The 70,908-nt window shown below is 45.9% G+C and overlaps 3 protein-coding genes across 3 annotated transcripts in view; all 3 read left to right on the top strand.

The window, feature by feature from the left end:
• The window catches only part of POLR1B (RNA polymerase I subunit B), a 35,419-nt gene extending 13,653 nt beyond the window's left edge, over window positions 1–21,766 (top strand). Inside the window, exons 6-15 of the mRNA XM_053313428.1 lie at window positions 1–13; window positions 1,826–1,997; window positions 2,928–3,099; window positions 10,735–11,016; window positions 11,125–11,258; window positions 13,761–13,931; window positions 14,613–14,769; window positions 16,683–16,879; window positions 18,335–18,588; window positions 19,738–21,766. The exon at window positions 1–13 is cut by the window's left edge and continues 211 nt beyond it. Of these exons, the coding sequence (XP_053169403.1) occupies window positions 1–13; window positions 1,826–1,997; window positions 2,928–3,099; window positions 10,735–11,016; window positions 11,125–11,258; window positions 13,761–13,931; window positions 14,613–14,769; window positions 16,683–16,879; window positions 18,335–18,588; window positions 19,738–20,617 (2,432 nt within the window). The 3' untranslated portion in view covers window positions 20,618–21,766. The remainder of the gene's footprint in view (window positions 14–1,825; window positions 1,998–2,927; window positions 3,100–10,734; window positions 11,017–11,124; window positions 11,259–13,760; window positions 13,932–14,612; window positions 14,770–16,682; window positions 16,880–18,334; window positions 18,589–19,737) is intronic.
• A 9,107-nt stretch (window positions 21,767–30,873) lies between these two features.
• Window positions 30,874–47,670, top strand: PTCRA (pre T cell antigen receptor alpha). The gene is made up of 6 exons (XM_053284347.1): window positions 30,874–31,060; window positions 37,400–37,498; window positions 39,574–39,894; window positions 44,182–44,226; window positions 45,825–45,960; window positions 46,537–47,670. The coding sequence occupies exons 2-6, from the start codon at window positions 37,417–37,419 to the stop codon at window positions 46,631–46,633; spliced, it is 681 nt and encodes a 226-aa protein (XP_053140322.1). The 5' UTR covers window positions 30,874–31,060; window positions 37,400–37,416; the 3' UTR covers window positions 46,634–47,670.
• An 838-nt stretch (window positions 47,671–48,508) lies between these two features.
• On the top strand, window positions 48,509–64,573 carry CNPY3 (canopy FGF signaling regulator 3). The gene is made up of 6 exons (XM_053313419.1): window positions 48,509–48,730; window positions 55,591–55,714; window positions 56,978–57,074; window positions 60,036–60,158; window positions 62,262–62,379; window positions 63,435–64,573. Exons 1-6 carry the CDS (start codon window positions 48,595–48,597, stop codon window positions 63,677–63,679), a joined length of 843 nt encoding a protein of 280 aa, XP_053169394.1. The 5' UTR covers window positions 48,509–48,594; the 3' UTR covers window positions 63,680–64,573.
• Window positions 64,574–70,908: the final 6,335 nt, after the last annotated feature.

The following is a 70,908-nucleotide window of genomic DNA, read 5'->3' as shown; positions in this document are numbered from 1 at the left end:
AGTTCCTTTCTGAGTATGTCTTTATAGAGGTGTAACTTTTATCTCTCTACAAGGGTACTTATTAATGTTTGCGACCACTTCTGGGCATATCGGAATCCGAAGTAATTCATATTGAGTTCAAATTCTTCCTTAGCAGAGGCCTTGACAAATTTTCTTTGAATCTAGGAACCAGACAATGGACAATTGGCAAAAGTACCAGACTTAGTAACATACATTGTGTGGGGAGGATAAATGGGCTTCTCTTTATCCCCTTTACAAGAAATAGAACAGAAACAGGGCTACCTGGGCCAAATAAAGATGTTGTTAAATAACCTCTGAATATCCTAGTCTGGGTGCCACAGTTAAATTTGTAGGTGCTGTGACTCCGTGGGGCTTGGGATTTGTCAAGCCCTCCCTTAGAGGGTGGTATCTGATTCCTACCAAGTCTGCTGTTTCTGTTTAGGTTTGTGACATGCACAGAACCGAAGTTGGTTTGGAAGTGTTCTAGATGTCATGCATGTGGCCCAAAACTACCTTTCCTGTCCTTTGTGCATTTGTAGTTGACAAATTAAAAAAGATCTCATTGGTTTTTGAAACATTTTATTTTGGAAACATGTGGAGGATAGATATGAACTCTGCAATCAGAAGACTTAAAATATGGTAACTGGGATAAATTATATAGATCTTATTTGCTTAATTCAGTGTTTGATATAATTTTTATAGAATTTAGAAATGTTTGTTCCAATGTTTCAGACAATGAAATTAGAATTGGTAGCCATGACAGAGCCTGAAACTTGAGCTGAAAACCTCACCAATACCAATATTTTCCTAAACACTGTAATTGTTTACACTGTAACATCAAATATTTTCTTAAACTTTGTAATTGCCTATACATTTTAAGGCTTTTCTTAGTAAACTAAGAGAGCTTGAAACTTGTTAAAACTGACTATTTATAATGTTGTGCTAAAATGGGAAAAAGTAAAATGAGAGTGGGGTGTCCTACTCATTCTTAAGAACAAAAAACCAGCCCTGCTGGTTCAGGCCCGAGGCCCATCTAGTCAAGCATCCTGTTTCACACAATGGCCCACTAGATGCCTCTGGAAGCCTACAGGCAGGAGTTGAGGGCGTGCCCTCTCTCCTGCTGTTGCTCCCCTGCAACTGGTACTCAGAGGCATCCTACCTTTGAGGCTGGAGGTGGCCTATAGCCCTCCAACTAGTAGCTGCTGATAGACCTCTCCTCCATGAAGTTATCCAAACCCCTCTTAAAGCCATCCAGGTTGTGGACTGTCACCACATCTTGTGGCAGAGAATTCCACAAGTTGATTATGCGTTGTGTGAAAAAGTACCTCTGTTTGCTGGTTCCTAAATTTCATGGGATGACCCCTGGTTCTAGTGTTATGTGAGAGGAAGAAGAATCTCCCTCCTTCTTGCTGGCTTAAATAGGTTTAAGTAACAATAAAAGAGCTCATTTTTCAGGTCTTGGTTTAAACAAATTAAATCAGTAAGAAGTCTTTGTTGTATTCAGTCTTTGTTGAGGAAACTTACATTTTAACCTCATGAAATACTGGTTTTTTGTCTACCGCCCCCCACCCACCCACCCACCCCCAAAAAAAAGAGAGAGAGAGGAACTTCAGCAAAGCTGATCTGAGGATGAATAAAGAGTTCCTTCCCCCCCTCACCACCACCCCTGACTGTTGGGAAAGCACTGAAAATGTTACAGGGATAGCAATACATTGGAAATGATTGTAAATTTAAATTTTGAAGTGTTGAATGCTGTTTGGATGAAAAGGGGAAGGGATGGCCTTTGAGAACAAAACTAGAGGTGATTGTTCTGTTGCTGTTCCAGCCAGTGTATCTGCATCCACCTGAAAACCAAAGCTGAGAAGTTCTACTTGCTTTGTCTTATGACCCGAAAACTGTTCACTTTGGCTAAAGAAGGCTGCATGGAGGACAACCCAGACAGTTTAATGAATCAAGAAGTGCTCACCTCAGGACAACTTTACCTCATGTTTTTAAAGGTGGTGTTCGAGGCTGTTACTCATTTGTGGGGGGTGTGGGGGAAGTATTGCCATTTCCTGCCTATATAACAGAATATATAGATAAAAACAGAGCTCTTTTTATCCGTTTATTGTGGACCTCCTTTTCCTGACCCAACAGTTGCCTTGTAGATTGTGTGGTTTCCACATAGTTTAGTGGAATATGAGAGGGCTGAATGTCTCCCTGGATAAGATTATAACAATGGGTCAGTTAACAGTAAGGATATTGGATTCTGAGTCATTTTATTCTGTGGTGTTTCTTTTTGAGCCACCCTGAGCAATATTGTACTGGAGGGGCAGGGTATAAGTATTTTAAAGAAATACACATTACTTAGTCATGCCAGGCGGTTCATTGCTTGAGGAGGAGAGCTTTTGGGGAGACATTTTCTGTTCGCCCCTTCATGCTGCACTGCAGCCATGTTGTTCATTTCCCCTCTGAGGATTGCTGGCTTGAAGCCAATGTATCCGCTGCAGAAGGGGAGGGAGGAGAGTGAAGACCCTCCTCCTCCACTCCTGATTGGCTGGCTACATGCTGAAGCTCAGTGTACCCCTCCCCTCAGCCTGACTGACACACTTCCGAAAATCAGCATTGAGTACTCCGCTTGCAAATTATAGGACAGTACTTGTCCTATTAGCCACCTAATGGCTCAGCGGGGAAGCATCCTGCCTAGAAATAAGAGCCTCCCCATCTCTGGCAGCTTTTAAAAAGGCACTGAAGACACATTTATTCACCCGGGCTTTTAATTAGATGTATTGTTTTAATATTTTTAATATTGGTATGCTATATCCAGAAAGGGTGTGCTTCTTTAAAATGGTTGAGAACCCCTGCCTTATCACATAGTAGTTTGTAAAATGGGTGTCTTATGGAAATGCTATGTGTTTGTCCTTGACGCATTTTGTCTTTTGTTCCAGGAGAAGATGGAAAGTTGGTTACTGTCTGTTAAGATAGCCTTAGACAAAAAAGCTCAGAAGTCACATGTAACAATTAGTTCAGAAAGCATGATGAAGATTGTTGGCATGGGAACAGATCTTACAAGGCTGCTGGAGTATCTCCTTGCCACTGGCAACCTGCGGTCCAAAACAGGTAGGTGTGTCTGTGTCTGTGTCTGTGTCTGTGTGTCTGCAACATAGAGGCCCCTGAAACGAATAGGAAGAAATAGTTTTAGATGTTCAGAATGGCCATGGCGAGAAACAGAAGAAGAGGTGTGAGGGGCATGATTTGGCCGAAACTCAGAAGCTCTATCCGTTTCCCTCTTAGCTGGCAAGCATGTTGTTTGCTAGCAGCGGGGAGGTGGTCTGGGACATTTGTGCCCACCCCACTCCACAGTGGCTACATCACTGATAGGGATAGGAATCTGCCTTCTACCAAATCAGACCCTTGGTCCTTCTAGCTCAGAACTGTCTACACAGACTGGCAGCGGCTTCTCTTGTTGCAGGCAGAAGTCTCTCTCAGCCCTGTCTTGGAAATGCCAGAAGAGCCGGCATAGTGTAGTGGTTAGAGTGCTGGACTAGGGCCGGTGAGACCCGAGTTCAAGTCCCCATTCAGCCATGATACTTGCGGGTTACTCTTGACCAGTCACTTCTCTCTCAGCCTAACCTACTTCACAGGGTTGTTGTGAGGAGGAACCTAAGTATATAGTACACCACTCTGGGCTCCTTGGAGGAAGAGCGGGATGTAAAAAAATAAAAAAAATTATAGATTATCTAGATAGCATTATAGATGCTCTTGCCAGAACAGCCCCATCCCTTAAGGGGAATATCTTACAGTGCTCACACATGTCTCCCATTCAAATACAAACCAGGGTGGACCCTGCTTAGCAAAGAGGACAATTCATGCTTGCTTCCACAAGACTAGCTCTCCTTATGGAATATGTTTATAAATACAATAAGTCATAGCTATGGACATCTTACTTAGGAATTTATCTCACCTTTCATACAAACAACACAAGGTGGTGAACAAAACAAAATCCATGTAAAAACAAAGAACAAAACGGAAGTAGCAGCTTTAAAACAAACACAAACCACATCACTCTTCAAAAAGTTCCTTTTTCTGCCTGTACTGTTAACTTCAGATAGTAATGTTTACGGTCAGGATTCAGGGTGTAATGCTGTCAGCCTTTGTAGATTCAGTAATTATTCAGAGGCTTCAGCCTCCTGCACTGCTCTCTAGGCTACTTATGGAACTTGGGAGATTTCTGGAAGTAACTGATACAATGCCAAAGAGCTGATGTTAGAAAAAGAGATCTGGGAATCCTCAACGCACACAGAAGCTCTGCCTGTGCCTACAAACGTCTTATATTCTCGGCTGCCGTGTGAGGACAACTCCCTGGGTTATCATCCCATGCTCGCTCCAGGGCAGGACGTATGCTAATTCTAAAGCTATAAAAGTAGCCGGATGGTAACCCCACCCAGTTCTTTTCGTCCTGCTAACGCTCCAGGAAAGGATACTCAGCCTTGCTTCGTTCCTCAGATAAGTCTCCTTTTTAACTTGCTCCTTCCTCTGCTTACGCCTCTCCCTTCTCCTTGGCTCCTCGGCTGCCCTCCTCTCCTCTCCCTCATCTTTAAAAAAAAAAAAAAAAAAAGGCATTTCTTCAAAAAGGGTTCCCTGCCGAGCCTCAATCTCCACCCCACTCCCGCTCGTTTGCTCAGCCTATTTACTCAGTCCTCCGCTCCCCGCTTGCTGTCCAGACCTTCCCCCTCCCTCTCCCCCCTTCTGCCATGGAGCAGCCGCAGCCGTGCCTGCAGGGACTCCGATCACGGGCGGAGAGGCAAAAGACCCAAGCAGCAAAGGCGGACCGCTCCGCTGCGAGCGCGGCTGCCGCTAGACACGCTGCAGCCATGCCCAGGACCACTGCGTCCCCCCCGGGCGAGGGCACTTCGGCAGCACCGCCCCCCTCTGCGGGGGCGGGCGCCTCAAGGAAAGACCGACATGCTGCTGCCGGTGCGCGGGCGGGCGCACAGAGCGAAGGGCGCCATCTTGGCTCGTCCCTCGAGGAGGCAGAGCAGGCGAGGGCCCAGCGGCGGCGCAGGAGAGCCCAAGTGTTGGAACTGCTCACAGCGGCCCGTTCCTCAGAGGCCACCAGCTCCTCGGGAGAGGAGGAGGAGGGCATCGCACAGACCGAGGAGGGTGAGTGTGAGCGGCAGTCCCCTGGCGGAACGGGAGCTCCCGAGAGCAGGCAGCCCCTCTCCATGGCCCCTATTCAGGCTTCCCCATCGAATAGCCCCCCCCTGCTGGTACCAATAGCGCAGGCCCCGGCAGGAGACCAGGGAGCGGCCCCTCCCCCTCCCCCCTCCTCTGCAGCCCCAGGGCCAGAGATGCCGGAGAGCTGGAAAACCTGGATCAGTGATCTGCTCTCGCAAGCCCTGCATCAGCGCAAGGCGGGAAAGAGGGGCCGTAAGCGAGGGAGGCGATCGCCCTCCCCCTCCTCTTCCGATTCTGACTCCACCCCACATGGGAAATCCCACAGAAAGAGGCGGAAGGGCCGCAAGGGGCAGCAGAAGAGGCGTAGGGAGCCCAGCCCCACTGCCACACGCCCTGCCCCAGCCCACTCCTCAGAAGACACGGGCCCAGAGTCCCCTACCCACCTAGGGAGGGTCCCTGCCCTGCCTCGTTCCCCCGTGGGCCAAGCTGATACTGCCCTTACAGAGGGGGTTTGCCCTGATCTGGCAGACTTGGGGGACGATTCCAGGGAAGAAGGGGAGTGGTCTGATGGACAGGCAGGGATGGAGGAATCCACCCCTCAATTTAAGCGCCTTTTTCCATCTGATGATTTCTCCACATTGTTTGTTAAGGCCATGCGCACCCTGGGTCTCGATATTGAGGGTTTGCATCCTGGGGCTGCTCCCTCCAAGGAATCTCTGGTATTACCTACACATTCTTCACCAGAGCTCCTGTTTCCCTTGCCAAATACCTTCTCAGAGGTTCTCCAGCAGGAGTGGCAAGCACCAGCGGTCCAGAAGAAGGTCTCTTCCTTAGCTAATAAGCACTACGCGTTCATCCCCTCAGCAGCTGCACAACTCCAAACGCCTCCAGTAGATGCTCACGTCTCAGCCCTCACCTCTCGTGCGGTCCTCCCACGAGATGGAGAGTCAGCGCTGAAGGATCCCGCCGAAAAGAGAATCGAAGTACAGTTAAGGAGAAATAACGATTGTATCTCTCTTTCTATCAGAGCCTCCATCGCCGCCTCCATCATTTCTCGGGCAGCACTGCTCTGGACCGATGAGTTGCTTCAGTCGCCTCCCCCAGATCCAGCCAGGTCCCGCCAGATTGCCCTAAAGCTCCAGAAGGCACAAGCCTACATTGCTGACACCACCCTGGATGCAGTACGTTTCGGGGCCCGAGCTACAGCTACTAATGTGATCGCTAGGCGAACCCTCTGGCTCCGCCACTGGCAGGTTGATGCAGCATCAAAAGCCAACTTAGCGGCAGTCCCCTTCTCAGCCACTAAGCTCTTTGGGGATGAAGCCCTTAAGGACATCCTCATTGAATCCAAGGATAGAAAGCTGACCCTTCCCAGCACAGCCAGGAGGGACGAGCGGCGCCCCTTTCGTAGGGGTCAGCCTCAGCAGCACCAATTTCGTTCCTTTCGCCCCTCCTTTCGCCCCCACGAGCGAGACAACAGATTTAGGCGCCCCAATTGGCCAAAGGGTAACTTCCCCGCCAAGTCCAATTCGAGAGCCCAGCCAGGCCAGCAGTTTAAACCACGTCAAGCACAGTGACTCTTTAAAGATAGGAGGTCGCCTCTCCCACTTTTACCATGCCTGGGAGGCGTCCACCACAGACAAATGGGTCCTGAAAACAATTTTAGAGGGGTACTTAATAGAGTTGTCAGGCCCCCCATTACACAGGTTTCGGCCCACCCCAACTTCTCGTTCTACCACAAGACACAGAATCCTTCAACAGGCCATAGACCACCTGTTAGCCATCGCAGCCATAGAGCCAGTTCCCCCTCAAGAGCACCGTCAAGGGCTTTATTCAATCTTATTCACCGTGCCCAAGCGGGACGGCTCCTACAGGGCGGTCCTCGATCTAAAATCCTTAAACCGATGGGTCCGCAAGCGCAGGTTCCGTATGGAGACTCTCCGCTCCATCGCGGAGAGCCTACAACACGGGGACCTGATGGCATCAGTGGATCTGACAGAGGCCTATCTACACGTTCCTGTTCACCCTTTATCCCGTCATCTCCTCAGATTCTGTTACAGGGGAGCACATTATCAGTATCGTGCCCTCCCATTCGGGCTCTCCTCGGCCCCAAGGACATTCACAAAGGTGCTGGCTCCTCTAGTAGCCTACATCCGCCTGCAAAAGGTCCGCCTCTCGGCGTACTTGGACGATTTGATTGTGATGTCGCGAAACCATGCAGAACGGGACGTCCAGATCACCCTAGAGGCCCTGACGTCCCACGGCTTCCAGGTCAACCACGCCAAGAGCCACCTGTCTCCTACATTTCGTCTCCAGCACTTAGGAGTAGTCCTGGACACCCAAAGGGACCGATTCTTTCTTCCAGAGGAACGCAGACTCAAGATTTGGTCCATGACATCAAAGACCCTGGCGACCAGCAGGCCTCGCGTCCTTCAGCTGGCTCAGTTATTGGGTCTACTGGTTTCCTCCATCGACTCTGTCCCCTGGGCAAGGTTGCATCTCCGTTGCCTCCAATGGTTTCTCCTCCCCTTCCAGGAGGACATTTCCTCCAGGTCGTCCAGGAGGGTTCAACTGTCTCCAGAAGTGCGCTCCTCGCTCCGCTGGTGGCTCTGCAAGAGAAACCTAGAGGCCGGCAAGCCCTTTCTGGACCTCCCTCGAATTCTCATCACCACGGATGCGAGCCTTCGGGGATGGGGAGCTCACTGCCTTTCTCAGTCGGCCCAGGGCAGATGGTCCCCCGAGGAGTCGGGCCACAGCATGAACTGGTTGGAGCTCCGTGCGATTCGCCTGGCCCTTCAAGCCTTCCTACCTGCGCTGAGGGGCAAGGATGTCCTGGTCCAGACCGACAATGTGACAGCAAAAGCACACATCAACCGGCAAGGCGGCACCAGGTCTCGCTCCCTTCATCAGGAAGCAGTTCTGCTCCTCCGCTGGGCCGAATCTCACCTGTCCTCCCTATCAGCAGTCCACCTGAAGGGAGAACTGAACGTACAAGCGGACTGGCTGAGCCGGCAGGACATCCACCCAGCCGAATGGACCCTGAGCCGCAGAGCCTTCTCATTCCTGTCCAGAAGACTGGGAACCCCTCAAGTCGACCTGTTTGCCTCTCCCAGCAACACCCAACTTCCGCGGTTCTTCAGCCGGTTCCAGTGCCCACAGGCGGAACAGACAGATGCCATGACGGCTCCCTGGCCAAGGACCCTCCTCTACGCCTTCCCACCACTTCCGCTTCTGGCCAGACTTCTCAGGCGCATTCGGCTCCTGGGGGCCAGGGTGATTCTGGTGGCCCCTCATTGGCCCCGCAGGCCGTGGTTCCCAGAGATCCTGAACCTCGCAACCGGGCCTCCAGTTCTGCTTCCCATCTCCGCAGACCTGCTCTCGCAGGGCCCAGTACTCCATCCAGATCCCGCCTGGTTCCAGCTTGCCGCCTGGCACTTGAACGGGAGCTGCTAGGGGGCTTCGGTTACTCCCAGAGCGTTCTCGACACACTGATGGCCTCCAGACGCTCTTCCACTCACCGCATTTACCAGTGCACCTGGAGAGTTTTCCTCAGATGGTGCAGAAACAGACACCTGACTCCGAGGGCATGTTCCCTACCCAAGCTGCTACAATTCCTACAGGACGGCCTTGACAAGGGCCTTAAGGCCAATACCATCAAGCGGCACGCTTCGGCCTTGGCTCCTCTCCTGCTACCATTCAAGGGCAAGCCTCTCTTGTCCCATGCCCACCTGAAGCGTTTCCTGCGTGGAGCATCGCTAACATCCCCTCCTGTAGTACATAGGTTCCCCACGTGGGACCTCCACAAAGTCCTGCGGGTCCTTCACAAGCCTCCATTTGAACCGATTAGGTCCATTTCTTTACGCCTTCTCTCTCTGAAGTTGGCCTTTCTGGTGGCCATCACCTCGGCCAGGAGGATCTCAGAATTAGCCTCACTGTCCTCCAACCCCAGGTTCTGTATATTCTCTGCCGATTCAGTAACCTTAATCCCGGACCCTTCAGTTCTCCCTAAGGTCGCCTCCATGTTCCACAGGTCTCAAAACCTGGTCCTGCCCTCTTTCTGTCCCAAGCCCGTCCACCCCAGGGAGAAGGAGTGGCATAAGTTGGATGTTCGCCGCTGCTTAAAGACCTACCTTAAAAGAACTGCCTCCTTCAGGACGACGGACTCGTTATTCGTCTCCTTCCTACCGGCCTCCATGGGCCAAAAGGTCTCCTCAGCTGTCATCGGTCGTTGGATCAGGGCCTGCATCTCCTTGGCATACGAGACCCAGCACTTGCTTCCACCCACGCGAATCACGGCGCATTCAACTAGAGCGGCCTCCACTTCAGCAGCGTTTTCCACCAATGCCCCGTGGGAGGAGATCTGCAGAGCGGCCACGTGGGCGTCCCCGTCCACCTTCACCAGGCACTACAAGATGGACACTATGCACTCCGCTCAGGCTGCCTTTGGCAGAAGGGTTCTGCAACATGTCCTTCCCCCTCAGTAGCCTGGGACCCCCACCCTGGGTCACCTGGCTTTGGTATGTCCCCAGGGAGTTGTCCTCACACGGCAGCCGAGAATGGAGCATTGGTACTCACCGTGAAGGCTTCTTCTGGCTGCCGTTGTAGAGGACAACTCGACCCTCCCTATGCGGTCCCAGACTCCTGGGGGGATGGGGCTCTATCTTCCTGCTGTTTTTTCTACCTGTTGGTTTACCTGTTGTTGTTTTTTACCTGTTTGTTTACCTGTTGGTTTACCTGTTTCCGTTTACTAGCTCTTTTTCTACTCATATGTGTGTGTTATTGAGGTTGCCTTCCGTTCGAAGCTTGACTGACTACAAGAACTGGGTGGGGTTACCATCCGGCTACTTTTATAGCTTTAGAATTAGCATACGTCCTGCCCTGGAGCGAGCATGGGATGATAACCCAGGGAGTTGTCCTCTACAACGGCAGCCAGAAGAAGCCTTCACGGTGAGTACCAATGCTCCATTTTCTAGACCTCTGTATTTCCCTACTCCTGTTTTGAATCCAAAGTTCTTGCAGGCTTATATTGATTAGAGATGTGCACAAAAACGGTTCAGAGGCCCTTTATGGGCCAAACGACTGGCAGTTTGAAGAAGGCGGGGGGTTGACTTTAAGGGCAGGGGCAGGTGCACTCACCCCCTCTCTCTCTCTTTGCTTTTCTCCCTCCGGCACATAGTTTACAAAGGGGCTGTCGGGGCGTCAGCTGTGCATCGGGTACTTCTGGTGGCATAGGGACCGAGGAGGCAACAGGGAGGCACACTGCCACCACGACAGCCCCTTTGCAAATGGAGCGCCGGCAGGGGAAAAGTGGAGGGAGGGGTAAGTGCACCCTCCCCCGCCCTTAAAGTCAACCCCTCTCCCCCCCCCCCCCGGCCTTTGAACTTCCCCCGCCTGGTTCCACACACATCCCTAGTATTGGTTTTGCTGGAAAATGTGGATGTTGCTGGATATTTATCAAGCATCATACAACTTGGTGCTCGTTGTCAAAACTGGTGTGTAATTCTGCTTGGCAAACCACTGTTCTTCGAAAAGGCGATGCAGACCCACTCCCTGCTCTTCTTGCCCTTGTCGCTCCAGGACTGGGCATGCTGCAAAGTTCCGGTCTGTGTGTGATGGCAGACAAGCTGAACTTCGTGCGCTACCTCTCCCATTTCCGCTGCGTGCACAGAGGTGCCGACTTCCTCAAGATGAGAACCACTACCGTGCGCAAGCTGCTGCCAGAATCCTGGGGCTTTCTTTGTCCTGTGCACACACCGGACGGCGAGCCCTGCGGCTTGATGAACCACTTGACGGCTGCATGTGAAATAGTCACGCAGCCATCGTACACCATTTCCCTGCCGCCTTTGCTCTGCTCTTTGGGTAAGTAAAATATAATGATCACGTGTGAAGTGTTAAATCTGGACTGTGTTCACTTGCTGACGGATAATCGCAGGAATCATTTAACACTTGTCTTGCTACTTTCTCCAGGTGTCACGCCAGTTGATGGCATACCAAGCCAGCCCTACGAAGAATGTTACCCAGTTACTCTAGATGGCTCTCTGGTGGGCTGGATAGAGAAGGATCTAGCTCCTGGTCTTGTGGACACTCTCAGGCATTTTAAGGTTAGCCTGGTTTGTTGAATTGCCATGTAAATCCCTACTGTGCAAAAAGTGTCCATGCTCTTTGGTATTTCTTGTGGCATTTTGATGATCACATTGTCTAGTATGCCCTGTTAACTGGACAAAGGAACGCCTTTTAAAGTGGTGGCTTTCATATTAAGCGGGGGGGGGTGCTGTTAGCTTGGGGGGGGGAGATTTGTTTATCTACCCCTTTGGCAGCAGAAGTGCTAATGAGAGCACTGCTAATTAGTGTCTGGAGACATGGAGTTGGAGTTCTAAATTAGTTTATTTAGGAAATCCATCGGGGAGATAGATAAGCCTACATGCCTAGCTGGTTGCTACATAAAGGAAGAGGGGAGAAAGAATGAAATCGGCTCGCATGGAGCTGGCCCGGTTTGGGCGATCTAAGTTCAAACCGGACCGCTCCCTAGTTCAAAGAACTGGCTTGGGGGTTTTACATGTAAAGCGGAATCCAGGTAGGATTCCGTTTTAGACGTAAAGGAGGATTCCTTAGATTAAAAAGGGGGAAGGGCGGTGAAAGGGGGGTATTTATCTTTTGTTTCCTGTTGGCGAAGGCGGCTGCGATGGCATTGGGGGAGAGGGCTCCCACCCACCCCCGCCAGCCTCCCAAATGACTGGTCGAGCCGGCTGCACAGAGGCCTGAACCAGGCCGTAGCTGGCCTGGCCTGTCATTTTGGGAGACCTGTGGGTGGGGGTTGTTGGAGGAGCCCCGTCACTGCGGCCATCCCCACCAGCGGGAAACGAAACATTCCCCTCTCGTCATCGCGCCCCCACCCCTTAGTCGAGGGGATCACCCTTTACTGGATTTCCCTTTACAAGTTTATACCCCAAGCCAACTCAATGGCCGGACAAGACCCAGCTTGGACGAACCTGGGCCAGGCCAGTCCGAATCCAATTCACACACCCCTAGTCTCTATCCCAATGCCCGTAGTGGTCAATAGGATTGCTGGTGCTAAGAGTTGATGCCATCAAGAACTGCATCTCCAACAAGAGCCACTGTCCCTATTGAACCCCAGCACAGTGTCCCTCCAGTGGCTGTTACTGCCTTGTGCTTCTTTTTAGATTGAACTCTTTGGGCATAGGGAACCGTGTGTGTGTGTGTGTGTGTGTGTGTATTTAATTCTCTTAAACGTACCCGTCACTAATCCCATGTGTGGCAGCTCTCCTGAGAGTTCACGAGCAGCTGCCGAATAGGATAACGACAGGGGAGAAAATAGTGATGCCAGCCGGCGGTAGCAGGAGGCAGTGGTGGGTCGGCCCAGCCTGGCTGGTGGGAGGAGGCGGCGGCGGCTGCCGGGAGTTGGCAGGAGGAGGTGGTGGGCTGGCTTTCCGGCCGGCCCGCCAGCCAGAAAGCACAGGGGCGGGGGGGGGGGGCGGGCAGAGAAGTGGGGGAGAAGAAGCGGGAAAGCCAGCTGGCCTGCCAACCAGAAAGTGCAGGGGGTGGTGGTGACAGAAGCGGGCGGGCCAGCCAGCCAGAAAACAAGGGGCGGGGGGGGGGGGAAAGGCAGTGGTGGTGAGTGGGCCGACTGGAGGTGCAGATGCTCTGCACCTGGCCCAGCTAGTCTTTTTAAAAATGTATACTGCTCTGAGAATATTTTTGTTGAAAAGTGGTATGTAAATAATACTTGTTCTGCATAATTAAATTTACTTGTATCTCTTCCAACTTCAAATTTGTCAGCTTTTACTATGCTTCTTATCTCTTTAAAAAAAACATTTAACCTAGTCATTTGTATCTTATCTATCTATGATAGATACATGAAGTTTATATTGCATGGATCCAGAGAGACTTACAGCCATTTTCCCAAATGCAAATATATCTGTCTTAAGGGGCTCACAATCTTAGTAATTTAAATGCCTTGGCGATAAAAGAGGCTAAATGAAATAACACTGTATAGGCATAAAATCTATTACAATAACAGTCCCGAATGTGTTGTACACAAGCAATCCCAGCAGCCGTCAGAAGGGTAGCACTTTCTGCTGAATAGTTGCTTCCTGAAGGGTTACTGCAGAATGGGCTGGATGGGGGACCAGAACTCTGTTTTGGGTGTGGTAGTGAATGGTGTGTCTTGAGCGCTGACCAGAAGAAAGTAGATCACAGATCCTGGAATGCTAACATAGGAAGCAGCCTTATACTGAGTCAGACTATTGGTCCATCTAGATCAGTCTTGTCTACCCTGACTGACAGCGGCTCTCAAAGGTTTTTAGGAAGGAGTTTTCCCCCGTCCTGCCTAGAGATGCCTGAGACCTTCTGCATGCATAGCAGATGCTCCCCACTGAGTTACGGCCCCATCCTCTCCTCTCCAGCAGCATTACCAGTTGGCAATAGAAATACGTTTAATGTTGATGGAGGTTTGTTCTCTTTGAGTGTTTTGCTTTGACTCTTCATTAACCATTGTGGAGCAGTTTGCATGCTTTTGCAGCTCTTTGTTGAAGAATATAAAAATAAATTGGTTTTTTTGTTTTTACTTTGATGTCTGCGAACAGGCAATGCAAGAAAAGAAACTTCCAGTTTGGACAGAAGTGGTCCTTATTCCAGCAACAGGAAAACCTAGCCTGTACCCAGGGCTCTTTGTTTTCACTACCCCTTGTAGGATGATGCGTCCTGTACAAAACTTGGCATTGGGAAAAGAAGAATTGATTGGCACTATGGAGCAGGTACAGCCCACCTGTTCCTAATATATCTTGATCACAAAAAGACTTGGTGGTATACTTTTAATCCCTTGAATTGGCATTACTGCAAATTGTTTTAATAAAATACTGGACTCAGTTTTGCATCTCTGTTCTTGCAGCTTCCTAGGTGACTTTTGTCTCTTAAAAATCTAAAAAGATTATAGAGCAATGGTTGCACACAGTCTTGGCTAACAGGGCTATTGAATTAGTCTAGGGGATTTTGGCTGTGTGCCGGAAACCCGTTTACTCGGGCTGCTGCTGTTTCAACTATATTGTTGTTGCTGGAAATGTTTTAATACAATTGACTGTCTTGTAGAATATTCTTTTTCAGCCAGCATATATTTAGCGAGAATGAACAGCCATTACAGTGAATGCTAAAATCTGGTATAGATAGCACAAAAGACTATGGTGAAAATGCCTCTTTCATTTTGTGCATTAAGACACTTCCCTCTATATTAATGGAGTCCTAGAGAGATTGCTGGTTTCACTTTGGCTCACTCTTGCATACAGGTATCTCTCCCCCCACCCCCAAAAGAAGAAGCTTGGCTTGCATGAATATGCTTAGTTGGCTGCCACTGCAGCTGAATGTGACTCAGTGGGGGTTGAGTGTCGCTTCTTCCAAGAGAGCTTCTAAAAGTGTTGTAAACTGGACTCTCTTTATCTCAGGTCTTCATGAACATTGCTGTGTCCGAGGATGAAATTGAGCCTGGACTGACGACACATCAGGAGCTCTTTCCTCATAGCATGTTAGGTGTAGTGGCAAGCTTCATTCCCTTCTCTGATCATAACCAGAGTCCCAGAAACATGTACCAGTGTCAGATGGGTAAGTATTGAAAGTATTGCTACATTCTACATAATTGGCTTGGAGCCTCCTTTCTTCAACTCCATGCCTCTTTCACCCTCTATTCCTCTCAATTCTGCCCTTTAACCCACCATCTCTAACCCACCATCTGCGAGGACCACAACCTTGGATTGAATCGGATCAGGGGTCCCCAACCTGTGGTACTCCAGATATTACTGAGCTACAGCTCCCATCATCCCCAGCCACAATTTATTGTGGCTGGGGATGATGGGAGTTGTAGTTCAGCAGCATCTGGAGTACCACACGCTGGGAACCCCTGAATTAGATTAATCCAGCAGGTTCTCAGGCTTGGTTCCCCAGATGTGGTTGGACTACAGCTCCTATCATGCCCAGCCACAATGGATGAATGGTTGGGGCTAAACCGACCTAAACTTGGCCGAATGGCTGGGGCTGATGGGAGCTGTAGTCCGGCCACATCTGGGGAACCAAGCCTGAGAACCTGCTGGATTAAAAATCTCCTTATTCAACTAAAAAGGCCTGATTGATCCAGCAACACATCTGGGGGGTGGGTGGGCGGGGTTAGATGACTAGTCTTCCTAGAAGACAAGGAGAACAAGCCTCTTCTGCGAGGGTGCCTGCTGTGACAGACAGTCAGCATCTGCAAACAATGTGCTTTTTTTGCTTCAGAACTTTCATTCATGCAAACTTGTGCATATTTGATTAAGCAGTTAATAATTTCTCAATTAAATAATTAGTTAATAATATATGAATAAAAATAATAAAATAAAAATCGAATGTTTGTCTGTCCACTATGCATGCCCACCTCTTCTTTGACTGAGTGGACCAAACTTGGCACAGTGATTGCCTGGGACCCTACGAGTAACATAGGGTACCAGGGAACCCCGACAACCACCTTGCACAGACAGGCAGCCTTTATATACAACAGGTATATCCACAAAACGGAGATAGAGGCAATAACGAAAAGACACTCACACCATAAACCCAAGCAACACCGGGTACTCAAAGCTAGTAAATAAATAAAATGGCTCCCTGCCCCCAAAGGGCTCACAATCTAAAAAAGAAACATAACATAGACACCAACAATAGCCTCTGGAAGGATGCTGTGCTGGGGATGGCTAGGGCCAGTTGCTCTCCTCTGGTAAATAAAGAGAATCCCCACTTTAAAAAGCTGCCTCTCCTTGGTGAGCTGGTGAAATATTTATTTAATGGGTAAGAGCCCCACTAGCAACCGTCCCTTGGCTCTTTCACCCAGCTTCTCTCTCTTCTCAATATTCCCCTCTAGTTGCTGATTTCTCCCACACCCTTTCCCCCCCACTAGCATGTAGCTTCTTCTGAAGTTTATTTAGAGATGAGTCTGCTAAGCCCTCTTTCCTCATGAGCTTGTCCTGTCTCATTCCTCCTTGCTACTACATCCTGTAGCATCTTTGCTAGCATTTTAATCTATTTTTTGTTGTTGTTAGAATTAACCAGACAAATCTCTCCACCATCTAAGAACAGCCATGCACACACACACACACTGAATCGAGAAAGTCCTTTCTGTGTCCGGCCTGAGTGAGGTTTCCCATTTTTATAGTTGACTTCTTCATGTTTTACTACTTTTATTTAATTATATTTTCTTATGCACGCTTTTTCATTTCCCCTTCCTGTTATCCTCCTGTCCGGCAGAAAGACTGCATATAAATATTTAAATAAAAATAGAAATGAGTTCCTTTAATACTGTATCTCATTTTTAACACTTCTGGAGAGCTTGAGAAACATTAAATGTATTTCATCTCATCCAATTTTTTTTATTTTTTTTATTTTTTCGATTTCTATACCGCCCTTCCAAAAATGGCTCAGGGCAGTTTACACAGAGAAATAACAAACAAATAAGATGGTATTTATTTATCTCTGCTTGTATTTTCTTTCCCCAGGGAAGCAAACGATGGGTTTTCCACTTCTAACGTTTGAGTACCGGTCAGATGACAAACTCTACCGGCTTCAGACCCCTCAAACCCCAGTGGTGCGGCCATCCATGTATGATTATTATGGCATGGACGATTATCCGATTGGTACAAATGCAATTGTTGCTGTTATTTCCTATAGTGGCTATGACATGGAAGATGCAATGGTAAGTCTTTAAAAAAAAAAAGGCAAAATTGGAAACCATTTCCTCCTCCCTTACCCCATAAACTTAAGGTGAGAATAACATGTGCATATTCTAAAAAGACTTTTATTCTCTTGATACGGATTTACTCATTCAGTAAAGAAAATCTGCCATTTTCACACCTACAAACAGAAAAGGGCTCACTAGAACAAGTCTGGCAAGGATCTCTGGGGAGGAAGTTCTGTCAAGCAGCAGCATCACTGAAAAAGGCCTGTTGCTTGTCACAGATAACCTGACTTTAGCGATGGTGGCGCACACAGCAGCATCTCTTCCATTAGTCCAGGCTTTTGGGGTGAGCAGCAAGTATGGGATAAGGTGGTCCCTTTGCTATCCCTGATTTAAGCCCTATTAGGCTTTAAAGATCAAAATTAGTGCCTTGCATTTAAATTGGACTCAGTGGACATATGGTGAATTCAGTGTAACTTTGCACCAACTTGCACAGTTTCTGTAAACTATTGAAAGCCTACTTTAAAAAAAAAAAAGGCTTACTTGTCTTTGATCTCCTCTGCAGATTGGAAATCCAGATAATTTTTCTTAAGTGCTGTGGATTTTATGCTTGCACTTGATTAGATGCTTTCAGCCCAGAAACAGATTGGCTGATTTTGGCTAAAACTGTGAGAAGGCTTTAATTTAAAAATTCTTAACCAATTAATCAGGCAGCACATGTTCTTAAACTATTTATATAAGTACTTTTATTAAAACTTGCCGATATCAAATATTCTCTTCCTCCACTATTTATTTTTACATGTATATCTCACTCTTCCTCCAAAGATCTCAGAACAGCCTGCATGGTTATGTTTATCCTCATAACAATCCCGTGAGTAGGTTAGGCTGAGAGAGAAGTGAATGGCCCAGAGACACCCAGTGAGTTTCATGGCTGGATGAAGATTGAACTCCAATCCTACTGGTTGCAGTCCAATACTCTAACCCAGGCTTCCTCATCCTGTAGCCCTCCAGATGTTGTTGAACTACAACTCCCAGCATACCCAGCCACAATAAATTGTGGCTAGGGATGCTGGTAGTTCAGCAACATCTGGAGGGCTGCAGGTTGGGGATGCCTGCTCTAACCACTATACCACACTGGCTCTCAAATTGTCACACAGGAGAGAATTTCTTTTCTAAAATTGAGCTTTAATCCTGTTACAGTTCTAGTCCTAACTGTTGCAGCTCTAAACACTCGGGAACAAGAACTGCCTGTTGTCACAAGTCAGTCCGGCTACTCGGGTCATTCTTTGGAGGCCAAGGTGGCTGCTTCGAATTCAAACAGCTGGAAATTAGTGTTTGTCAAGATGGGGAAGTTCGAAAATAATGGTTGCCACATTTCCCGTCAATGTGGAAATTAAGCCACTTGCCATGCAAGCATTGCCTGTCTCAAGCTTTTAGTTTAACACTGATGTGTATGAGGTTGCTTTTATTTAGATCTTGAGCAAGGCCTCCTGGGAGAGAGGGTTTGGACATGGAAGCATCTACAAGACAGAACGTATCGATCTTGCGGAAAAAGTCAGGCAAGGAGATGATAATCTGGTATTTGGACTTGGTCGTGACAACCCAGATCTGTTGGAGAATTTGGATGCTGATGGCCTGCCTTACATTGGAGCCAAATTACAATACGGGGACCCTTACTACAGCTATCTGAATCTCAACACCGGGGAGAGCTTTGTGATCTACCACAAGTGAGTTCAGATCACTGCTATGCAGCTACGGTTTCTAACGGGAAGTCTTGGAAACATAATATGGAGCGTCTAAACTGCTGTGTGGGTTCTCTGTTCGTTCCCTGGGAATGTTGCCAAACCGGGCAGCGCTGAAACATGCTTTGGGCCACTGTGTTGCAGTGGGAAAGTGTGTTGAGATTTGGATGTGGGGGATTCCCTGCTTGCTTTATTTATTGAAACATATTCCTATGTTTTGTCTTATGAATATATGCCAAAACGTATGTCTCTGGCCAGTTTACATTAAAACAAAATTGAAACATTAAAACATTACAGTAATTTAAAAATTAACACAATGTTTAAAATGCCTCATTAGAAGCCTGGCTGAACAAATGTGTCTTAACTGCCTTCTTAAAAATGATCAGAGATGGGGAGGCTTTTATCTCACTGTGTGGCTTTGGGCAAGTCCATTTTCTTTTAACTTTGCTTACTTCCATGGAGCAGCTAAATCCAGTGTGTCCTCTTGGGCTTGCACTGAACCTTACCAGCCTTGTACAAAAGACTGGCTGACATTCAGAGCAAGCCACCAGAAATGCCCCAGGGGGCTACCGATGTGCTGCAGGAAGCTTTGTGCACAGGGGTGCAGCAGTAGTGCTAATCATTGTTGACAGCTTGAGCTGCCTCTGGAAGTGATGGCAGCTGCTGCTACTACTACTACAACAAATATTTATATACCACTCTTCAACAAAATTCTCAAAGTGGTTTACATAGAAAAATAAATACATAAATAAGATGGTACCCTGTCCCCAAAGGGCTCACTATCTAAAAAGAAACATAAGGTAGACACCACCAGCAGCCACTGGAGGGATGTTGTGCTGGGGTTGGATAGGGCCAGTTGCTCTCCCCCTGCTCAATAAAGAGAATCACCATTTTAAAAGGTGTCTCTTTTAATGGAGTATGATGGACAAGGCAAGCATCAGAATTGTCAGAGAGAATAACATGCTTATTGTTGCCAGGGATATATTAGCCTTTATAGTGGCTAGCAAGATTTTTCAGTTTTATCTTTCCTTTATTTCATCTTTATTTTGTGGGAGTATTCCCCCCACCCCCAGCTCAGACTAGCTTTCCCACATCACATAACCGTGATTCAAATATGTTTTTCCTTTCCTTCAGAAATAAGGAACTCTGTATCGTGGATAACATCAAAGTATGCAGTAATGACACTGGAACAGGGAAATTCAAGTGTGTTTGCATCACTCTGAGAGTCCCCCGGAACCCAACCATTGGAGACAAATTTGCCAGCCGTCACGGACAGAAAGGCATCTTGAGCAGGTTGTGGCCAGCCGAGGACATGCCATTTACCGAGAGTGGGATGGTGCCCGACATCCTTTTCAACCCTCATGGCTTCCCATCACGAATGACGATTGGGATGTTGATTGAGAGCATGGCGGGAAAGTCTGCTGCGCTGCATGGCCTCTGTCACGACGCCACCCCTTTCACCTTTTCCGAGGAGCACTCTGCCCTGGAGTACTTTGGTAGGATGCTACAGGCTGCGGGCTACAATTACTACGGCACAGAGAGGATGTACAGCGGGGTGACGGGGGTAGAGCTGGAAGCAGACATTTTCATTGGCCTTGTGTACTACCAGCGCCTGAGGCATATGGTCTCTGACAAGTTCCAGGTGAGGACTACAGGGGCCAGAGACAAAGTCACCAACCAGCCCATCGGAGGAAGGAATGTCCAGGGTGGCATCCGCTTTGGAGAGATGGAACGGGATGCCCTGTTGGCTCATGGGACATCCTTCTTGCTGCACGACCGTCTCTTCAACTGCTCTGACCGCTCACTGGCCCACGTGTGTGTCAAGTGTGGCAGTCTGCTTTCTCCTCTGTTGAAGCCTCCGCCCGTGTGGTCTGCCACCCGCATCAGGCAATACGTTTGTACCCTTTGCGATCGGAGCGACACCATCGAAACCATTGCTGTACCTTACGTCTTCCGGTGTTTTGTGGCTGAATTGGCAGCCATTAACGTAAAAGTGAAACTCAGTGTGAGTTAGTTCTGGCAACGGGAACTGGCGTTGCATAACCCGGGAAGAAAACAACGCATATCCTTTTACTGTGGAGCCTTTAAAAGAGCTGTTGACTTGCTGTGAACTGTGAGATTAGTCTGGCATGTATTTAAAAGCATGGAGGAACTCTGCTTAGCCATGAGCAGAAATGGCTAAGCAGATCTGCTGAGAAATTGGACACACAGAACTTGTGGAATACTTTGTGCTAACTTGTATAATGAATGTAAGCTGTTGAAAGCTGACCCCTTTTCTTTGAAATGGCATAATAACTTTCTATCTGTTCTGCAATCCAATACTTTTTAATGCCGTGGATTTTAAACTTTCACTGATGCTGACAAACAGATGCACCAAAGAGATGCTGTGGAGTTAAAGGTGAAGATCAGAAGATAATTGGAAGACTTTGTTATTAAGAAAGAAACACACTTTTATACCTGATACCCTGTTTCCGTAACAATTGCTTACATTATTTTTAAAAATAAAATGACTTTGGCCACAAGACCTCAGCAACCTTAAAATGTGATGTCAGTGGGAGTACTGTAAAGGCAGCATTTTCCTTGTGAACCCACAATCCAGGTTCACATCCCTTGAATTGAAGGAACTTTATCATAAACACAAGTAGACTTTTGCTGATGGCTCCCAGTGCTATTATGGGGGGGGGGTTAAACAAAAAACTGAGCTGTGTGATGCGTTCTTCCTGCAATTCTAAGGGAGGTGCTCACACTATCTCCCCAACTACTTCTTAGAATCATGTTTATTCTCACTGTTCCATTCCTGTGGTGCACACTGGTGTGTAGAAGGACAGACCTACACTTTTAGCCATACCCCATATTTTCCTCAAAGGAGGCTCCAGTACAAGGCTACAGGGTGGGAGGGACAGCTGCTGACTCTTTATCCAGAGTCTTCTCAGACGTTGCTCAGAACAAACCCATGGACCCTTGCTTGCATCTTGTTAATAGTATTACTTTTCATTTAATGATTTTATTTTTATTTTATTTTTTTGCTTTAATTGGATCTGACCAGTATATTACTTGCTGGTTGTTAAAACATTGCTGAAATGCTGCTATATGTAGGCTGTGATGTCCACAGAATAACTTTTGTTTGCACTCTATGGGAATAAAAATTAAATTCTCAACAAAATGGTATGCAGATACTAATTTCAGAGGTTTTTGCATTGATATTTTGGTATTGTTATAGCTTATACCCAAACAGATATGTTTTACAAGTGAACCTAACCTTAGATCATAATTCTCTGTAGTCTTTCACTCAGTCTCTTCACACATGGGGTGGTCACTGGGAATGCTGTATGTAGATGCAGACCAACAGCATCCAGTGCTGGACAAAGCAGCATATTTGTGAAGAGCAAAGCAGAGTAAAATGCTGTTCTGGTTTGGTAAAGGAACTAGTACATCTACACAGTAAAATTTAAGTCACTCAGGGAGGAGATGGAGGGGGGGAAGGAGATCCAGTGGGAGGCTGTAAGTGAGCAGACTCTGAGCTTTTGGGCCCCATCCCCTCCAAACCTCCAGATGACCTCTCCCTGCAGCTTCATATAGATGTTAAAAGCATAGGGAATAAGATCGACCTCTGAGGAGTCTTCCCCCCCGCCCCGGTCAACTCCCACGAAGCTGAACAAAATTCCCTCATGACAACTCTTTGATATCAACCCTGGAGATAGGAGTGAAACCACTGCAATTATTATTATATAACATAATAATTCTTCCCTGCAATATTCCTTCTAACAGGTTGAATACGACTCCCATAATCCCCAAGAAAAAGGTATTGCAGCTGGGGATTCTGGGAGTTGTAGTCAACATCTGGAAATCCCTGTTAGAAGGAACACTGCTTCGCTGGGCGGCTCACAAAGTGACTAAGCCAAAGCTGCCCCGTAATAGATGGGAATGTCGGTAGCGGTGGTGGCATCATCCATCCTAATAGGAAAGGTAGAGGAAATTACTAAGAGCACATTGAATCCTAAATCTGGATTAATCTCCTCTATACAATACAAGATAGACTTTAATCTGGCTTTTCTAGCTGAACAAACACAGCCCCACCCACCAACAAATGGTGGGGGAAATCGTAAGACTCCTCAGGAGTGGAAGAAGGAACCAATGACTCCCTAACACAGGGGTTCTCAGTGTTGGTCCCCAGATGTTATTGGACTTCAACTCCCATAATCCCCAGCCAAAGGCCGCTGGGCCTGGGGATTATGAGAGTAGAAGTCCAATAACATCTGGAGACCCAACGCTGAGAATCCTTGCCCTAACATACCAGTCTGCTGAGCAGGCAATGAAGCTAAGTGACCAAAAGCCCTGCTGAAACAGCCAGATAGGCCATCTTAAGGTACAACCAGTGTTCCCTGTATCAAGGATTCCCAGATGCTGTTGACTACAACTCCCATCATCCCCAGCCAAAAGGTATTGTAGCTGGAGGTGATAGGAGTTGTAGTCAACAACATCTGGGAATCCATGTTACAGGGAACAATGGGTACAACCCCAAGATCTTGCACCCTGAAAAGGCAGAAGGAAGTTGTATGTATGACTGAAGCTCTGCATTAAAGTATGGGTGAAGCTTTCTGGAAAGATGTTGGGGGAGGGCTCCTTATAGGAAGCAAAAATGAAAACTTTCACACACAAAAATCTGAGAATCGGATTGAAGTACTGATGGCTGACAAGATCGAACACCCTCTATTAGCCAATAGTTATCACAAATATGAACACATAAGCCTGACATCTTCAGTTCGCAGGCTGGGGAGGATGCAGGGCAAAAGCAAATTGCAATCTTGCTTAGCAGAGAAAGAATGCAAAGTCAGAACACAGCAAAGAAGCGGGCGGGTGTGGGGGGGACCACTATGGGAGACCAGTTTCTGAAGGGCTGGAAAAGGGAGGCCTTTGAGAAAGCCAGGGCTGCTTAGGAAATTCTGGGAGCCTTGTCTAGCTCTTCACAGTTAGGATGTCATCATGGCTTCACTCCTTCCTAGGCTACTTTTTCTGACTCCGGTGTCTTAAACTGTACACATCTGGACTCAAAACACAGGTCCAACCCATTTGCGTGTCAACTATGTCCAGGGAAAGTCACATTTCATTTTAACAGACTTTTTCCATATACAAACCCAGATACCTATGCATCTATCATTTAAGAATTGAGTTGTGTGCTTAAAGTTAGGGAAAGACTTAAGGTGGGGTTATGGAGAAGCCAGGGTTAGCAAAAGAAGCGTAAAGGAACAGGTGCAGATTCAGCACACAAACATCTGCTAGCAGAGGGGCCACGTGGTGCTACTTTTCACACACTAACTGTGGGAATATTTTTACTTCTTTAATGTGGTTCAAGCTTTCACATGGGAAACCATGAAGCTGAGCATGGCAAGTTGGCAGATAAGATACACACCAGTCTATGTCGTAACTTTGCTGCTGCACTTCCAAAGCTTTGAGCACCTCGCATGACACTCCCAAGCACTGGAACAGGGATTCCAAGATGTTGACTACAACTCCCAGTATCCCCAGCTGGGATTCCAAGATGTTGACTACAACTCCCAGTATCCCCAGCTGCAATGGCCTTTGGCTGAAGATTATGGGAATTGTAGTCAACAACACCTGGAAATCCCTGTTACAGGGAAGACTGCTCCCAAGGCCCATTCACATGTTATGTTCAACACTCATACAATGAATATATAATATGCAGAAGTACAGTCATTCACATTTTATGCTGAGTGCAGGTCCAGAAGTACACGTCCTATCTGTACCTTGCGTTTGAAGGGGCTGTATCCAGGTTCACTTTTAAAATGAACACTCGTACAGTCATTCACACAAACACATGTACAAAATTGTACAGATAGTTGTGCACTTATACAGCATAATGTCTGAATTGGGGTCCAGTGATTTCCTCTTCCAGCTGCTGACCAAGCCTATCCTTGCTTAAGCACAAAGTTCTCTGTGGCTAGCCTGCATTGTCACCAGTGTTCCTGGCATACATAATTTTATCTGTTTATGCTAATCTTTTCTAAGATAATTTTAAGATTCCCTCTTTTTCTTTTTTCTCTCTCCCTGCCTCTTTTTTTAGAATGTACTAACTAAAGAAAAGCTGCATTGAAGTAATTATTTAATCTGTTGGTTGAAAATCGGTTTGCTGTCTGGAAGAATACATAAACCAGTCCTAAATCTGATTGCCATCACATGATCAATTCTTATGGTATAGACAGTAAATCTGTATTTTATCAATTGTACTAAACCACAGTATATAGAAGTTTAGAGACGTCTTTTATCTTTTTGATTCAATTTTTTCCTTGCCTTTTGTATCCTCTGTATTAGAAATTAATAAAAACCGTAATTTAAAAAAGAAGAAGAAGAAGAGAACACAAGAGTCTTGCTGGTTCAGGCCCAAGGCCCATCTAGTCCAACATCCCCTTTCCCACAGTACCCAGCAGATGTCTTGGAAAAGCCCATGAGCAGGCGACAAAGGCATGCCCGCTCTCCCACCATGGCTCCCCCGAACTGGTTTTCAGAGGCATACTGGTCTTGAACATGGAGGTAGTACACAGCCATCAAAACACGGAAGCCTTTGATCTTCAAGATCGTTCTGCAATCTCAAGAGTTTCCTGCCAGACTGGACAACCAAGAACTAACAACTTCATTGGTTTAGAATTCCCAATATTCTGCCATGTTTGAGGGGCAAATTGGATGCTCAGTGTAGCCCCTACTATGATGACGAATATGTATATACTGCTCTTCAACCAAAGTTCTCAAAGCGGTTTCCATAGAAAAATAAAAAGTACGATGGCTTCCTGTCCCCAAAGGGCTCACAATCTCAAAGGAAATAGAAGATAGACACCAGCAACAACCACTGGAGGAATGCTGTACTGGAGTTCCAGAGGTCCATTTCCTCTTTTCCCTGCTAAATATAAGATAATCACCACTTTAAAAGGTGCCTTGTTACTCAGTTAGCAGGGGCTACATGGTGTCCTGTGTCTGCCCTTTTACTTTCTCCAGTATGAGTGAATGGTTGCTTTTACTTTCTCTGATACAAGTGAGTGGTTGCTTTTACTTTCTCCGATCCAAGTGAAGGAATGCCATTCCAACTCACATTAAGAACTAGAGCAATGTTTTGAGGGTTCTCAAACTTGGATCCCTGGATAATGTTGGACTACAACTCCCATCTACCCCAGCCATGGTGGTCTTTGACTGAGGCAGATCGGAACTGTCGACCAACATCTGGGGACCTATGTTTGAGAGAACGTCCTGCTTTTAGGACAACACTTGGACAGTGGGTAGGCCTGTCCCACAAGGGAGGAGAGCTGGTCTTGTGGTAGCAAGCATGAATTGTCCTGTCTGCTAAGCAGGGTCTGCCCTGGTTTACATTTGAATGGGAGACATGTGTAAGCACTGTAAAATATTCCCCTGAGGGGATGGGGCTGCTCTGGGAAGAGAACCTGCCTGCTTACATGCAGAAGGTTCCACATTCCCTCTCTGGCATCTCCAAGATAGGGGAGAGACTCCTGCCTTCAGCCTTGGAGAAGCCGCTGCCAGTCTGTGCAGACAATACTGAGCTAGATGGAGCAATGGTCTGACTCAATATAAGGCAGCTTCCTAAGTTCCCTGCTAGCCAGGAATCCTGCATGAGGATATAATGTGTGTCTGTGAGTACAAAGACGCACTGCATGCATGTACTTCTTTCCCAAACCCTTGCAAAATAAAAACCACCCCTGCTCATCACAATGATGGACATGTTACTAGTAGCTAATGACTAGCACAGCATCAACAGCAGGTGCAACTCTAACAACCATCTTTGGTGTTTCTGGTTAAACTGCATAACATGGTCTACTCAGGTGCATCCTTTGCTTGGCTTACTGTCAGCTGAAGGCCAGGATTGTGGTTTAGAGCTGTTGGCAGCAACAGCTGCCTTGGATAAGATGTTTCAAGGTGTTTACTTCTCTGCACTCCTTTCCCATTTGGGGGTTCAAGCTGGCAAAATGTTTCTCAAGGCCATTTAGTGTCCCAGTTAATGGTCACGGAGCAGGTACCAATTATTGGTTTAGAGATATTTAAAAAGTGGATGCTTACACTGCATGCCAAATGGTGGGGCTTTGGTGGTTCTTTTGAAAGTTGTTTTCAGACACTTCTTCAAATATCGGAGTATAATTAAGGATCATTTGCATTTGGTTGGCCCTTTGAAATGTGCTTTGCTTTGTTCCAAGCAAAGTCACCATTAATATTGTATAGAGGGAAATGATGAGTTTCCCTTCCACTGCTAGTCTGCTCCTTGATTATTTTAAATTCATTCTTCTAATTGCTTGATCACTGAGGATAGCATCCACAGCAGCAGGAGCCATTTTATCACCGCACTCCTGCTTGCTGTAGCCCCTCACATACCTGATAGGCTGTGCCTGAAGGTCGAGGAATCACAGAGATATGATGTGAGAAGCTACATGCAGAAAGGAGGGTGGAAGTCCCACCTGGAAGCAGAGCTCTGCTCCTGGAAAGTGTCTCCAGTTGGTTTCTGAGGATTCCCTGCTTGTTGCAGCCACGCACATTACATACGAACCCATTACCAAGGGTCCCTTGTCCCTCAGGAATGGCTTGGAGGGTGGGGGGGCACAGGGGGCTGTAGAGAAGAAAAAGGGACAGGGGAAATGGTGTGTGCTAACTTTGTTGCCCCAGTTCTGTTCTGGATGCTACCCCAAGTCTATAAGCAAATCATAAGATTTTTTTTGTTTAGAGAGCATAGCAAAAACTAAATGTTACATGTCCGCTATATTTTATTTGTATAATTTGACAGACTGGGCTCAGACAATCAGTGTCTCTTGTCTGGAAAATATTCATGTATTACTAGGATTTCTATCTACATTCTGAGCTCCTGGTAAAAAAAATAGCTGCATGGTGAAGGAGCTGACTCTTAGGCTAACAAGTAAAACCTCATTTGATTCATTAGCATGCCGGCCGGCGGGGGAAGAGGCCTTTCAGCAGAATATCTGTTTTTGCTCAGGTTGTTAAAAAGAAATTACATTATAATTAGTGAACTTGGTTCAATGATGCATATATAGGAGCACAGGGGAGGAAATGTAGTAGTGGGTATAAAATTCCGTTTCCGGATTTGTTTTAAGTTCCTAGCTCTTATGGTTGCAACAATATGCTTGAAAATCTGTGTACAGTTATCTGGTTAAATCTTAAAAGCCAGAGAATTGGCTGAATGAGATTTTCCATGATTGGGAGTGGTGTTTCATTAGGAACAAAAGTACAAAGACATTATGCAAAACAGAAGGAAAAAAACCTCCAGAATAAATTATGCAAAGTAAGAATAATTATATATATACTGGCTAAATTTAGAATTAAACATTTGCTCATAGAATTCAGCTTTTTGGAAAGAAGTATATTATGGATTGGCTGGGTGCAGAGTCTTAAATTTTTTAGCAAAGAGTACATACAATGATCTTGCAGAACTAAGTATCAGTCTAAAGTATACTCAGTGAAGGAAACTTTAATTACAATTTTACACTTAACAGACCCCGTTCTCTCAAATGCAGTCATGGTCCCTTGTCCATAAGAGCTGTGACCTTGCAAACCAGCAGAGTTTAACAGCCAGTAAGGGTGTGCCAACACAGAGACATAACTTCATGCCCACAAATCCAGCAGGTATTGGTTAAGACCACTTTTTTGCAGGGCAGGAGCAGGGCGGAAGGGGTTATTCTACTCATCGCGGGGTGACTTCCCATGGCTTGGGTCTTCGGGCCATTTGAGATGGTGTCGGACTCGCATGTGTTGCAGCAATATTTAGCTTTTGGAGTCCAGGAATGCTCTGCCCAGACTGGACCAGGTGAAGGATTTCAGAAAAAGACACAGCAGTATTGGGAGCAGAGGACTGACCAGATGATTCCTTTCCATCACTTCCAATATTAGGATGTGAGCTTGTCATATCTGTCACTGTGGACTCCATGCTTCAGTTAGTAATCTCGTGCAGTGCAAGAACCAGTCATCTAAGTGCAAGAACAGAGGAAAGAAAAGAGCCTTAGAGAAGCAAACCTACATAGAAAAGAGAGAGTCAGCAGCTGGGGAGCTGCCACCATCCAGCTTCTATCTTCCAGCTGAGGTGGCCCCTCCCTCGCAGGAGCTATCTAAGAACCATGTTCCTCTGAGGAAAAAAAAAGAAATGACAAAGCCTAAAGACACAGCATGTAAATATCTAAACATGTCGCTTATTGAAACTTTTAAGCAAACCACTTTGGGAGATTCACCTGAAAAATGGCATATAAATGTCAAAAGGAATAAGGGAAAGGAAGAGATATATTCCATATTTTAAGACAGAGCAGTTTCTTTCTAGTTCATGCAGGTAGCAATGATATGTGACCCTGATTAGCTGGAGTGCTGAGGTTTGTGTCCTGGATTTAGACTGGAGAGATGGAGTCTGCATGTTGCATTGAGTTCCTTGGAGGAACAATGGCATGGAAATGTAATAAGTAACAAACAATAATATCTCTCTCTATATATAATTCTCTAAGGCATACCCATGGTTAATCCCGTGTGTGGCAACTCTCGCGAGAGTTTGCAAATAGAAGCACTGTGGTGATTGGGCAGTGGAGATTCCATATGCAGATAGGGAGGAGGAGCATGGTGATTGGGCAGTAGGGATTCCATATGCAGATAGGGAGGAGGAGTCTGTGATTATTAAGGACAGTTGGAATGCAACTGTTACTGGTCAGAAGATGTTTTTGATTGTAGAGGAGTGGAATCTATATATAAAAAAGGATAGTGGGCAGGGGTCTGTGAAGAGAGGGGTCATGAGTGAGGGAGGAAAGAGCCCCTTCAGGAGAAGGAGGCTGCCATTGTGTGAATTAGATGTGGAAACAAGATGAACAAGATCTGTTAACTCAGGGAGAGAGAGAGAGAGAGAGAGAGAGAGAGAGAGAGAGAGAGAGACATAAGGGAAGAGTGAGTGGAGGAGAGAGAAAGAGAGAAAAAGAAGTGAGGGGAAGAGACAAAGGAGGAGGAGCAAGGCACGGCCGGAGCCTGTCAGCAGACTGAGGGGAATGAGCAGCCTTGGTGGCACCTATTGGCAACAAGGAAGGGCCCGGTCAACCATTGCTGCTTTGGGACTACTGAGGCCATTGGCGGAGGGAGGCAGGCAGGCAGGCAGGCAGGCAAGGGTCAGGCCCAGGCCATGGCGAGCAACCATGGCAGTGGCAGCAGCAAGGAAGGGCCTGGTCAACCGCTGCTACAGCTCCTTTGGAGAGGTCTCTGGGGATAGGGGGCTGCACCTTGGCTGATAGGTGCCATCAGTGCTGCAGCTGTGACCAAGAGGGGTGAGGGGGATGGAAGCAAAGGGATGGAGGAGGAGGAGGAGGAGGAGGAGGAGGAGGAGTGCAGCTCAGGTGCGGGTGGGGGAGATCTCTGAGCTGAGGGGGGCTGTGGCAGAGGGTAAGGGGAGCAATCAAGTACTAGCGTGCAGAAACTCTGCACGGGTTAAACTAGTTATTATTATATAAAGTACTACATGTTGTTACGCACACAGCATAGGGGAGGAGGCATTTCTCGAGATCTAATCTGCAGCCTGCCCAATTTGTCTTCTGTTCAGCAACCTGCACTAAGTCTCGATGCATTGCAAACAGGCCTGGGAAGAGCCAGGAACAACAGAGAACTGTGTCCCCTATATCATGGGAAGGCAAAGAGATTGGGTTCCCCCCCACCCTCCCCCTAGGATGCAGAGCAAGGCTCACACAACCCCAAATGCCTGCAAGGGTGATCATGACCGGCGATTAGAATAACCTGTGAAGTTGTGGGGCTAGGTCCCGGCAACCATCTCCATGCAATCAGAAAGTGGGGCTCGTCCCATCAGCTCCCAGATTCGATAAATTGCAACCTCCGATCCCGAATCCCCAACCCGTGCGCGGTGCAGCCCGGATATTCTGCATGCCTGTTCGGAAATAAGCCCCACAGGATTCGGTTAGCTTATTCCCCGGTAACGGTACATGAGAGGGCATCATGGCAGCCCCCCAAGCTAAGCATGCATGCCAAATCAGATCTGCTAACACGAACTCGCCTCGCCCTACTCTTACCAGCAGAGAGACTCCGGCAAAGCGGCTTCACAAACACATAAACCAGCCTAACAGTCCACTTCCTGGGACTGCGACCAATCAGGCAACAGGAAAAGCTGGATCATACCAAGAGGAACCTGCTCGCAGGGGGGATATCACAATATCTGACAACACAAAATCCGTGTTGACCCTTAAAAGAAACGTCTAAACTAGGCTACTACTTTTATTGGGAGCCACAAAAAAGTTGCAAAGCAACAACCAGGTCATTTTGGAGTTCTGCAGCACTGTTCATCAGGCGCTAAGCGAAAGTTGCAAAGCGCGTTTTTGGAGTTCTGCAGGACTCTTCATCAGGTTAGATAATATTAAGCAAAAGTCACAAGAGTTTTCTGGAGTTCTACCGAACTTTTCCGCTGGTAAGCAAAAGAACTGGCCACGGGGGGATGGGGGCGTGTTGGAAGCGCTGCTCCAGTAGTTGCAGTCTGCAAAATCTAAGGGTGGAGTTTTGGGAGGCTTGATGCGGATCAGCAGCATCCAAAAGGTGTGAGATGGGTTCAGTACTCACCAAGACAGCTGCTGCAGGGGTTAAGGATGCAAAATACGACTGTATGGCAATATGAAGAAGAAGAAGAAGAATGGGGCAGCCAATAAAGGGAAGTAAAAAATAAAAATCTTGAAATGGTCCCATCCAGCGCTAAAAACTTGATATTAAATGCTTTCTTTAGTATTATCCTACTTTGGGATGTGAATTTCAGGAGCAATCACTGCTGTTTATCTGCTATTGGGAGCTATTTGCATGTTATTTTTTTATTAGGGCTTTCACTAATAAAGAAAATCATGTGAGCTTTACTTGATTTAATCTACATATTTATGCAAACATTCTAAAGTGGGGGGAGGAGCAGCAGATATGCATATTTCAGTTTTAGCCTGTCATGCACAGTATGTCTCTGTAGGCCACATCTTGGAAGAAACATTCCTTGCTGTACAAGAGAAAGGAGGAAACCTACATACCACTACCTAGCTGCTGCCTAGTTAATTGGGGGCACCTTTTTCACTGATCAACCCTTCGCAGGGGTGACCTAAATTATCACAGTGCCTGAGGCAAGGCACAAAATGCTGTCTTGCCCTTGCCCATGCCCTGCCCTGGTGGAGGGCAGTCCCATTTCAAAACCAGCCACTGCAAGCTTGAAAGTTCATTGGAGGGGGTGGGCAGGGAGGAGGGAAGGTTGCTAGCAAACTCCTCTTCTTGTGCTTCTCACAGGCTTTGCAAAGAGCATGAGGAGAGCTTGCAAGGGCCTGCTTGGTCCCAAAGATCCGTTCCAATGGTGACGGTGCAGGGCGTCTTGTCACCCTGCTGGCGCTCTAATAATCTGCGGCCTGAGGCAACTGCCTCACCTTGCCTCATGAAAGGGCCACTCCTGACTCTTCATCTCTTCGTTTGGCAGAGATGGGCTGGCAGCCAGCAGTTATCATCGGAAGAGACCCTGATTCTGTTGCATATATAGACCAGGTCTTTCTTTCTGGCTCCTTTCATCTCCCAGGAAAAGCAGTGTGCTCGTCTGGACCATCCAGCTTCATTCTGCTATGAGTGTACACTCAGGGCAACAACTGTGTGAAAGGGGAAACATTGGGCTTGCCGGCCATTCTAACTGCTGAACTCTGCGGCAGCCTGGCTCTCTCTAAGCTATGTGCCGAATTCCATCCTTCGTATATGGAAATGCTAACTTAGAAAACTCATGTTTAGGACTGTGTGCACTCCATGCTAAACACGTTAACATTCTGCACTTGCTTTGTATGCAGAAGGTCCGAGTTTCAAGGCCTGGAGTCTACAGGCAGGACTGGGAAAGATCCCTGCCTGAAGCCCTGGAGAGCTGACAGTCAGTATGGACCACTCTGAGATCAGGGCTCTGACTCTGCATAAGTTTTTTTATTTGTTTGTTTGTTTGTTTATTACTCAGCATAGGTTTGTTTGTTTGTTTGTTTGTTTGTTTGATTGATTGATTGATTGATATACTGCCCCAAAAAATGGCTCAGGGAGGTTTACATTAAAATAAAAACAATTAAAATAAAAACTAAATCAATTAAACAATTAAAATCATTTGAACATTAAAATCATTAATATTAAAATCATTTAAAACCATCATTAGACATTTAAAGCCATAAATCTAATTAAAAGCCTTGGTGAATTTCAGTAGCTTTCTAAAAAGTTGCCAGAGATGGGGAGGCTCTTATTTCAACAGGTAGCGCATTCCAAAGTCCAGCAGCTGCAACGGAGAAGGCCCATTCCAGAGTAGCCACCAATAGGGATGTGCACGGACCGGTTTGGAGCCCATTCTAAGGGCCTCTGGACCAGTCTGGACTAGGACCAGTTCGGCAGTTCAATGCGAGGTGTGTTTGTGTGTGGATCTTTAAGGGCGGGGAGGGTACCTTCCTGCCGCCCCATTCCTCGTCCAAAGGCTTCAAAAGCCTCACTGTGTGCTTGCACGTTGCGTATGCAACACACGGAGGTGGTGCGTGCGACGTGAGGCTTTTGAAGCCTTTGGACAAGGAACGGGGGTAGGGGTATCAGGAAGGTATTACCAAATGCTTACCAAGAGGAGAGTGCTGGAGGGGGGAAAGCAGCGGGAGGGGTAAGTACATCCTCCCCCACCCTTAAAGAGCCCCCCTCCCCAGTGCCGGACCGGTTCCGTGCACACTAGCCACCAAACGAGTTGCCGGCAACCACAGATGAACCTCTCCAGATGATCTTAACAGGCCGTATGGCGCATGCTAAAGAAGACGTTCTCTTAAATACCCAGGGCCTAAGCTGTTTAGGGCTTTATAGGTAATAACCAGCAGCTTGTATTTTGCCCAGAAACATATCGGCAGCCAGTGTAGATTTTTCAACACAGTAGTAATATGGTCTCTCCTAGATACCAACCTGGCTGCCGCATTCTGGACCAACTGTAGTTTCCGGACTACGTACAAAGGCAGCCCCACATAGAGCACATTGCCAAAATCCAGCCTAGAGGTTACTGTCATAAATCTGTTAGCTCGGCTAACCCAACAGGATTTACAACCCCCTTCAGCACTCCCTGGTGAGATAACAGAAAGCGGCAGCGGAACTGCATGAGTGAAAAATAAAAGGCTCACAAGAAAACAGTAAATAAATTAAGTCCCCCTGAACTGAACTATGTACCCCCCTCTAACAATAACTAAGTAATAAGTGAAAAGAGAACACAGATCAAGGAATGAAAATAGCGAAGGATGACAGAAACAAGGAATTAACAGAACAAGCAGGAAAACATAAACAAGGCAAACTGGAACTCAGACAGAGTTTAAGAATTCAATTAGCACACTATCTGCAGCCAGCGAGACAATTGCAAATAGCCCTGAGCGATTGAGAGAGTACCAAATATATAGAGCTCATGAGAACCAGCAGCCAATCAGGATCCCCTGAGTCAGCACTTCGGCTTCCTCTCTAGTGATCTCCTGCGCCTGCGTGACTTCCACTGAGCCTCCCTCTTGAGCCGTCTTCTCAAGACAGGTGAAATCTCAGGCTCCTCCCCATCAGAATTCATGCCTGGCAGCTGTTGCGAATCTTCAGCTCCAGAGTCTGGGCTCCCTGCCAAGTCCTGTTGCTGTGCCTCTGAGCCCTCACCAGCAGGTGACTCTTCCCATTCCTGCCCTGACTCCTCTGAGTCCGAAGTCTGAGGCATGACAGTTACCTGAATATGTAACACCATCTTGAGGTAGTTCATCTCAAGAAACGAACGCAGCTGAAGCTGATAAAAAGCACCTCTGGCCACCGCCTCAACCTGGGACACCAGGGAGAGGTTCAGATCCAGAAGCACCCCAGACTGTGTACCTGTTCCTTCTGGGGAAGCGTGACTCCATCCAGAACCAGTGGTTTAAAATTGCCTCCCGAGTTCTGACCCCACACAATAAGTACCTCCGTTTTATCTGAATTCAGCCTCAATTTGTTATCCCTCATCCAACCCATTACTGCCTCCAGGCAGGCATTTAGGGAGGCTATGCCTTCTCCTGATGATGCTGACATGGAGAAATAGATTTGGGTGTCGTCAGCATATTGATAACACCCTGCACCAAATCTCTTGATGATCTCTCCCAGCGGTTTCATGTAGATGTTAAACAACATTGGAGACAATATGGAGCCTTGACGGACACAATAGGAAAGTTCAGATTTTGAAGAACAGTCTCCAAGGGACACCATCTGGAATCTGCCCATGAGGTAGGAGCAGAATCACTGCAAAGCAGTGCCTCCCACCTCCAATCCCCTCAGATGTTCCAGAAGGATAATATGGTCAATAGTATCAAAAGCCGCCAAGAAATCCAAAAAGACCAACAGAGTCACACTCCCTCTGTCAATGCTCAATTGTAGATCATCCATCAGGCTGACCAAGGCAGTCTCCACTGCATAGCCCGCCCGAAAGCCAGTTTGGTCTAGATAATCAGTTTCCTCCAGTATTGCCTGGATCTTCCTGGTCGTAGTCCAACACCCTAACCACTACACCACACTGGCTCTCAGATAATATGGCTCTCATGTTATTAGAAAGATCCTGGGACCACTATATAAGAAAAGCCCTGCCGGATCAAGCCCAAGGCCAATCTACTCCAGCATCCTGTTTCACACCGTGGCCCACCAGATGCATCTGAGAAACCCACAGGCAAGAAGTGAGGGCATGCCCTCTCTTCCCTGCTGTTGCTCCCCTGCAACTGGTGTTTAGAGGCATCGTGCCTCTGAGGCTGGAGGTGGCCTATAGCCACCAGACTAGTAGCCATTGATAGATCAATCAATCAATCTTTATTACAGTCACAGACCAGCATAAAGTATAAGGGTGAATACTGTTAAAAGTGAGAGTTGATAAAAAGTTATTACATATAAGATGGAACATATTAATAGTAAAAAGACTAAAAATAATATGAATAGTAGCTAATACACCAAAAGCATGAGGGCCGGAACGCCTGAGAAATAGTAAAAGTCATAAAAATGCATGAAAGGCATACAAAGGGGGAGCATAAAAATGGATGTAAAAAAGTTAAAATACACGAGAAGACAGAAATATATAAACTCCTGAGTAATAATATATAAAATATAAAATCCTGAGTAATAAAACTGGAAAGCAGCCAAACAGAAGTTATAAGGAGCAATAAAAAGGGAGGCACATGAGCAATAGCAGGGCCTGCCCAGTGTCACTGAGAGTCAGATTAAGGCTGATAGGACTCACTGCCTGTCATCCTCCGACGGATGCTGATCGCAGCCGCACAGTACCTGGCGGTGCTATATGTGATGGCAGGCTTAGAGTCAGTCAGAGAGTAGCAAGGAGCTGTAGAATTGGCTTGGACGACCTGGATACTTGCTTAGCAATGGAAGGATGAGGGAGGCGCGAATGTCTCTATAGAACGAGCAGTAGAGGAGAACATGCTCAGTAGTTTCGACCTGCCCAAGGCCACCGGGGCATAGTTGCTCTGCAAATGGGGTCCTTCTATAACGGCCTTCTAGCACTGCTGAGGGGAGGCCATGACAGCAAGCCATTTAAACACCCTTCTGTGCTTTGGGACCTCCAGTTGGTTGAGGTATGCTGCTGGAGAAGCAGAGTATCTGAGCCCTGATATGAAATTTTGGGACACTGCTGAGATCAGTTTGGCGCTCGATGTCTATAATGCGCTGCTCATTGATAGATCTGTCTTCCATGAATTTGTCTAAGCCCCTTAGGAACAAAGAAAGCTGCCTTCTACTGAGTCAGACCCTTGGTCCATCTAGCTTAGTATATTGTCTACCTGGCACTACTACCCAGACTGGCAGTAGCTTCTCCAAGGTTACAGACAGGAGTCTCTCTCAGCCCTATCTGGAAGTTGGAACCTTCTACATGTTAGCATGCATGCAGATGCTTTCCCCAGAACAGTCCCATCCCCTAAGGGAAATATCTCACAGTGCTCACATGTAGTCTCCCATTCAAATGCAAACCAGGGCAGACCCTACTTAGCAAAGAGGACAATTCATACTTGCTACCACAAGACCCGCCCTTTTAAAGCCATCCAAGCTAGTAGCCATCACTACATCCCATGGCAGAGAATTCCAGATTAATTATGCAGTGTGAAGCAGTACCATATTCTGCCCTTTTTCTGCACTCTTGCAGAATCATGGCCTATGCATCCCCCTGCTCATAGTACAATAAATATGTTAGAGAGCATCTTCACCATGAGCTCCATTGCCCATTGAGATCATCTGGAGAGGTTCACCTATGGTTGCCACCAGCTCATCTGGGGTCTACCCGGGGACAGGCCTCCTTTACTGCCCCTGGGCTTTGGAATGCTGTTGCAAAAGGAGCCTCCCCATCTCTGGCAACTTTTTAAAGGGCACTGAAGACACGTTTGTTCACCCAGGCTTTTAATTATGGTTTTAAGAGTTTTGAATGTTGTGTTTTAAATTATTTTTTGATCGTTTTTAGTTTTGTTTAATTTGTATTTGTTTTGTTGTGCACCCAGAGGTGCAGGTTTGGGGTGGTATATAAATATGTTAAATAAATAAATAGAGGACCCTTTGTCATTTCCATGCTATCATTTGGTGGTACTACCCACATGGGCCGGGGACAGTTAAACTAATCAAAGGGAGCACTTTTCTTTTTCAATTGGGTTGTTTACTAGAGAGAGCAGCTGTGCAACCGCTAGAAATGGGAAGGGAAAACCGGGGCCAGAGAGGAAGAACGGCTAAGACGGTTTGGCACATGGCATACTAACATGCTCTCTCTTAGTGCTGCTGCTTTCCAAGATGCCACAGGCTCTCCACACTACATTGCCCTGGAGGATGCTCAGCCACCTCTTGACCAGTGCAGCACTTCAGCTTCTGACCTGTGAGTAAAACTTCCTTCCTTCCTTACCTCTCTCTCTCTCTCTCTGTGTGTGTGTGTGTGTGTGTGTGTGTATAGTGCCATTTAGAGAGGGCAGAGAAGAAGGCTGTCTCCCCCGATGCCAAGTTCCAGATCTGATGCGATGCTTCCTCAAGAGGAGCACCTTGTTTTTAATTATGACTAAGTATAAAAAGTAACAGTAGGGATTGCTCTTAAAATGTGTGGATCCTCTGTAGGGTGTTGGGGTGGGGGCCCTCATGGGGGCAGCACAGCAATAGAATACAAATATGACCAATATTTATATACTGCTTTTCAACAAAAGTTCCCAAAGCAGTACATATATGTATACACACACACACAGGCTCTCTGTCTCCAAAGGGCTCGCAGTCTAAAAAAGAAACATATGATAAACACCAGCAACAGCCACTGGAGGGATGCTGTGCTGGGGGTGGATAGGGCCCGTTGCTCTCCTCCTGCTAAATAAAGAGAATCAGCAGGTGCCTCTTTGTTCAGTTAGCAGGGGATGACTAGTGCTGGTAGGGCTGGAACCAAATGGATCATCATCCCCTCATGTTTGCCCTGGACTCTGCACAAGCCAGAAACAGACAGTCTTGGTTCTTTGCAAAAGCTCCGTAATTTACTAGGGAATAAATTGTATTGCATTTAGTGGGAAGCTATGCTCCCTCTGGGCCAGGGGCATCATTACGGGGTGTTCCATGGGGAACGGGCCCTCAGTGAATTGCTCAGAGCCTGAATCTCATCGACAGCCACCTCCATGGCCTCTTCCAGAAAGGAAGTGCAGCTGCTCAGAGCATGGGAGAGAGCTCCTTTCCTCACCTTGCTCTGCCTGTATTGTTTTATCTGTGGGGCTAATAGGTTTGAGGAAAGGGGGTATTGACTGGGGAAGTTGAATGAACATAAGAACATCTCTGCTGGATCAGCCCATCCTGTTTCACACAGTGGCCCACCAGGTGCCTCTGAGAAGCCCACAGGCAAGAAGTGAGGGCATGCCCTCTCTCCTGCTGTTGCTCCCCCTGCAACTGGTATTTAGAGGCATCTTGCCTCTGAGGTTGGCCACCAAACTAGTAGCCATTGATAGATCTGTCCTCCATGATTTTTAAACCCCACTTAATCAGCACATCCCATGGAAGAGCATTCCACAGATTAATTACACACTGTGTGAAAAAGTCCTTCGTTTTGTCATTCCTAAATTTCCTTGCCTTCAATTTCCTGGGATGACTCCTGGTTCTCGTCTTATGCGAGAGGGAGAGAAATTTATCTCTGTTCACTGTCTCTACTCCATGCACAATTTTATACACCTCTAACATGTCTCCCCGTGGTTGCTTCTTTTCCACTCTAAAAAGCCCCAGATGTTGTAGCCTTGCCTCATAAGGAAAGTGCCCTGATCATCTTGGTTGCCCTCTTCTGCACCTTTTTCAGTTCTACAGTGTTGTCCTTCATTGTAGATGGAGGAAGAGAAGGATTAAACACCTGCTCCCCAGCACCATTGCTCCAATCAAAATAGGTGTGTGTGATTACTTTAATGTGTTTGGTTTTTTACAGCTGGAAAATCCGATCATAAATCTCCTGCATTGTGTGGTTTCGTGTAGAAAGGTCCTGTGAGAGGGAAATTTTTCATTTTTATGCAGTGGTGGATTAACGAAGAGGCAGAGTAGGCATTTGCCTAGGGCGGCAAAATTTGAGGATCAGCAAACTTTGCCCCTCTTCAAATTTTGCTGCCCCACTCTGTGGGCAGCGGTGGCTGCAGCAAGGGTGGAGTGGGTAAGGATAAAGTCCCCCATTTTACCTTTTTTTAAAAAGGCAAACTGTTTTTGTTTAAGGTAAAAGGGCGGCAAAAACTTTTTTGCCTATGGGCGACAAAAATTTTTAATCCATCAGTTTTTTTGGAGGAAGCACAAGATGGTAAATTCCAGGCAAAACTCCAGAAATTAAGATGTCCAGGAAACCAACTTTTATATAGATGGGGGCAAAGAGGGGGAGCCCTTCAATCCTGTAACTTTGTACTAGCATATGCTTGGTACATGCAATTTTATGAGACTTTTTTCTTCTGACAGCAGGTAGCTTCTCTTTGAGCTTATTCTCAACATTGGCACCGCCAGTCAAGGTGGAGATAAATGGTGAAAGGAAGACACTGGTAGTGTGTATGGTAAATGGCCTCTCAGAGGATGCCTTGGACGCCATTTGGTTCTCCAATGGCAATGGGAGCTTGCTGGACTCTTTCAGCTATGGATTTTCCAGGGAAGAAGACGGCACATTCAGCACAGTCTCTCAAATCTCCATCAACACCAAAGAATTTGAATCGTGGGAGATCGTCACTTGCTACGCTGCACAAAACAAAACCTCAAGGAAGTGGAGTACCACCTCTCTTCCAATCTCTGGTATCAATCAAAAAGCATTCAGGGTGGGTGGGTGGGTGTGGGGGTGGGTGTTTTCAGTGTACACAGGTACAGATCTGTACAAAGGTACTGTGACTCACATGTTATGCTGACCACAGGTACGGCAGTACACGTCCTATCTGTAATACAGTACACAGGACAGGTAGTGCAGTACGTAAGAACAGCCCTACTGGATCAGGCCAAGGAGGCCTATCTAGTCCAGCATCCTGTTTCACACAGTGGCCCACCAGATACCTCTGGGGAGCCCACAGGCAAGAAGTGAGGACATATGCAGCAACCACTTTGATGAAGCTAAGCTGGTCTGGGTCTTGTCATGACCTGGATGGGAGACCATCTGGGAACCTTGTATACAGTGCCTTGGTTTTTTGGAAATGAGGTCATAGCTCAGTAGTAAAGCATCTGCTTTGCATACAGGAGGCTCCAGGTTCAGTCCTTTGCATCTCCAGGGTTGGGGAAGACTCTTGCCTGAAGAAACCCTGGAAAGCTGCTGCTAATCAGTGTAGACCAGGAGTTCCCAACCTGCGGCACTCCAGATGTTGCTAAACTGTGAGGCTGGGGGATGCCGGAGTTGTAGTTCTGGAGTATCACAGGTAGGGAATCCCTGGTGTTGGAGGCAATACTGAGCTAGATGGGCCAGTGGTCTGACTCAGTATAAGGTAGTTTCCTGTGTTCCTAATTTTTGCTGTTATTGCTCTCTTATGCTTGTTTGTTTGATGTGTTTCTATATTGCCTTTCTGTCAGTGAACTTAAGGCAGTTCACCCATTTAAAATAATGGTTTACAATTCAATAGACATGGTACAAATGGGGAAAGGAACAGGGAGGGAACAGGAAAATAAACTGAGGTACCATGACCACTGCATGAAATAGTTACATAGGAACATAGGAAGCTGCCATATACCGAGACAGACCATTGGTCTATCTAGCTCGGTATTGTCTTCACAGACCGGCAGTGGCTTCTCCAAGGTTGCAGGCAGGAATCTCTCTCAGCCCTATCTTGGAGAAGCCAGGGAGGGAACTTGGAACCTTCTGCTCTTCCCAGAACGGTTCCATCCCCTGAAGGGAATCTCCTCCAGTGCTCACACTTCTAGTCTCCCATTCATATGCAACCAGGGCGGACCCTGCTGAGCTAAGGGGACAAGTCATGCTTGCTACCACAAGACCAGCTCTCCTCTCCAAGTTGTTGGAGACTAGCAGCCAACATGGTGTCTGGTCCTAGCTTGTCAGGTGCTACCTGGACAGAGGCTCTGCATGTGGCTGCTCTTGGTGGAAGCCGGCTGTAGTGGAACAGGCCCGTGAGCCTCCAGGCCCTGAGCAGGGCTCCAGCAGATCCAGCCGGGCCGTTCTTATGTTCTTATGAGCAGGCCCTGCCCGTGGCATCAGTTACTGACTGTCCTTGCAACAGGAAGGGGATAAGTAGCTTTCTGTCTGAAGTAAGCCTTGCCTCCGTTTCAAGGTTTCCTTGAACCCTAGTCACACACTGAGACTGTTCACACAGACGAAAAGTGTGGACTACCCAGTGTCCTACCTAGGTTTGGGAACTATGCATGCTCCCAAATTTTGATTGTGTGAGAGCAAACAACTAGGTAGGAGCAGGGAGAAGTTATTGTGTGGGAGACAGGAGCTGAGTAGGGCAGTGGCACTCCAACCTACCCAGCTTTCATAACCAGCATTTGACCAAGGTAGGTGGAAAAGATGTCCTGCCCAGCTCATCTCTCCCACACAATCACTGCTCCCTGCTCTTACCTAATTGTTTGCTCACACACAACCGAAAATTGGGGGCACACACAGCTCCCAAACCAGGGTAAGACACTTGTCCTCACGATGTTCTATCTGCATTCAGATGTCTGCATAATACACGTAGCCATGTTTTTGTGTGTGAATGACTGTACCTGCATTCATTTTAAAAGTTATCCTGGGAGCAGGCCCCTGAAATGCAGGATACAGAAAGGAGGTGTACTGTTGTACCTGACATGAATCACTGTACCTGTCTACAGATCTGGACCTGTGCATACTGAACACAGATTGTATGAATCCTCATTCACGTGATATGTTCAACACTTGTATAATGAGTGTGCAATGTACACAGGTATGGATCTGTACCCGGGTACAGTCATTCACATGTTATGCTGAACACAGGTACAGCACTACACTTCCTATCTGTCCCATGCATTTGAAAGGCCTGTACTTAGGTTCACTTTTAACATGAATACAGATACAGTCATTCACACAAACACATGTTCAGATGTCTAGACATCTGTATACTCATACAGCATAATGTCTGAATCAGGCTTGAGTGTTGAACATAACATGTATATAGAGCAATTCATTCAAGAGCTGGTCTTGTAGTAGCAAACATAAATTGTTTCCTTTGCTAAGCAGGGTCTGCCTTAGTTTGCATTTGAATGGGAGTACATGTGAGCACTGTAAGATATTCCCCTTAGGGGATGTTCCCTCCCTGGCGCCTCCAGATAGGACTGAGAGAAGCTCTCACCTGTAACCTTGGAGAAGCTGCTGCCAGTCTGTGTAGAAAATACTGAGCTAGATGGGCCAACGGTCTGACTCAGTATAAAGCAGCTTCCTATGTTCCTGTGTACAATTTGTATACAGTGTAAGCACATACTGTATTCACATGTTGCACTGAATGTATGTACAGAAGTACAATTCCTATCTATACCATGCATTGACAGGAACCTGTATATAGTTCCCCTTTTAAAATAAATGTTCATGTACACAGCGGCGGAACAGGACCACCGGCGGCCTGTGTGCGGCCGCGGTGGCCACCCCGATAACCCCAACCCCTGCGTCTGACATCAGATGCGGGGCTAGCCACGCCCCCCGCATCTGATGTCTGACGCGGGGGGCGGGGTCTGGGCCCCGAACAGAGCCTTGAGGCTCCATTCTGGAGTTGGAGTTTAACTCCCGAAGGGGCCACGCAACCCCTTTGGGAGTTAAACTAAGGCTACCGCTGCTTTCGTAGTGCAGCCAGGAGCAGCTTTTTAACTCCTGAAGGGGCCGCGCAGCATTCGCCGCATTCACTGCGTTCCCTTAGCAGGGAAGAGCTGCTCCGGGCTGGTGCTGCGAACGCAGCGTCAGCCTTAGTTTAGCTCCCGAAGGGGCCACGCGGCCCCCACTCGGGAGCTAAACTAGCACCCCTGCTTCTGATGTCAGACGTGGGGTGTGTGTTGGGGCCGCGAAGCGCGACCCCTGATTGGGCGTGGCCCGAGTTCTTTGAACCCGTTCGCCCAGTGATAGCTCCGCCCCTGCATGTACATGTGTCCAGACACCTGAAAGCATGCACACTGTAATGACTGTGGTTCTGTGACGTGTTGTCTCTGATCTCCCTGGCTTGACTGCGTGGCTTCCCTGATCTTGGCTATGTTCCTGATCTCTGGATCACCACAAGAGCCTTGGCTTCTGGTTTGTTTGCTGGGCTTGACTTTTGGCTCGGCCTCTGCCCCAACCTACGGCTTGCTGCATAATCCTGCGCAACCGACCTGGATCCCAACCCCTGGCTTTGACTCTGACTCTTGCTTTCTTTACCCCTTCTCAACTCCTGACTGCCAGCTGGACCTTCTGGTCCTGATTTGGACCCCGAACCCCTTCAAGCAAGCTGCCCATGGCTGAGCGCTGACATCATCAGGCTGATGAAGGCGGCCCTACTGTGTCATCACCTTTCCCTCTGATGCCGCCAGATGGAGTGACTGCTCATAGCAGGGTTTCTTAACCTGGGTCCCCCAGATGTTGTTGGACTACAACTCCCATCATCCTCAGCCACAAAGGCCATGTCTGGGGGTGATGGGAGTTGTAGTCCAACAACATTTGGGGGACCAAGGTTAAGAAACCCTGGCTCATAGGAACAGTTCTTGGAGAGGCTTATACACTGATAAAATTAAAATGGGGTCCAGTTAAAAATTAAGTTACAGAAAATTGCAATGGAAACAAATCAAGTTACAACCACAAATTGGCCAGAGAAATCCCCTCCTTGCTCCTGGGGATGCACACAGAATCTTTGCCCGAATCCAGGGTTCTTCCTGACTGCCCAGTTCCCTCTCCTGCTGGTGAGTTATATGTACTTACCTAGATATCCTCTAATACAGGGGAAACTAAGACTATTCATACACAAATGTTATGCACTATGTTCAAATCAGTGTAGATAACCTGGAAACCTGTGAGACCACAGCAAAATAAAGGCTTGTGGCATCAGAGGGTGTTTTTTTAACCCATATATATCTTGTAATGACTTCTCTAATATCCATTTTGTCTTGTAGAGGAAAATATGGGACATCTGTATCTGGATGATGAAGAGCAAGGAGGTAAGCAATATTGTTTCCTCCCAGTCTTGGCATATTAAGACTTCAGAGCTGCAGCTAACTTCCTAAGAAATGGGCCATGCAGACATCACTCTTTATGTACACAGGGCCAGAATTTAGTCTTGCATGCAATGAGGAACTAACTAATTCCAAATTTATTTGTCTAGACCAGGAGTTAGCAACCTTGGTTGGGTCCGCAGATAAACCACAACTCTCATAATCCCCAGCCACAATGGCCTTCAACTCTTGTCGCTGGGGATGATGGGAGTTGTAGTCCAACAGCATCTGGGGACTCAAGATTGGCAACTCCTGATAAGAAGCTGCCATACATTGTCTATCTAGTTCAGTATTGTCTATGCTGACTGGCAGTGCTCTCCCAGGGTCTCTCTCTCAACCCTATCTGGCAATGCTAGGGTTTAATCAGGGGTTGTCTGCATGCAAAGCATACACTCTACCACTGAGCTATGGCCCCTTTCCTTTTGCTTCACTGTATCTGAAACAGAATTTGATTAGCTGTATCTGAAATATATTAGAGCCAAAGGCTGCAGCTCTCTGCACACTTACCTGGCAGTAAACCCCAATGATATTCAGAATGGAATCTAATTTCTTTATTCATTGGTACATTTGGTATCAAATATTCTCTTTGCTTTTGTTCTGCATTTCCCCTTTTAGCAGGTTTTGGAAGGGAAGTCCTTCACATGGTCGATTTCATCAGAGGTATTTTTGTGATACCTGTTTTGCAAATACTTGTTCATTGACTTTTTATTTTTATTTTTTTGCTATGTAAACCATTTTGCAAAAACTTTTGGTTGAAAAGTGGTGCGTAAATATTCTAAATAAATGAGTACTTCCTGAGCATGAAGCAGCAGGCAAATATCCTGCTGATGCTAATTTTTCAAACAGCATCAGTTTCTGTCAAAACATGCACCCCTTCCTGATCCCAGTCTACTCCTGCCATCTAGTTGCAAAACTAAACCTTATAACTCCTTTACTTGTTACAATTCAAAACTGTTTTTGAAGCAGATGGAGTGTATTGCAGATTCCTGTATCTGGTAGGCACCAGCCATCGAGGCCATTAATGGCCTTGTTTTATTGTATTTTGTTGTAAACCACCTTAGGATGTCTTATGAAAGGCGGTATAGAAACTGATCAGTCAATTCTAGCCATCAGTCCCCGTTAAAGAAACATATTCAGGTATTCGTTATACAAATGTCTGGAGGGAATTATCTATTCACTTGATGTCACACAACTTTCCTATTTGGATAACTTCATGGCATGGAGGAGAGGTCTATCAACGGCTACTAGTCTGAGGGCTATGGGCCACCTCCAGCCTCAGAGGCAGGATGCCTCTGAATACCAATTGCAGGGGAGTAACAGCAGGAGAGAGGACATGCCCTCAACTCCTGCCTGTAGGCTTCCGGAAGCATCTGGTGGGCCACTGTGTGAAACAGGATGCTCGACTAAATGGGCCTTGGGCCTGATCCGGCAGGGCTGTTCTTATGTGCCCTGATGAAAATCTATTCACTTGTTCTAATTTTGGGTTATATAACTCTCTAGTAGATATTGTTCTGCATATTTTTTGTGTGTGTTTTCCCCCGTAGAAGCTGAGGACCAGACATTATCATTTGAAATTCATCATAGCCTTTCACAGATCCTGCTTCTTTTGGCCATCAGAATGTTGCTGTTCAAGTTTATCCTGTCTGATGTGTTGATGACCTGCTGCATTCTTTACAAGAGGTAAGAATATCCTCAATGTCCAATATAAAGTCAAAAACAGACAAAATCTAAACCATTAAGCAAGGAGCTGAAATAGCCACTAATAAAGATAGGTGGCCAAGCCACTTAAAAGTCCAATATGAAGGGTGGCATCTTTACACCTGATGACTGGGAAAGACATCAAGTCGGCTCATGTCAGTATCAGAATTCATGCAAAACAGTATGTATACGCTTCTCCAGAGAAAAGAGCTGATCTCGGTTTGGGAGGAGACTGGGAACATGAGCTTTGCAGCAAAGGGGAGAATGTTTTCTGACTTCCATTAAACTGAGCACCCATCTTGGGAAATCTGGTTTCAGATTTCCACTCACCCAAAAAACCTATAGGTGCTTCACCAGAGGTTCTCTGCTTAAAAAAGCATAAAACTGGTACTGAGGAAATTCTGCACCCTGACCAAGGCCAAATTATATGATCTGTAAAACATATGCAAATTTGTAAATATTCATTTATTTTGAATCCATTTATTCTGCATTGTTTCACTGTGTTCTGTCATTTTCTTCTGCTTTTGCTGCCTATCAAAATGTTTCCTCTCCTTTCAGAGAAGACCCACCATCATGCCTGAAGCCTCACGACCATTCTGCAGTTCGTCTACACAGAGCAAAAACTGGTTCTTCCCAAAGAAATTGTCAGGGCTAGCACAGGATGCAGGTGGGGAGTTAGGAAGCATATTTGGGTAAAAATAACTCCATATTTTTAAGGGGTAAAAATAACTCTATACATAAACAAAAAAACAAATTAAACAGATTGTGTTTTATTTGCTAGTTTCATACCTTGCACATATCTGAACTAGAACAATCAGTGGATGCTGTACCGATACAGGGATTTGAAGAAAGGAAGGTGCACCCCACCCTTTATCCTGATATCATTCGTTCCAAACATGAACAAGCCCTACCAACAATCAATCCCAAATGAACTGAAGACAATATGCATCCTGGAGAAAAAAGTCTTAATTCAGATGAAGAAGGGAGGGACTAGCTTTAGGTGCTAATCTGAATAGACTTCAGTTCAGACTTCCTTTTTAGTACACCTTGCTGTAGCCTTCCACTTAGTTTCCTTTGGTGCTGATAACTTAGCCCAATGTTCCCTTAGGTCCCCAGCAGATGTTGCTGGACTACAATTCCCATCATCCCCATCTTGCTCTGAGGGGAGGAGAAAAGAGACAGACACAGACTAGAGTGCTGACACCATCCTGGTCCTATGTTGCAGCTGCTTCCTCTCCAACTGCCACCACAGAGCTACCTAGTAACCATCTTACTTTGAGGGGAGGAGAGAAGAAGTGAGCCTAAAGCCTTCACCATGGAAGATCTAAACATGTTGTTTGATGTTTGGTTCTTTATTGAACCTTTTATGTAAACCACTTTGAGAAGTTCTCCTGGAAAGCAGTATATACATACCAAAAATTAAAATCTGGCAGTGCACATACTCTAAAGAATGACCCTTTAGCCTTGTGTAAGAATAATAGGACGTCATAAGTGGCATATTTGATTATTGCTGTGTGGTACGAGTCCTGATTTCTGTAGCCTTGCTTATTTGGTATCTAGAGTAAAAAGAACTGAGTCCTATGACACCTTAAGGAGCACCTTGATCCAGAAGAACTGGATCAAGCCAGGAGTTCAAGGTGGGCAGGGCAGTTGCTTTAGTTTTCTTCTTCCCAAAGTGGATTGGATCACTTGAACACTGGACTTTTTAAAGACAAAGGGTGGGGGAGGGGAGGGGGAAAGACACGTGGGAGAACTGCTAAGTTAAATGTTTCTGTTAACGGATATTTGCATAAATCTACTTCTCACTTGCTTTACCTTTACTCTTGCAAATTCCATTACCCGCGCTCCCCAAGCCAAGTATTCCAGGTCCCCTCGTAGTTGCTCCATTACCTTTAAATAAACCATCCACTTTGCCCTCTATATTGCCCTTCAAATTTATCTCCATAAATACAAGTCCGTCTTTGCAGCAGCTCTTTCCTCTCCACAAATGTGTCTCCTTCCTCACAGACCAAATTTTCTGCCACGCTTTCCCCCCATTCCCAGTTGTCCATTCCAGTTTTTTCATGACACCAGTAGTAGCACCACCACCTCGCTTGCACTGCTATGTCTCCCATCCAGCCCCACGGCATGCTTGCCGTTGCAAAGACACCCAGAGGAGGACTTCAGTGCAACTCCCTAACCTATGATGAAGCAAAGAAGAGGAATGGTCAGCGGAGCAAGCGACTGGCAGGCTGCATGCAAATGAGATGATCCTTGCTTGCGGGAAGCCTTTTGAGAAGGAAAAGGCTAAAAGGCAAACCCGGAGAAACACCAATCACACAAGAGTGTGAGCGACGCTCCAATTGGCTGTCCTGGGGAGGCGGGGGAGGTAGCATCCCGTGCTCCACATTGGAGAAGCTGATGGAACTCTGGAGTCTCGGATTGGCTGATAACTTCAGGAACTCGCGCTTCCTGCCGGCCCATTGGCCAGAGTGTGACACGCTCCTGGCCGCGATTGGCCAATACTTCTGGTTATTATAGTTACCCTTAGAGAGAGGTGAAGTTCCGGAAGCGCGGGGTAGGAGGACATCTGGGCTTGCGGGCTGGGGCGGCGTGGCAGCTCCTTGCTGCTCCCCGATGGCCTCTCGCCGGGGACCCACCACGGCGCTCTTGGTGGCCCTGCCGCTCCTGCTGCTCCTAGTCCCGGACCCTGGGCTGGCGGGAGCCATCACCGAAGACAGCGACTGGGTCAAATTACCCAGCAAGTGCGAAGGTGAGCGCGGCGTCCTGAGTAGGGGGTTGAGCTTCGCTGCTGCTGCTGCCCCAAGAAAGGTGGGCGGGGGCTGTTTAGTCTGGGTGGCGGCTTTAAAAAAGAAGAAGTGCGAGGCGAGGGAGATCGGCCTGTCCACAGAATAAGACTATTATTCTAACTGTTGTTATTATTAGTTAATATTAATAGACTGCTCTTCAACAACAACAAAAAGTTCGCACAGCAATCAGTTGGCATTGATCAGGTGCCTTTGATCATTCAGAGCATTCATGCTCTTCTCCTCCTCTTTCTCCCAGGGGTGTAGCAAGGTTGGAGTGGGCCCAGAGACAAGATTTTAAAATGCACCCCCTCACTGAAGTAAAGTGTGTGTGTGTGTGTGTGTGTGTGTGTGTGTGTGTGTGTGTGTGTATATATATATATATATATATATATATATATATATATATATATATATATAAAAATTTCCTACATGTCACAATAGGACATCATCCTAAACTATTTTTTAAAAGGTTTTGTACATTGTGGACAATGCAAGTCATTTCATGGTACTAGAGAAAGACATACCTTTCTGGTAGCTCCACGTCTTAACACTCACATCAATTTTGGAGGATGAATACAACTGAAGGAAGCCTGGGCGGGTGCATGGCTGGGGGAGTCAGTCATGTGACTTGGCTTGCGGGGGCAAGGCAGTGGGCCCCCAGACAACTGTCTCCCCTTGCCCTATTATAGTTATGCCCCTGCTTCCTCCTCCTCCTCGCAATCTGCACAACTCCCCTCTAAGGCGGGCCAGAGGTGTGATTCCCATATTGTAGTTGGGAGGCTGAAGCTAACACAGAGTGGCTTGCCCAAGGCTGCCTAGAGAAGGTGTAGTAGAGGCAAGACAAGGATTGTGGCTAACTTCTTACTTAAGCTCCATCTCATCATAATGTAGCCATTAGGCTATGTGAGCTCCTGATAGCAAAGTGGAGCCTTTGTGTCCACAGGGCTGTACATCTCGCTGTACATCTCTGAGTACCTAGCACTGGGGACAAGTGGCAAATGAAAATGGTTGTCATTCTCTGCTGTCTGAGATGTTTCCAAAGGAAGTGAGTGGCCAGCTACTGCTGGAAACAGATTGCTTCTTATTGGTGAAGTGGATGGAGCTCTTATGGCTCCATAAGACTAGATGGACCCGGCTGTGGTCTTGTCCAGAAAGGATCTTTGTTGAAAGACAGGCTTCTAGTCCTGTCTTTCCTCTTTAGGAGCAGTGAACTTGACTGCCTAGGTGCTGTTATAGATGCTTTCGTATTCAGAACACTAAAGTATAGTTTTTGCAGAGCTAGTGCAGCAGGTCAGCAATGTTCCTCATGTTTGAAACCTTGATTTTTGAATCTCTTTCCCTGCATGATTGGAGGGACAGAGACTTTGGAGAAGGAGGAGAGTGTGCTGGAGGGGGTTAAAGCTGGCCTGAAGTGAGAGAACTAGTTTGATCCAGTCAGTCATGTCTTAGGAATGGTTTCCAGTCCATCAAATTCACTTGACAGCCTTGAACAAATCATTGTCTTCAAGGGTTCCTTCTCTTATCACTTGTCACCTGTGCAGAAAATACTTCTTAAGAAATGGTATGAAACCCACCTGTAGACTGTCACATGTGACAGTTACGTACCTGTGTATTTCGTTACCTGTATATTCACTAAAAATGGTAATTGGTTGAAGCTTCCCAGTATGTGCACACAGTATGTACCTGTAGTTTAATTCACATATATGTATTTGTGTGGTCTACATGTGAGTTTCATGCTGTGCTTTATATGCAGACATACAGCTTTGACTCCTGGGCATTAGGAGTTGACTGAAGTCTTGACTCCTGGGCATTAAATGGGAATAATCATGATCTGCCTCCCAGGGCTTTTGTAAGGTTGAATGAAGCAAAGAAGTGTCAACACTTTTCTGTGCTTTTCATATAGGGTAAGTTATCAATTAAGTATATAAAATAGGGCTTCAACCAGGTACATGAGAAAACAATAAAGTTTTCAGACTTGGAAGAAAAAGAAGGAAAATGGATTGGCTTGGTGAGGTCTGGCTTTGGCCTAGAAGAGGATCTCAGGGCTGTTCTTATGTCAGACACTTGAGTGAAAGTGTGTGGCAGAAGCAGAAACTGGAAAGGTAGTACTGGCAGAGAGCCACGGCAAGAGCTTAGAAAGTAAGTGCAGTGAAGGTGCATCTGTCATGGTTTTCTTCTTCTTAAATGTTCTGTTAAAGGCATGGTTGAACAGCTGCTTGGAGACTGTGTAGTTTTTCTGCAAATTATAGCAACTTGACGATATGATCAGGGATTCACATAAGTGGTACTCACTGGAACCGGACCTCTTCTGCTTCTGAGAGCCTCTGGCAAGTGTCTGTGCTGCCCATGATGTGCTGCCCATGATGAGCAAAGGACTGCACCACCAAAGTGGCAGAGAAGGAGGAACTAGCAAAACATTTGATACCGAACCATTTCTGCTGGTACTGACTTGAGAACCTAGTCTTAAAAGCTATGTAAACCCCTGAACATGATGTATTGTACATCATGATGCATCAGAGGTGCTGTAGCATTAATCAGAATTTGAAAGTGAGCTGCCCCCTCTTCTTTACAATCATTCCTAAGACATCACTAATTTGGAGTTAATCCTGTTTGCCAATCCCACTCAGACATAGTAATGACTTCTAAATTCCTCATAGCATAGAGGAATGTCAAGTCACTACTATCTCTTTGTTGGGTAGGTTGATGAGCCGGATTGAACTCCAGATTGCTGAACTCCAGATTGGTGATGTCTTAGGGATTAATGTAAAGGAGATGTGCAGCTCACTTTTGAATTCTGATTAATGCTACTGCATCTCTTGAGGGCAACTGAGGGAAGGGCACAGATCAACTTTGGAGAGTCAAGAAAGGAATAAAAAGTGGGCCATCACTGCAGAGGGTAAAAGAGTGCTGGTGTGAGACAATCCCATTGTCAAAGCATTTTAATTTTTCAGAAGGGTTGAAACTAAAGGATGAGAAGGCAGGAGAAATCTAGGTGATTGACAGGATAGAAATAGTAAGATGATAGCCATGTAGCCTGGTTAGCAACCAATTGTAGGAGGCTGCCATTTTGTAAATCAGTGTTTTAGATATGAGGAAATGCTCCAGAAAAGCACTCCTAATGTAAATAATGCTGAAGACTTCACATCAAGAAAAGCAATGAAGAGTAATGTTATGGAATAATGCATACCAGCTCAAAACATTTAACTGTTTCCTTGTTCCTTATTGAGATCGCTCTCCTGTTTTCTAACAAAGGTTTTTCTGTAAGGCAAAAAAATTGCTTATTTATATACTTGTAACAATCTTACATAATATAAAACTTAAAAACAAAACAAAACGGCAGCAGATAAAAACTGTGTTCATTCCTGGGAGAGAAAAAGGAATGGTATCTTATCTTCAGTTTGGTTCAGTAAAGTTTGTGGAAGGGGAGGAGAAATGGGGATAGGGAAAAGAAACCTTATGTAGTCAATCGTCTCTCTTCTCAGATACTAAGAATTTGTTGCTTTACTCTTTAGCTGTACTTGGGCAACCTATCAGGCCAATAAGAAATCCTTGAGTTTGTATAAAACTCCAGAAAAGTTGCACTGAAAGGCAATAAGCTGCCTACACTTGATTTTTTCACTCTGACTTACAGACAAGGTTTGAATTATCTTGTCAAGATTTTGGAAATAGCTACCCCAAAGGTTCCTGATCTTGGATCCCCATATGTATTGTTGGACTACAACTTCCATCATCCTCAGCTTCTATCATTGGGATGGCCTTTGGCCACTTGGGGACCACTTGGGGACCTCAACTTAGGAACTCCTGAGCTATTCTTTTGTCTGTTATGAAGGTTCTGATGACCTGTGTTTCCAAGTGCCTGCTGCTGCAACATGCATAATCTGTATTTTAGGTGAAGTATGATTGTGAAAGGGGGAAAAAAGAGGAGCCAGTTCTTTCATAATCATTGGTTGATTATGCTATTTGACATCTAAGAAGTGTGTGTGGTGGTGTTGCAAAAATAGGAAACAATCCTGACTATCACCTGCCTGCTTTGAGAGGGCCCTTCTACAGAACACTTACATGAACGTGGCCCTTGAATTAGTGTTATGATAGTCTGTTTGTTCACAAGTCCAGCATGGAGGTGGGGAGAAACCCTAACTAGCTGTAAAAGAGGCCGGGGCACCTGTCTTCTAAGATACTCGTTACGGATAATAAAAATGAAAAGAGGATGTGAAAATACCTTCATCTAAAAATGTAGACAAGTAAAAGGAAACAAGAAAAGAGGAACAGAGAGGGATATGAACTTGCATTTGTGACAGAGATGACAAAAGTCACAGAGACACTGAGACAAGTAGAATGAGCTTTGGAGTTCTGTCCTTGGACTGATTTTTCCCTGAATCGGAAGCCAGGGTGCTGTAGTGCAGGGATGGTAGTTCACTTGGTGATCTGCAAGTATTTCAGCCTCCCAACTGACAGTAGCAACAACAAAAAGGCTTTCCCTGCTAGATTAGGCTCCTGTAAGTAAGCAAGCTTGAGGCCAAACCAGGAATTCATTTTTCTGTCAAAAAGGCTGAGAGATCAGTTGCTGATCACAAATTACTGCGGGGAGCGTGTAGTCAGATGTACCCTATTCCTTCTTCTAAATGTGTGTCTGTCCATTTGAGCTGCTGTTTTGCACTGGGCTCTGGTTGGTGAACCTCAGTGTTTTCGTAAAAAATGAAGTAGATTCTTCAAGCCTGAAGTCTTGCTCACCACTGATTTAGTGAATAGTGTTGGACTTAAGACCGTCGGGGAGTCTGTGTTCCAAGTCTCCGCCTCGCCATGAACCTGACTGCTTCACCTAAGCTTATTGTGGACAGGAAGACACATCCCATATATACCATTCTGAGTTCTTGGAAGACAAATGAGACTGGAAAGAAAATTAAAGTTCTTGCCAATGAGATTGCAGGCAATTAATGTTTTTTTGGGGTTTTTTTGAAGCACATAATGTAATTGAAATAATGAACATGACTACTCATTCTTGTGCTATTCCTGTAAGGTGAGTCATTTTACAAATAGAGGAGATTTATTTTGACAGGGCAAAACAGAAGTGTGAATCTAGGTTGTAAAAGTTCAAGTCCAACAAGTTGATCTTTTGGTAGCAAGCATGAATTGTCCCCTTTACTAAGCAGGATCCACCCTGGTTTGCATTTGAATGGAATACTACGTGTGAGCACTGTAAGATATTCCCCTGAGGGGATGGGGCTGCTCTGGGTAGAGCATGGAGAAGTTCCGAGTTCCCTCCCTGTTATCTCCAGATTGGGCTGAGAGAGACTCCTGCCTGTAACCCTGGAGAAGCTGCTGCCAGTCTGTGTTGATAATACTGAGCTAGATGGACCAATGGTCTGGCTTTGTAGAAGGCAGCTTCCTATGTTCCTAATCTGTTCATATGATTACAGTGTTCCTATGTAATGAGCTGTCATGCTCCTCAGCTCTGTGGTCCCATTAAACATGTTGATACAACTGTTCTTGGAATTACATTAGAAAACATTTAATGCATGCAGAAACTGTACCCTGTTTCTTTCCCCTCTGCTACCACAGTATGGAGGGGAGGGGGACATCATACTGTCTGCTTCTTCTAGCTTTTCAGTTTGTCTGGCATTTTTCAGAGAAGTGCCCTGATGGACAGAGTTCTTAATAACCTTTTGCCGAAATCTGCACATCCTCACAGCACAGTCCATACAGCAGTGGACTAGAATGGATGGCTATGCACAAAACTGATATAGGATTTTCTGAGGACAGGGACAGTCAGAATAAGCTTAATATCTTCAAAAATTTGAGTGACTCTTCACTGGATTGCATGTGACTGTTAGCAAGCTTGCCTGCTTTCCATCGAGAGTGGTGTTGCATGGTGGGTAAAAGATTGAGCAATGAATCTGGCAGGCCAAAAGTTGCCTTTGCCCCATGAGCTCGCTGAGTCGCCTGGGACAAGTTCCTCTTCTCCCTCAGCCTTTCCTGCAAAATGAGGATAACCCCACTCACTAACCTTGCAAGGTGGTTGTACAACAGGGTTTTCAAACTTGGGTCCTGGACAACAGGGGTTTATGGGAGTTGTCATCCAACAACAGCTGGAAACCCAAGTTTGAGAACCCCATTGTTGGGATTCTAAAAGATGGTGCATATAAAGTCCTTTGACCCTTCAAAAGCACTATCTGAATGCTATTTATTTATTCATGTATCCGCTTTTCATTTTAAAATAAGTGGTTTATACAAGTATTATCTTCTCGAAGGATCATTTCACACCTTACATGGCAGTGGACTCGGACATGCCACGAAATTTATACTTGACGGATCTGTGGCCAATCTCAGCTCTTAACAAATGTATCAGTAGAACACACATGCTTGCAAACTTGTGCTTTTCACATTAAGACTTTAGCCTTTTTGGTGTTCATATAAAATTTTAATTTGTATGCCCCCCTGCCCCAAAGTGTGAAGCATTTCAGTAAGGGTAAATTAAACTGTCCCTCATTGTGATGCTTTAGTTTTCTCCCAATATACATCAGTGTTTAATGCAAAATGGCTTGGCTGCCACTGCACTGGAATATCCTCAACCACCTATTTTATGTACCTGAATCTAAGATGAGCCTCCACCCCCAGTTCTTTCCTGTTAAATGGTGGGGGGATTACCTTAGATTCATATTTCTCTTTTGGGTAAAAACAGGTACAGTATTTAGCCTCTGTGTTTTAAGGTATCATCTTACATTTAGAGTTGCCTTCTATTTGGGTAAATATGCTACATTCCTTTAGCCAACAACTAAAGTAATTGGCAATTACTAACTGCTTTGAGGCTTTTCTCTGTCTTTAGTGTGCAAGTATGTGGCTTTGGAACTCAAGTCTTCCTTCGATGAAACTGGCAAGACCAAGGAGGTGATTGACACAAAGTATGGCTTTCTAGATGGCAAGAAGTCCAAAATCAAGTACACAAAATCGTAAGTGAATGAGGCTGTTGTAACCATTCTCTACCTTGGATGTTATGTGAGCTCTCGGTAGGTTGGTCACTGTAAAGAAGTGGTGTTGCCTGCTCTAAATCTTGTAGTATGTCAGAGGTCACTCCTCTTTCTCCTACACAAGTATTCCCATTAGCTGTGGACCACTTTCCTCTCCTGTTGTGAGGGGAAGGTTTCTTATTCCATTTGCAGAATACCTTCATCTCTTGACTGAGCAGTATACAAATCTAATAAATAAATAAATAATACAGACTTGCAGGCTCCATGTGCCCCATGAGGCACCTTTGTGCAGTGTTGAGGCAAAGTAATGTTGTCATTCAGTGGAAGTTTGATACCCTGGTTCCTGTTGAAACTAGTGTAATTAACAGAGTTAAATACATTACATCCCATGTTTAGGCATACACTCTTATTGCTGGATTGTACTTGGTGTTTGCTCCTTGATGTATTTGGGTTTTTAAAAAAAACCCAAACATTTCCAGTTCTCTTAAGCCAGTGTTTAATGTCATTAAGTAATTTTTGCTCTCTAAAAAATCAAGATATTGCCAAGTAAGTGTAATGTTGCCACTGACTGTAATTGGAGATCAGCAGTGTTCATAAAAACAAATGCAGTGGTTAATAGAATGCAACTTGATCTGCAGGCCAGCTATGGCCCAGCAGCTTCTGATGAAGTTCTGATATGGCCCTCGCTACTAAACAAGATTCTCTGCTCAGCTCTGGCTGGTCATTCACAGAACCATTTATGGCTTGAACAAAAAAGTACCATAGTGAAATAACTAGCTAACTTCTTTTTGGCTTTGCCAAATGGTGGGATTGTTTCAGCAAGTCCAAGTGGCAAACCAGTAAAATCTTCATTCAGAGTTTTAATTTAAAGAGAAACAATCCCATAACCCATGAGTTCTCAAACTTGGTTGTTAGACTACATCTTCCATCAGAGATGGCAATTGATGCAATAAATAAAATACAAATAAATATGTTAAAATAGGTTAAATAAAATTGACTCCCTTAACGATTATGAGGCAGTGGAGAGATAACATTCAAATGTCTGCTGAAAACCAACCTTCCAGATCTATCAGGTCTTAGTAGGTAAGCATTAGTATGTACATAAAGCAAAATCCCATAGCATTTTATGGAATGAAATCTTAGAAACAGCAAATTATGTATCATCTAGGCTCCTGAAGCCTATCTTGCCACCACAGAGCTCAAGGAGACATCTTTCTGCTCCGCAACATCCTTTTCTGTTTTTAGAGACCTTCGCTTAATTGAAGTGACTGAAAACATCTGTAAGAGGCTATTGGAGTACAACCTGCACAAAGAGAGGACAGGGAGCAACCGATTTGCAAAGGTTTGTAACTTCTCAAGGTTCTTCTGTTTTCTAGGATTTGTCACAGGTGCAGCATGCTTTATGTAAACTTAGTTTTGGAATCAAGTCCTTGGTCAGTGGCTTGGAGATAGATTGCCTACCTGATGACAAAGTTGATTTGCCCTGATGAGAAGGTGGTGTTTTGTCCATCTTGGCTGTATGCCTAGAGGAGGTTGTGCATGATGAATTGAGTAAGCTAGGATCTTGTCACAGCAAAAAGGAAAAACTCCTACTTAAGAAGACTCCACAGTCATCTTAAGATGTAGAAACATTGATCTTCTACACAAGATGTAGAAAAATTGATCTTAGATTTAGAAATCCGTTCTTGTGCTTCCTTGGCAGTGCGAACTAAATCCAGGTTGCTAACTGGTAGAAGTTTTGCCATTGGAATCGTAATTCTAGAAAGAAGGAGAGAACCATCAAGTCCAATCTCTTAATAAACAGTTCTAATTAGAATCGCATTGTGCCAGAAGACCAGGAGCACTGCACCAGAGTGCCCACATTGCAGATGGTGAATTCAGACGAGTTAACCAGGTTGTATATTGGCAGGGTGAGGTGAGATTGGGAGCAACCTTAACTTGGCCCCAAATATTTTCATAGAGCAAAACTCTTGACTTCAGTGGAATGTAGGTTCCATACCTACATTCCCATGTAGTTTGTACCCATGACACACAATATTCAGGGAGTTAATCTTTCATTCCTCTTGTTCCAGAGCTGACTTATGTAAGCATACTCTATTTGCAATATGCAAGCATCCTTTCTGTAATATTTTCCTACAAGCTCTACAAAGACATGGGGCAATACTAACCGTTGTCCCAAACTCAAGAGGTCTAGAATTCTGCACTTTATTATCCTACAAGAAAACCAGAGTTCTGCTGTATGGAATAAATTTTTTAAATGTCTGCAGTGTAGCAAACATGTGCCACTTGCATAATTCATTCTGTACTGTTTACTGTGGAACATGGGTTTCTGTTTGGCTCCAGGACTATCATAGTCGAGGGAAGGGGAAAGATGCATCCTGGGAATATTCTGGAAAGGCAGAAGACTGGTTTTTGTGAACTCAAATAATTGTATCAAATTAGGGGATTGTTTCCCTTGGCCACAAGCAACACCATCAAATGCCTTTCTGGTTTCTGAGGGTAGCATCCCTTAGTACTCCAGACTTTGGAGCGAGCACTCCTGTTCTAGATGGACAATTGTGTAGATGCTGCCCATTATCTTTAACAAATGATTGATTGATTAAGTGCCATCAAATCGATGTCAACTCTTAGCGAACACATAGATTCTCTCCACATAGATAGATACTCCTACTGGGAGTATACCTCCCAGCGTACTTCACTCATCCTTACCAGGAACACACACACTCCTGCCATAATGAGGCAGCAAAGCAGGATGGGGGCGGGGGCGTAACAAATAATACTTATTTTTAAAAAATTCCTTACAAGGGCTGATCCATGACTTGACCATCATGAACAGGCTTTGTGCCTGCATGCTCCTTCCTCCCCTCACACACTCTGATTCCATCCCTCACTTCCTGGTTTCCGCAGACCGTGGCTTGCCATTGCATGTGAATTGGGCAAAGTATGCTTTGCATAAACCATAGAGGACTTCTAGACCAGAATTGGATACTGTAGATTTAAGTAGGCTTCCAGTTAAGTAGGTTGCCCTCTTCTGCACCTTTTCCAGTTGTACAATGTCCTCTTCCTGGTCACCATACCTAAAGAAGGACATTGTAGAACTGGAAAAGGTGCAGAAGAGGGCAACCAAGACGATCAGGGGCCTAGAGCACCTTCCTTATGAGGCAAGGCTACAACACCTGGGCTATTTAGTTTAGAAGAAAGACAACTGGGGAAAAACATGATAAAATCAATAAAATCATGCATGGTGTGGAGAAAGTGGATAGAGAGAAATTCTTCTCCCTCTCACATAACACTAGAACCAGGGGTCATCCCATGAAGTTGATTGCCAAGAAATCTAGGACCAACAAACAGAAGTACTTTTTCACACAACGCATAATCAACTTGTGGAATTCTCTGCCACAAGATGTGGTGACAGCCAACAACCTGGATGGCTTTAAGAGGGGTTTGGATAACTTCATGGAGAAGAGGTCTGTCAAGGGCTACTAGTCGGAGGGCTACAGGCCAGCCTCAGAGGCAGGATGCCTCTGAGTATCAGTTGCAGGGAGTAACAGCAGGAGAGAGGGCATGTCCTTGGCTCTTGCCTGTGGGCTTCCCAGTGGCATCTGGTGGGCCACTTTGTGAAACAGGATACTGGACTAGATAGGCCTGATCCAGCAGGGATGCTCTTATGTTCTTAATTCTGATTTGAATTGGAGTGTGCATGAGGAAGGGCCTGAAGTATAGTCCTCAAAGTCAAGCCATAATTTGGCCATTATGTCTGAACCAATCTCTTTGCGGTCCAGAAGAAAAGGAGAATTTTGTGGGATGTTGTTTGTAAGAAGAAACTGGTCATTTAAACTAAAGATGTCATTTTAACAACCTGAAATAAGGCACAGTGTTTTGCTAAAGGGGACCTAATTCTCTGGGGGAAAGTAATTTCAGGTAACATCTTGTCAATGGTTAGTACTACTTGCTAGGAAGTACTCTTTCCCCCTGCCCCCGATGGTCCAGTGTAGATGAATCTAGGACAGGGCTGCTCAACTTCGGCTGTCCTGCAGATGTTGGCCTGCAGCTCCCATGGCCACTGTGGCTGGGGATTCTGGGAGTTGTAGTTCAAAAACAGCTGGGGGGGGCCTAAATTGAGCAGGCCTGATCTAGGATGATAATCCCTTCTCTTTGTTTTCTTTCTGTGCCCATGTTACTCCTTCAACTGCTTTTGCTGTAAACCGCCTTGGGATTGTTTTAATGAAAGGCGGTATATAAATTTAACAATCAATCAATAAATAAGAACTATACTTTAACTTGAATTTTCTCATCGCTTTAGGGCATGTCTGAGACATTTGAGACTCTTCATAACCTGGTGCATAAAGGAGTAAAAGTGGTGATGGACATTCCATACGAGCTGTGGAATGAAACCTCGGCAGAAGTGGCTGACCTTAAGAAACAGGTATGGCACTTGGATTTGCTTCTCTGTTCTAGTTTTGAGAGCCTCCTCCAGCCTTCCATGGTTGGGTAAGATGATTGAGAAAGAGATGGCCGACCAGCTCCAAGCAGTCTTGGAGGAAACTGCCGGGCCACTTGAGTCCGGCATCCCCTCAGAAACACCACCCCTATCCTGGTCTGGTCTGATCAGGGTGGGTGTAGGGGATTTCACAAGCCTTTAAAAAAAATTTAAAAAAAAAAAATTTAAACCTACCCCCTTTGAGGGGGTTCTCGGAGGCGGTAGCAGGTCCGCGGAGGTTCCCCCTCCTGCCAGCCTCCAATCCATCCATAACTGGCCCATTCAGCCATTCTTTGGCGCATTCGGGCCTTTGCCCCCAGCGTGCGGACATTTTGGAGACTGCCGTGCCTGCTCAATGGGCTTCTGCATTGCCTGGGTCATGCAGAGGCCCATTGCACAGGTTTAGCAGCCTCCAAAATGGCCTCTGCGCTGGTGGGGGAAAGGCCCGAATAGGCCGAAGAACAGCCAAACGGGCCAGTTTCGGATGGATGGGAGGCCAGCAGGGGGAGAGGGAACCTCCATGGGACCACCCACCACCACCTCCGAGAACCTCACAAGTTTTCAAAAAAATCTTTAACAAATAAAAAATGAAAATGGGGGTGGGGGGATTTCGGTCCGGGATTGGACCGGGGATGGTTCAGTTAGACCCCTAACCATCGAACCTCTTTGAACATCCCTAGTCGTAATCTACAAGATGGGTTAGAATTTCCTGTTCTGGACAGGGTTTTACTTCCCCATAAAGAGCAGGTTCATAGCTTGAGAGTGCTCTTGGATTCAGGTCTTACAGTGATGCATCAGGTTGAGGCTGTAGCCAGGAGCACTCTTTACCAGCTCCAATTGATTCAGCAATTCCGCACATTTCTTGAGAAGAATGAAAACAGTGGTGCACCAGCTGGTAACTTCCAGGTTGGATTACTGCAATGAAATCTATCTAAGGCTATCTTTGTGTGTAGTTCGGAAACTTCAGTTAGTTCTAAATGTGGCAGCCAGATTGGTCTCTGAGGTACCCTGGAGAGACCACATTATGCCTGTTCCTAAAGAGTTGCACTGGCTGCTGCTATGTTTCTGGGCAAAGTACAAAGTGCTGGTTATTACCTTTAAAGCCATGAATGGCTTAGGTCTGGGTTTCCTGAGAGAACACCTTTCTCTACAAGATCCCCACCATTCATTGAGATCATCAGGAGGGGTCCGCCTTCAGGTGCCACCGGTTCATTTGGTGTGGCTTGGGATCGGGCCTTCTCAGTTGCCACTCCTAAGTTATGGAACGTACTCCCTGTGGATGTAAGAGGCCTTCCTCAGAGGCCTTCAGGAGAGCCTTAAAGACCCATCTCATTAAAAAGATATCTAGTTTTAACCTTAATTTTCATGATATTTCATCTGGTCTAAATGTTTCTTGGTTTTAACTGTTTTGTTCTGTGTTTTTGATTTTAATGTAAACTGCCTGAGCCACTTCAGCAAAGGTGGTATATTAATTGAATGAATACATTAAAATGACTGATGAAAGTAGAGCAATTCAGAATGGCTGAGAGCCCTAGTACATACTATGTGGGAGATCGTGGATTCATTCACTTGGCGTATTTTATTATATTTATAAACTGCCTAACACCTAAAGCTCATGGTGATGTATAACAATATAAAAACAATTAAAACATCTTTTTTTTTTTTTAAGAGTTGACCCTCTCCTTTTTAGATCAGAGCAGTTTCAAACAGGCTTTTGCACAAATGTGGTTTTAAAAAATTACATTGGAACTCGAGATTCTTAGGCTTCAAAGTGTAATTACTGTGATGGGACTATTATTATTCTAATGTGTACACCTTCAGGCAAGACTTACCACTCTTAATGCCCTTACGGTACAATATCTAGATCCTGAGGTGCTTTATACAATACATATATTTATTGTTATTTGGTGAAATTATGGAATGTGCATAGACTTGTTTGTGCGGCTGGAAATGGCATGAGGGATATTACATGATGTGATTTTGTGATCTTTTCCTCAAGTTTGTTTGTAGCTTTCTTATGAAGAAGGATTTTCTGTCTGTCTTTGTTAGTGTGAGGTAATGGTGGAGGAATATGAAGATGTGATTGAAGACTGGTACAGAAATCACCAAGAAGATGACATTTCCCAGTTTCTCTGTGCAAATCATGTCTTGAAAGGAAAGGACACCAGTGAGTTTCTCTTCCAGGGTGTGACGGATTTAGTGGCTGAGACTGAGAGGCATATGAGTAGCAGAGGCTTCCAAATTAGTTGCTTTTAAATAGTGGACTGGATCCCACGGATGCAGTCTTCCATAATTCCATTTGCCAGGTCAGCAGGGGAAACTAGCCTCCATCAGACTCCACGATGAGCCAAGTTTTACTCCCTTCTCTGAACTGCATTGCAAGTTAGAGGAAATTCTGCTTCCTTCCCAAGCCCTCCAGCCAGGAGTAGTCCAAGACATTTTGCTGCTTGAGGCAGAGGACATGAAACACTTGAATATGCACCCCTTTCCACACCCACACCTGAAGTGACAGCCACGCCCTGCCTCATGGAAGGGCTGCCCCCTGCCTCCAGCAACCAGAGGGTTTGCATGGCAGTGAGGAGTCTGTCCCTTGCACAGAATAAACTGTGCAATCAAGAGAAAGGTGCCCTCTCCCTGGAACACCATGACAAGTGCAGAAGGCTTGGAAGATAGGTGGGTAGCTTTCTCCCATGCGCTGAGATTTGAATAAGAAGTGATAGGGAATCCAAAACTTCTCCTCCTCTGGGGAGGAGAGCTGGTTTTGTGATAGTGAGCATGAACTGGCCCTTTTGCTAAACAGAGTCTGTCCTGGTTTGCATTTTGGATGGGGGGGCTACCTGTGAGCACTGTAAGATATTCCCCTCGGGGGATATGGGCATAGCCCATTGGAAGAGCATCTGCACACAAGCGTGCAGATGGTCCCAAGTTCACTCCTTGGCATCTCTAGGTGGGGCTGGGAGAGACTCCAGCCTGGAACTTTGCAGAGCCGCTGCCAGTCAGCGTTCACAGTGCCGAGCAAAATGGACCTATGGTGGCTCTGCCTCTCCTCCAAGCCCTCTGCTTGCAGAAGGGGGCCATTAACTAGTAGTCTGAACTAAATGGAAATTACAGCTTGCTAGTTCTGGGAAAGAAAGATGAAACTGAAGTGGAATTAGAGGGTCATGAGGAGACTTGTGTCATGGGGGAGATTCTTACCGTCTCTTTTTCTTCTCTTCCTTCCAGGCTGCCTGACAGAGCAGTGGAGTGGCAAGAAGGGGGACACAGCAAGTTCAGGTCAGAAGAAAACAAAGAAAAAGGATGGTAAAGCCAAGAAGGCTGCAAAAAGTAAAAAGAGCAGCAAGGATGAGGTGGAGAAGGAAACGGAGAATATGAAGTTGAATGCCAAAGAGGCAGCAGATCGAGGAAAGGAGAAAGAAGAGGACATTCAGAAGGTGGCTCCACTTCTGCACAGTGCCGACGAATTGTAGGCTCTCAGGATGGAGGCACGCGTGCACACGTATACCCCTCTACCTTCATGTGGGGCTGCAAACTTGTATTTGGGCCTCAGAGAATTCCTTTAGCCTGAAGTCACAAGGTGGAGGTTCTTACTCACTTGAGGGGGGAAGTGCATTGGCATCGAAGTCTGTCCCTGATGTGCAATGACCATGGTCATTTGAACCGTAGCTATCCGTAGCTATCCAGTGTTATTTTGTGTAGCTGTATTTCCCCACAGGTGCAGGGTGGGCTGACCCCAGCTAGCCCCTTGCGTCTTGGGGAGGGGGCGCAGAACAGAGTCGGACAGAGACTGCAGGGTGCTGGCTATCTAAACTGGCTTGCCTTCAGAAGCTGAACGTGCTACCCACCTTGATTTCCATTCCCACCCGCTTTCTGCAACTTTAACCTGCCAAACAATTGGGAAGTGCGAGTAAAGAGGTGAAAATGTGACCGCTCACCTTTGTAGCCTCATGGGACAGGATTTGACTACAGCCCAGATAATAAACAGTCTCCAGTCCTCCAAGCAGGCTGTAACTCTGTACCTTCCCAAAGTTGATTCCTTGGAAGGTGGGTTCAGTTTGCGGTTGGTTTTTTTGTTTTGTTTTTTGTATAATGCAGATCACTGAGCTTATCTGGAGGGAAATGAGCGTGACATTATCAGTATAATGAGCGGTATTATGTTTGTGTGATCTTTTTTTTTTAAAAAAAATTATTTTGGTTAGCTGTCTTCTTAAGGGATGAATTCCTTCAGCAGCTCCAGTCAGGAGAATACTTTAGTTGTCTGTGTTGTTCTTCTCCCCAAGTCCTTGCTGCCTTTAGCTGCAGTGAATACCCTTCCCATGTTCTGAAATCCTGCACAGAGTGTAAATAAAGGGTTGTTTTGCATAGCTTGTGCTTAGTTGAACAGATGAGTGCCATTTTCAGGAAGTTCTTGTGCTGGTGTGTTTTTTCCACTTATGGACCATTTCTGAATCTTCCTGCCGGTTCTGGTCTTTATCAGTCTTTTCCCCCCACAAAAAGTGCTTTGCACCTTGCTGAAAATCATGATGTAGAATAGATAAAAACTATTGTCCTGTTCAGAAGTTATGCTGAATACTCGTACAAGGGGTATAGACAGGTGAAACTCGGAAAATTAGAATATCGTGCAAAAGTCCATTAATTTCAGTAATGCAAATTAAAAGGTGAAACTGATATATGAGACAGACGCATTACATGCAAAGCGAGATAAGTCAAGCCTTAATTTGTTATAATTGTGATGATCATGGCGTACAGCTCATGAAAACCCCAATCCACAATTCCAGAAAATTAGAATATTACATGGAACCAATAAGACAAGGATTGTAGAATAGAACAATATCGGACCTCTGAAAAGTATAAGCATGCATATGTATTCAGTACTTGGTTTGGGCCCCTTTTGCAGCAATTACTGCCTCAATGCGGCGTGGCATGGATGCTATCAGCCTGTGGCACTGATGAGGTGTTATGGAAGACCAGGATGCTTCATTAGCAGCCTTCAGCTCTTCTGCATTGTTTGGTCTCATGTCTCTCATCCTTCTCTTGGCAATGCCCCCTAGATTCTCTATGGGGTCAGGTCAGGCGAGTTTGCTGGCCAATCAAGCACAGTACACTTTATACTTTTCAGAGGTCCGATATTGTTCTATTCTACAATCCTTGTCTTCTTGGTTCCATGTAATATTCTAATTTTCTGGGATTGTGGATTTGGGGTTTTCATGAGCTGTACGCCATGATCATCACAATTATAACAAATTAAGGCTTGACTTATCTCGCTTTGCATGTAATGCGTCTGTCTCATATATCAGTTTCACCTTTTAATTTGCATTACTGAAATTAATGGACTTTTGCACGATATTCTAATTTTCCGAGTTTCACATATTCCGAGTTTCACATATTCACAGTTTCCGAGTTTCACATATTCATAGTAGTAGCAGCTAAGCTAAGTATACAGTGTACACAGGTACAGATCTGTACACAGGTACCGTTATTCACATGTTGTGTTGAAAATGGATGCAACACTGTCTTGCCTATCTGTATCCATGTATTTGAGAGGTCTATACATGCATTTGAGAGGAGAGCTGGTCTTGTGGTAACAAGCATGACTTCTTCCCTTAGCTAAGCAGGGTCTCCTCTAGTTGCATATGAATGGGAGACTAGAAGTGTGTGAGCACTGTAAAATATTTCCCTCAGGGGATTGAGACGCTCTGGGAAGAGCATCTAGGTTCCAAGTTCCCTCCCTGGCTTCTCCAAGATAGGGCTGAGAGAGATTCCTGCTTACAACCTTGGAGAAGCCGCTGCCAGACTGTGAAGACAATACTGAGCTAGATAGACCAATGGTCTGACTCAGTATATGGCAGCTTCCCATGTTCCTGTGTTGTACCCACGTTTAAAACATGTATGAGTGTACAGACATTTAAATATTTGTGCAACATAATGTCTGAATAGGGCTAATGTTGCAACAACAAAAAGATAGGGAGGATTAGTTGTATGTCTAACAGTTGAACTGCTCTGGAGGTTTTTCACTGGGCAAAGGGATTCTGAGCAAAAGAGAAGAAAGCAAAATTTATTCCTGGCAGTGTGTAGACTTGGGGTCTTGGGGTCTACTTGGAGTTGGTGAAAAAGAACTTGTTACCACGGCAAAGTCAATAGATCAGTTCACTAAGGCAGTCTGAGGCGTAGAGGCCACATTCAACTTACCAAAGTTTGTCCCATGGAATGACCAGTCCAAGGGTGAGCTGCCACATGACAGTCTGGAGTAAAACATTGCTGAATTAGGGTGCAGCCTGCAGGCCTTGGTGTTTGCACATCTCTGAATTAAGCTGTTCCAGCATGGAGAAAACCTGTTTAGGTGTGTGGCAAGCAGGCCAACCAGGGCCAGTCTAAGTGCACATTACATTCCAGAGTCCAAGACAAGGGGCTTGCATCCCCTGCGAGGACATTGTGCATCTTTAGGACTTGACAGAAATCAAATGGAGCCCTTATGTTTTAGTGACTGACCTTGTCGCAATTGGTCTAATAGAGTTGCAGCTGTGAGACAGTCAGCAGATCCATATATGCTCTGACAATAGCTGTCTCCTCCACTTTGGACCTGGTCCTGTGGGCAGAATTCACGTAGTGCTTTGGTGCTCTCACACAGCAGTCCAGTGGTTTCCAACTCACTAAGCTGGAATGAATGAGCAAAGTGATGTGAGGTGTCCAGTCAAAGAAAGAGATGCTTTTGGGTTGGGTGTTGTGGCAAATACTTGCTTTAGCATAAATAAAATTGATGGGTAGCTGAAGTGACTCCAAGTCTGGCCAATGCAGACCCCCACCTTCCTGCCCCCAGTTGCACACTCTACTCTCCCCCACCCTTCTGTTTACTGCTCTCTACAGTTGTGTGCCCCATGTTGAAAGATTGCCCCCTCTCCTGTCTATGATGCATGGGGAGAGGGTGTTTGTTTGTTTCACTTTGCTACTCCTTGGCCTGCTAAAACACTGGAGGTGTTGTATATAATAGGATGGCTGGTAGGTGCACCACCACTGCCCTCTACTAATTGGTCAGGAACACATATGTACACTTTTCATTCACAATTCTTGATTGATTGATTTCTATACCGCCCTTCCAAAAATGGCTCAGGGCGGTTTACACAGAGAAATAACAAATAAATAATAAATAAGATGGCTCCCTGTCCCCAAAGGGCTCACAATCTAAAAAGAAACATAAGATAGACACCAGCAACAGTCACTGGAAGTACTGTGTTGGGGGTGGATAGGGCCAGTTACTCTCCCCCTGCGAAATGAAGAGAATCACCATGTTAAAAGGTGCCTCTTTGCCATGTTAGCAGGGGTTGTTGAATTCTTGAAGGATGCGATTCTTGAAGGATGCAGATAAAGGTGACTGGTACAGCTGTCTCCTGAAATATCCAACCAGGTACCTGAAGAAAGAGATGGCAACCCTTCTTGGAATAATGCTGACTCAGGTGATACTTTATCTTTTGTTTCATAAGGAACGGGTGATGTTCAGTGACTACAGAATTACATTCACTTGTTTTCTGTTTCTTGCCTCCTCTGACAAAAGGGGCCCGAGTTTGGCGTGGTTGTTAATATTACTTTAACCTTTTTAAAGGTTACAACAATAAGGTAGACACAAGATACAAGTAATAAAATTAACTAAATTGAACAAAAAAAGTTGTCAGATTTAAAACCACAATCATTATTAGGTTCAAATTAATAAAGGTTATTTTAAAAGCTAAAAACTGAAAATTATTAAAAGCTAAAGAACCTACTAGATATTTTTTAAAAAAAACTGTCTATCCCCTGCCCGCCCACCCCCCGCTTTTTGGATCACACCCTTCCCAACAATTCTCCCCACAGTGCTAATCACACTTGCAGACCCATTTTTAAAAGAGCCTTAAACCCTACCTGACCAAATAACACTTTGCAGTCCATTACACCATCATTTCCCCACACCTCCCCCCCCCCAGCCCAGGTTGACTTCCTTGTGTCCCTACCCTGACAGTTTCTACAGGTCAGCCATTGCCCCTCATTCCAAGAGAATCATCTGTTGCTCTGTCTGCATGTATTAGCAGTTTAAATATCTGTATGTTGCTTTCACCCAATGCTTTTTGAAGCAAAATGGCAGACACCTAAACATACCATCTCTTTGCTCTGAGGCACCGAGAGAGGATGCAGCTGCTTAGGCTGCTACTCTGCAGGTCCCTTTTCTCACACTCCAGTCTTCTGTGAGACAAAACTCAAGTCCAATTTGCTGCAGCAGGTAACAGATGAAGGCAGGCAACATTTATTATTACATGAACAGCAGGTGGCCTTTGAGCTTTGAAACTTTTAAGTTGAGAACCCTTTCCATTTTCTGTTTCAGAATTCTGCTTCAGAATCTTAAAGGACAGTTGCTATCTCCAAGTGAAGACCTGCCAGTCCTAAAAATGAAAGTTTCATGCTTCAGGGACAATTAAAGTTTGCTTTCATGTGCCCATATGTATCTATTGCAAAAATGCAGTTATGATTTATGGGACATGCAGGAGACAGGATTTTTCAAATCATACTTCCAACTTGTTTTCCTTGTCATCCACTTATTTCTCCTAGTCACAGATCTTACACTGAAAGGAAGCACCAAATATCTTGGTCTCCAAATGCTATCCTGTGTTCCTTTGTTGCTGCTTAGGGATGATGGTTATCAATCTTATTTGTCAATTTTCTGCTGTTGTTGCTGGATTTATGAGCTATTCAAGGCCTCATTGATGGGTAAGATTCAGATGCTTTCTTCTCCTTTCCAGAATTTGCATTCCTTGTATGCAACAAATCTCCACTAGGTGTCATGTGGTACACTGAGGCAACATACACCCCAGCATCTTCTGCCTGATCTTATGCAGAGTTAGGGAGTGCCTCTATTCACTGATGTCTTAAGAACACAGGAAGCTGCTTTACACAGAGGCAAATCATTGGTCTATCTAGCTCAGTATTGTCTAAACAAGACCTGTTCAACTTAGGGGGCCCCAACTGTTTTTGGACTAGAACTCCCACAATCCCCAGCCACAGTGGCCAATAGCCAGGGATTATGGGAGTTGTAGGCCAACATCTGCAGGAGGGCCAAAGCTGAGCAGCCCTGGTCAAAACTGAGAGTGTGTTGGGACTCCACCTGGGGCCACCCCAATTATGGGATGTGGTGTGTGTGTGTGTGTGTGTGTGTGTGTGTGTGTGTGTGTGTGTACACACACACCCACACCAATTAAGTCACCTCTTGCAGGGTAATTATTAGGTTTTTTTAAACTTCCTTATGCTGTCATCATATGATGATTGTTACACTGCTCTCGGTTAATATCTCTTCTTGGTTACACAGTTTTGCGAGTGCAGGATAGGGGTAAGTGTGCAGTGCATAAAAAACAAAGTTTAAAGTGTAAAAACAATAACAAGTTTATTTCCATAAGATTGAAAAAGTATTGACGCTTTTGAACTTTGGTGCTGGAGAAGACTTTTGAGGATACCATGGACAGCCAGGAAATCAAAACAAATGGATCATAGAACAAATCAATCCAGAATTTTCATTCGAGGCACAAATGACCAGGCTCAAACTTTGGACACATTATGCAAAGACCCAGCTCCCTTGAGAAGTCCGTAATGCTGGGGAAGTTAAAGGCAAGAGAAGAAGAGGATGACCAGTAGCAAGGTGGATGGACTCAATTATGACAGCAATGAATGCACCACTGAGAGACCTCAAAGGCTAAGTTGAAGACAGATCATCCTGGAGAGAATCTACGTGGTTGCTAAAAGTCAACACTGGCTTGACAGCACTTAATCAAAAACTTACCAATGTGCTAGGCAGGGCACATTGACTTCATTACAATGTTGCTGTTTCAGTCAGCTGTTAAATACAACACAGAGAGCCCTTTCTCACAAGCCATGAGAAAGGTGAAGAGGGTTAGCGGGGAGGAAGTCCTAAAGAGCTTACCTCCTTGCAGACGACTAAGGGTGTGGTACATTATGGGGATCCCCCTCTCTAAAACTGCCCAGGATCTCCTCAGTCACAGAAACCGGGTTAGGGGAGTGCTCACTCTCCTCACCTTGTTTTGTAGGGTGGTTGCATAGGTGGGTTTGCCGCTGCTACGCCGCTGAGATAGGGCCTGATCCCGGCCGTACACTCGTGCAGGCCAAACCAGGCTGGGCTTCCTTAGCCCAGTTTGGCCTGCACGTATGAATAGCTTCAGAGTTCTATCCTCTTTATATGTAGCTCTTAAGTATGCCAATAACTCAGGACAGGTGTATTTGACTTCGATTGTGGAACTTGGTGTAATGATCCAGACTTCACGTCTGTTTACATAAGAATATAAGAGCAGCCTTGCTGGATCAGGCCCAAGGGCCATCTAGTCCAACATCCTGTTTCACACAGTGGCCCACCAGATGCTGCTGGAAGCTACAGGCAGGAGCTGAGGGCGTGCCCTCTCTCCTGCTGTTACTCCCCTGCAACTGGTACTCAAAATGTGGAGTTTTGCGCCTAGACCCCTTTGTCTCCTATGAATCCCACTCGGGCTTTAAACGCCACACTCAGTTCACTACTGGCCTCTTACAGACTCTGACCAATCAGCTACCAAGATTCCTCACAAAACCATCCTGAACAAACTCCCTTGATCAGCCTCGCACAGGAGCTCTTGCTCTCAGCTCCTCCTTCTGTCTCTACCAGGCCCCATCTAATTCCCCACTGTCACCACCTGTC

The sequence above is a fragment of the Hemicordylus capensis genome, chromosome 1, assembly GCF_027244095.1.
Source record: "Hemicordylus capensis ecotype Gifberg chromosome 1, rHemCap1.1.pri, whole genome shotgun sequence".
Taxonomy (NCBI): Eukaryota; Metazoa; Chordata; class Lepidosauria; order Squamata; family Cordylidae; genus Hemicordylus; species Hemicordylus capensis.
The sequence above is the reverse complement of the archived record's forward strand: the minus strand, read 5'-3'. Positions and strand labels throughout refer to the sequence as shown.

Coding starts and splice junctions, on each gene's coding strand:
- CNPY3 (XM_053313419.1), top strand. CDS start 48,595: ATGGCCTCTCGCCGGGGACCCACCACGGCGCTCTTGGTGGCCCTGCCG. Junction 48,731..55,590: donor ATTACCCAGCAAGTGCGAAG/GTGAGCGCGGCG, acceptor CTCTGTCTTTAG/TGTGCAAGTATGTGGCTTTG. Junction 57,075..60,035: donor GGAGCAACCGATTTGCAAAG/GTTTGTAACTTC, acceptor TCATCGCTTTAG/GGCATGTCTGAGACATTTGA.
- PTCRA (XM_053284347.1), top strand. CDS start 37,417: ATGCCACAGGCTCTCCACACTACATTGCCCTGGAGGATGCTCAGCCAC. Junction 37,499..39,573: donor AGCACTTCAGCTTCTGACCT/GTGAGTAAAACT, acceptor TTCTGACAGCAG/GTAGCTTCTCTTTGAGCTTA. Junction 45,961..46,536: donor TGCTGCATTCTTTACAAGAG/GTAAGAATATCC, acceptor CTCTCCTTTCAG/AGAAGACCCACCATCATGCC.